This window comes from Labrus bergylta, chromosome 3, assembly GCF_963930695.1.
Source record: "Labrus bergylta chromosome 3, fLabBer1.1, whole genome shotgun sequence".
Classification (NCBI taxonomy): domain Eukaryota; kingdom Metazoa; phylum Chordata; class Actinopteri; order Labriformes; family Labridae; genus Labrus; species Labrus bergylta.
In genome coordinates, this window is record NC_089197.1 from 8,585,140 (window position 1) to 8,657,228 (window position 72,089).

The 72,089-nt window shown below is 42.4% G+C and overlaps 2 protein-coding genes across 2 annotated transcripts; one reads left to right on the plus strand and one right to left on the minus strand.

Annotated features, from left to right (window-relative positions):
• Positions 1-14,852: 14,852 nt before the first annotated feature.
• cebpg (CCAAT enhancer binding protein gamma) lies at positions 14,853-20,265 on the minus strand. The gene is made up of 2 exons (XM_020640195.3): positions 20,107-20,265; positions 14,853-18,636 (listed from the first exon to the last, which is right to left on the minus strand). Exon 2 carries the CDS (start codon positions 18,540-18,542, stop codon positions 18,045-18,047), a length of 498 nt encoding a protein of 165 aa, XP_020495851.1. The 5' UTR covers positions 18,543-18,636; positions 20,107-20,265; the 3' UTR covers positions 14,853-18,044.
• A 6,093-nt stretch (positions 20,266-26,358) lies between these two features.
• Positions 26,359-29,672, plus strand: cebpa (CCAAT enhancer binding protein alpha). The gene has a single exon (XM_020640210.3). It carries the CDS (start codon positions 26,604-26,606, stop codon positions 27,486-27,488), a length of 885 nt encoding a protein of 294 aa, XP_020495866.1. The 5' UTR covers positions 26,359-26,603; the 3' UTR covers positions 27,489-29,672.
• Positions 29,673-72,089: the final 42,417 nt, after the last annotated feature.

Here is a 72,089-nt window from a genome sequence, read left to right on the forward strand (position 1 = left end):
ACACAAAGCATCAGCATGGCCTGTATTGTCCACCTCACTGACTCTGAGTGTGTATCCAGGTCACTGCATGGCTATCTGTGGGGTTAATATTTAGACCAGAGCAGGTCTGAATAGAGCAGGACCTGCAGAGCAGCCAGGGCTTCACCTCAGCCTCTGTTTACTCTGATTAATGATTCTCTAAATGAGGCAGCAGTTCACACACACGCCTGCTGCTGCATGCACTGCACACAGCAAAGAGTCTCCAGGTTAATGGGCGGGTCCAGACATTTCACTTATAGTATTCCAAATCTAAGTGTTTCCTGGCGTTGGCATTTTAACCGCTGGACAGTTAGGGGCGCCGATGAACAAGTGGTTAGTGTGTGCGCCACTTGTACAGAGGCAATAGTCCTTCAGGTGGGTGGGCGGGTTTTAATCTGCCCCCAAATAAAATAAAAAAAACCTTCTGGACAGACTGGACAATTGCAGGGCTCTCAGGTTCTTTGCAAAAGTGTGTGAAGCACAAGAAGTACTCAGTCTCAGTTGGTAAATTGATAAGACAAACATGAAACATGGAGTTCCCCAAGACTCCATCCTAAGACCTCTACTATTTAGCATTTTTGTTCTCACTAAAAAACAAAATTGCTCCCACACTCATTCAGACACTGCAACACAGACATTTTAATAATCTGAGCGGACATGAGACATCTTTACCATCACAAAAAATATTTTAGCATATTTAAAGCAAGAGTTCAATATTATGAAAAAGTATAGTTGCTCTCACTTGTTCACCTAAATGTGGTTGTGCAGCAGTTTCTTTGTGGCCATTGTTTGTCTGTTTTTGTGTTGCTTTGCATGTCTACGTTGTTATTTACATCTCGTTGTTTTGCTTTGTTTAAGTAACTTCGAAGTAGGATTGGTGAGTAATATAGCTGTCAACATTTCACTTCTCTGTTCAATGCTTTGCACTAAAACACCAAGACAAATATTTCGTTCCCCTGTGGAAGTTACGAATTCAATATTACTCGACATCTGTACGGCAGTTATGAAGTTAGATCCAGAAGCTGGTTTACTTAACTCAGGGAATCCCTTAAATAATCATCCAAGAGTATATACTAACCCGACCATATAAGTGCAGCTCTCCATAGGTATAAAGTTGTTTGGCTTGTTTAAGATAGACCACGTCCTTGCCACTGAAAAGGCAGTACGTCTATCTGTAAAAAACAAAAAAACATTGGACAAATCTTGGTATTGAATGACCTGCACATTACACAAAGTAAAAAACTTTATGCGTCAAAAGTGTGAAATGCCTTGAGTTTTCTTTAGAATAGATGCTGGGTTTTTCCACAAGGTATACAGAGATGTCCGTCCACTGGCCGTTTAGTTTGATCCCTTAGTACAGGTCACCCCAATGCAAATGGTTACGTTGTCACTTAAAGCCAACTTGTCTTCTGCAGCCAAACTATTAAAGAAGAGAAGGCGTCCAGATGGTCCATGACTTTCTGATGGGAATATACCCAACTTTCTGCCACTAGTTTGGCTCCGTCCACAAACAGGCCATTACTGTGTACAAACCAAAACCATAAATGACCAACCTCTCATTTATTATATCTGAAATTATTTTCTGTTTGTTGTGTGCGAATTAAATGCGTTTTCTGTTGGTAATGGCTACGGCTCACATGTGGACTGGTAGATCTCGGCAGACTGGCAACTTTAAAAGTAGATCTTGGTTCAAAAAAGGTTGGGCACCCCTGACTTAACACTGAAACCAGGGGGATGCACGCTTGACTCTGTACAAAGGTAAAAATACCGACCATTGTTATTGTCGTCTCGGGCACACACTGTACGGGGGGAGAATTTTTTGAAAACGGCACCGTTTTGATTTTGGAAATGATTCATGTTATCCACAGTTAGGCACTGCTGCTTCATATTCAAAGTTCAGACTGAGAAGTTTTTTTATTACAGACCACTCATGATTTTCTCCTCTCTATCAGATTGTCACTGCACCAGAACTGTTTCGTTTCGGTTCAGCTGCATTGATGTGAGGTTAGGTTAAGAAAAATACAAATAACATTATAGACTACTTTTAGGATCTCAGTAAGTTCAGAGAGTCTGTTTTCAATCCCTACAGTGAGTGCTGCTGCGACACGTGGCTCGCTGAAGATTAAATAATCATTTTATCGACTGAAGTTAAACACTGGCCACTTATTGGCCAATTTAACTCAGATTAGCTAATCCATATCCCAGAGGACGGAGGAGGAAGGAAGCATGGCTGGATTCATTTAGTTGAATCTTATGAGTTTAATAAATTAGATTTACAGTAAGATCAGGCTTCGAGCTGAGGGAACCCCTCTGAGGGAACTTGTTAATGCCTCCTTTGAAAAGAAAACACACGCGGATTTGATTTGGACTGGATCGCACTCAGAGCGACCATGATGTCTGCTTTAGAAAATACAAAAAAGAAAACGTGCACAATTGAATATCGGAGTCATGGGCTTAAAATCAGATGCTTCATTTCATACACATATAAACATAAACACACACACACACACACACACACACACACACACACACACACACACACACACACACACACACACACACACACACACACACACACACACACACACACTGACTGTGCTGAGGGATTTATGGTCTCAGTTGTTGTCCAGCTCTCAGGGAGAGGTTCCAGTTCATGTTTCCTCCTGTGAGGAGCAGAGATGAGAAACAGCAGAGGCCTCTGGTCCAGCTCCATATTCCTGCAGGATTCTCTGAAAGATAACATCCTGCAAACATTACATTTCATGAATGTCCTGCATAAGAACACAAATTGTCTTCAATAACGCCCTCACTACATCAAGAAGATGTCACAGTTGTGCACCGCAGCCCACCTGCAAGCAACTGCCATCTCATGGAGCTCAACTCGGCTCACCTGGGCACACAGCTGCTCCTCATCAATACTCGAGCCAGGATTTAAGCCTCTCCTGCTCACCAACACATTGCCAGGTTGTTCTTTGCCATGTAAAACTTTCCAGCATGTTCACTCAGATTAAGTCTCTGTTCCCCACCCTGATCGCCTCTGAACTGCCAGCATTGTAGTAAACCTGGAAATTGCCTCAGCTTTAAGTCCCAAAGCATCAGTTCTGCCTCAGCCTGGTTTGGCTCCTCCCCTTGCTGCTTGCCATTCTGCTGCTTCAACGCTTGCTGCCCTGTGAGTTTACCTGTTTTCTTCCCTGGGGATGCCCTTGCAGACTCCAATTATCCAAATATTCAAAACCACAATAGGTTCTCAAACAATATATAAAATAAATAAAAAATGTAGGGCGACACAAAAGGAGCACAAAATGATTGAATGGACCAATTTGGAGTAGATGTCACAATTACGTCACAGCAGATGCATGCCTGTCATGATGGCGGCAAAACCATGGAAGCAAGTGGAGAAAAAAACAGAGAAGCTGTATTTATAATGATTTAAGTTATTCAGAAATACATTTAACTATTCCTTAAATAATTATCCAAGAGCAAATACTATCCTGGCCATATGAGTGCAGCTCTCCATCAGTATAAAGTTGTTTGGCTTGTTTAAGATCGACCACATCCTTGTCACTGAAAAGAAAGAAAAGAAATTGGACATTACGCAAATAGAGGGTTTTTGGTGGATATGGTCTCAAACAGGAAAGGTCTTGTTGCACATCAAGTCCCAGATAAAGGCCTTTGATGGTCATTAAGCCTCAGAGAGGGTTTTAGAGTTCACTGAGTCTCACAGGGGGAGATTCTGTGCACATCATGAACAGAGGTTTTTTTTGTTTCTCACACAAAGGCTTAAAATGGATATTAAGATTCTGGTGGACATCAAGCCTCCAACAGAAGGCTTTGGCGGATACTGAGTTTCACAGAGAGGTTTATGGTGGACATCCAGTTGACCGACACCCTGCAGCGAGAGCTTCACCCTCCGTTCCAGATCAGGTCAGGGAGGTGAGAGGATATGAAGTGCACATGTCTCCAGTATCTCGCTCGGCACGAGAAAACATTCCCATCATTTTACCTCATTGACATTCAGATCAGCCCCGCGTCGAGCGTTTATCTTGTTTATGAGTTGTGAAACCTGGAATAAATCAGTGGTGTGGAGAGCAGCTCTGCCAAGCTCCCAGTGACGTTATCAACCTCCGCCATGAATCAGAAACACGGGAGGCGTTATTTCTGCTCTGCTCTGTGCATCTAATTCTTCCTGACAAGCGAAGCCTGAACTTGTCAATCATTTCGTCCCTGATTGCTAACAGATATCTGGAGGTCTGACAGACTTCTCCGAGCTGTGGTGTCTTGATCGATAGGTTTTATAAACAGCTTCACCTTCGGCCTCCCCGCCTCCTCAGAAAACACGTCCACAGACCCACAGGAGCTTTCTGTGTGTTCGACCAACAGAGACTGGCTGAAGCTGTCCAGCCATCAATCAGAGACCATTCTCCAAACACACATTTAAACCCTACACTGCTTTAGATTATACGTTTACCAGCGTAAAAACTCTAGGTTGAGGAAAAAGAGCTGTTTTGAGCAAGGTGAAACATGCACTCAAACTCCATCCAAAATATAATGAGTCATTTCTCATGACGGATTTTTTTAACCAAAACAAGTGAGGGATTACAACGCAAATATGTGCAGCATCCAGACTTGACAGCATGGAGAGAGAAAAACGTATCTTAGAGAGCTATTAAGGACTAGATGGTGATGTAAGGGATATTTTTAGAAATGTTATCAGGGTAAGCAATGAGAATATATTTCTGTCTGTCCTCCTCTTCTGTTAAGACTGAAAAACGTAAACACCTGTTGGATGGATTTATGACAAAATGTAGTTCAGATGTTCATGCTCGATCCATCAGGATGAACTGTAAAAAATGTGGTGTTCCTGTAAGATTCACAGGAAGATCTTGTTTGCTTTAGTTTCACAAAAAATCCAAGTGTAAAAAAGCCATGTTTACACGGAAACGATCCAACGAAAACAGAGTGCCAAGTATTGTGTAGGCCTCGCTAGCTGCTGAAGCTAACTATCCAAGCAGCTAAACCTTCCCCAATAAAGTTAGCATCTACATAGATACAAAAAAACATCCTTTCTAAATGAATACACATAGAATCAACGTTTATACTTTCAGACGTTGCATTAGCTTGCAGGAATAGAAGAAACGTGAAACTACTGAGCTACTAAAAGCGCTGCAGCCGACTCAGCGGCTCATGGCCTATTCTTTTACTTCCAGTTTCTATGACAGGAAAGGTGAAGTAGATAAATACAAGCACACCACAAAAACAAACAAGTGAGATGTCTATAAACATGACATTGTATGGGGCATAACAAGCATAAACTTCCTAAAGAGGCAGAAATCTCGGGCAAATCCAGGCTCATGATGAACAGCCAGCTACCGAAACTGCGCCGTATGAAGTGTGTCTGCTTAGAGCAAATTGCTCCGTCCAATGTCTTAGACGCAGACTAACCAGGAACAGGAAACTCAGTCCAAACACACAGACATTGATATCAAATGCAGCTTTCTTGTACGAGTAAACAAATCCCCGTCTGATTTGAGTTTAATCTGAGCGTTAACTGCGTGGCTGTGGTTTATTAACAGTAAGTAAACAACAGATCACAGTGATTGGTCGCCACACAAAAAGAAGAATGAAAATCCTGCCGACAGTCAGGCTGGAATCTAAACCTGCAGAGTGATCACAGCTCACCTCACACACACACACGCTGAGGGAGGCAGAAACCCCCCCCCCCCGGAGCATCCTGGACTCCTTAAGGGCTGATGTTGATGGGAAGGGTCAGCTGCACATTACAGTTACCATGACGACGGGCAAAAGAAGTGGGAATAGTGCAGGCAAAGGGGACACTTCAGATGGTCAAAGATTGTCATCCATGAAGCTGGGAGCAGTGTGATGTGTTAGCAGTGATCACAGTATCAGAGCATACAGTGTATATATTAACGGATGAAGCCTGAGTGACGTCAGCCATCTGTTTCTGCAGGGGGCTCCGGAGGCTCATCAGCAGCAGCCGCCGTGATGGAAATGCTGTCTCAGCCTCACTTTCAGTCAACCTAATGACAGGCTGAGAGCTGGAGCTGAGGCGGGTTTTTTTAGAAAATGTCAATTTCTGCTGTAAAAACTGCTTTTTTGGCGTCGGTGTGTATGTTACTCCCCCTCACCATATATAGAAGAAGATGACAGAGAAGAAGAAGTAGAGGCAGAGGGAAGAGAAAAGAAGAGGATGGAAAGGCATCTCAAACAAACAAAAAACAACAAGAAAAACAGAAGAAGATAATATAATACTAAGAGGAGGAAGTAGAATGAAATGAGAGGACAAGATGAAGTAAAGGATGAGGGAGAAGAAGAAGGAAAATGAATAACAAAAACTAATTCAAAAAATAAAACGAAATGAATAAAACCATATTTAACTCAAAAAACAAAAAACAACTCATCATTAGTCAGAAAAAGATCGGAAGAATAAAAGAAGGAGGGAGAAAAAGAAGAAAAACGGAGAGGTAAGGAAGAGGACCAATAAAACGGAGGAGAGGAAAAAGAAGAGGAAGCAAAAAAAGAAGCAGAAAAAGAATACGGATAGGAAAAAGAACAAGAGCTAGATCAGAAGAAGAGAAAAGGCAACAAAAAAAGGGAAGGAAACAAGGAAGGAGAAGGAAAAAGGGAGAATGACATAAACCAGTGAGAAGAAGAGGAGGACAAGACTTAGAAAAAAAAAAAAAAAGAAGCTTACAGAGAAGACCAAGAAGAAGAAGTCAGTTAGAGCAGTCGAGTTTTATCTTGTCGGTTGATCTCTCAGGAGGTCTGTTTCTGTGCAGGAAGCTGATTGGATCCATCTGGATCAGATCTGCAGGGAGCCGATAAATCCTCTACTGGTGTTTACTGGTTCCCCCCCAGTGAGCCCAGTGAGCCCAATGTTCCTGCCATTTGCTCCTGACTGTCCTGTAATCACTACCTGATGATAGATAGATATTCTCTGGAGTCGTCTATATGAAGCAATGCAAAATATCAAAACAATATTTGCACAGATCTCAGGGAAATCTTTTAACAGATCAATGGAAACAAAAATGGAAATTGATTTTTGGGATGCAGAGGAGACTCCTTTAATGCCAGATAATTAGTCTCCACACACCCAACTGAACAGCACTGAAGAGTTCGGCCATCACATGCATTGCACCCACTAAATCAGCACCTAACTCTTCTGAGAGCACTGAGGTGTGACACAAAGACATCAGCTGTTTTCACATCTGCACTCCTGAAAAGATCTAGATCATTTCAGGAGGACTGCTCCGGATATTCTCCTTACCTAGCTGTTCACATATACACCTCACAGCAGGAGACTATCACTGTCAGACAGAAGGGTGGGGGGGGGGGGTCCCCATGGGTATCACCACCACCAACACCAGGGTTTAGACTCCATAAGGGGGTATCACCACCACCACCACCAGAGTCTAGACTCCAAAGGGGGTTATCACCACCACCACCACCAGGGTCTAGACTCCATAAGGGGGTATCACCACCAGAGTCTAGACTCCATAAGGGGGTATCACCACCATCACCAGAGTCTACACTCCAAAGGGGGTTATCACCACCACCAGAGTCTAGACTCCATAGGAGGGTATCATCACCACCACCAGAGTCTAGACTCCATAGGAGGGTATCACCACCACCACCACCAGAGTCTCGACTCCATAGGAGGGTATCACCACCACCACCACCAGAGTCTAGACTCCATAGGAGGGTATCACCACCACCACCAGAGTCTAGACTCCATAGGAGGGTATCACCACCACCACCAGAGTCTAGACTCCATAGGAGGGTATCATCACCACCACCACCACCACCAGAGTTTAGACTCCATAAGGGGGTATCACCACCACCACCAGGGTCTAGACTCCATAAGGGGGTATCACCACCAGAGTCTAGACTCCAAAGGGGGTTATCACCACCACCAGAGTCTACACTCCAAAGGGGGTTATCACCACCACCAGAGTCTAGACTCCATAGGAGGGTATCATCACCACCACCAGAGTCTAGACTCCATAGGAGGGTATCACCACCACCACCAGAGTCTAGACTCCATGGGAGGGTATCACCACCACCACCAGAGTCTAGACTCCATGGGAGGGTATCACCACCACCACCAGAGTCTAGACTCCATAAGGGGGTATCATCACCACCACCAGGTTTTAGACTCCATAGGGGGTTATCATCACCACCACCAGGTTTTAGACTCCATAGGGGGTATCCTATCCTGCTGTCGGCCTTGCTACCCTCTGAGTGCATGATGTCATCATGACAGAGCTAATCGCCAAAGACATGGAATATTTATCTTTTCCTGAACTGTAAAATAAATAGTTGTAAACTCTTAATTGAGACTCTCCTGATTTAAATTAACGAGAGTCGATATTATGTATAGAATACATAACATAGTCAGAAGCTTCTTGAGGATTTGGGTTTCCAGGGGCTTTAAAGGATTCAACCACAAACTGTAGAAGAAGTGGGCGTGGTCTCTGGGATTGAAAGGCACCAGGGGGCAACTCCACTGGTTGCAAAAAACAAAGTCCATGAGAAAATAAACCCACTTCTCACGTCATCTATCACCTCAGTGAACATTTTTAAACAAGTTTATGCTTCCTATCTCCTCTATAGTTCCAAGTCTTCCTCATGAGAAGGATGTACATTTTTGTAATTTATGGTCCCATTAAGAGTCAGAAAGATGATAAGCAGAGCAACATTTAGCATGTGGATCCTAGAAGGCAGCTGACTCACCCTCAAACTGATCTGAGTCTGCTGCTGCCTTCTCAACCTGCTGACTTAAACACTTTTGTAAGAGAACAGAACAACAGACTTTTAATATTTAAAGTCTCAGACCAAACAGAAAAGATTGAGTGAAGATGCCGGACCGCACACTTTGTGTTTATTCTCTCTGAAGTGTTGGACTTTGTTGAGATATCAGAAACGTATTCATCAAGTTTTGACTTCAGAGGAAAACATCCATGGACACATGAGTCTGGTCGGATCAGCTGGTTGGAGTTTGGTTTGAGATATTATCTCGCTGTGAGCTGAAGGTGAGTTCTAAACAAAGATGAAAAAAAAAGTAGACAATCAGTGAGTGATTCTTGCTGGTCTGTTTGCACTCGATGGCTGATAGTATAGTGGCTAATATAGAGTCTTCTGGGCGCTAACAACCATGTTATACATTACCTGATATCAACAACAAAACAGGAAAATCTGAACCTTTTTTATATCCAAACTTCACAATGAGACCATGGTTATTTTGGAAACTTTCCCCAAAGACCAAGTTAACTGGTTATGAAGTGTTAATACTGTTAGAACAAGCTTATTCGTGTTCTTTTAGCCTGTTAGCTTAAGGCCCTGACACACCAAGCAGACAGCAAAGAATTAGTGGAGACCAAGGCCGGCATGTAGAATGGGCCAAAAAACGGCCGACGGGTAGTGACAGACTCGGACACACTGCAAAAACTAGGGCGACGTCCGCTCACCGACGGTCCTACAACCGACGATCTCCTCGGTGTTTCAGGGCCTTAAGTTAGCAAGTCGACTTCAGTGTACCAACTCTGACTCCGGCAACGTGCACTCGACTCTGCCACTCCCAGTAGAATGTATTTAGTGTTGTTTTCAAGACTACACTAACTGAGTGCTCAGAGACAAGACCAAGACATTTAGGGATCAAGGCCGAGTCAAGACCAAAACCAAGACAGGGGCAGGGCAGAGCGAGACTAAGACCAAGACCGTAAATATTACAGAATAATCATCATCCAGTGTGCAGCAGGCGGGTCACTCACTTAGACCGTAACACAGGGAAGCTTGTGGCCGTAACCGGGGGGAGTAAAAACAAATTATGAATGAATTGCTCTTGTTCTTTTAGAAAAAGATCAGTGGTGTTCTTGACCGGTCTGGATTTAAAATCCGGAGTCCGCCCAGTCTGAGATCGAGACAAGACAGAGTAAAAATGCTTACGATTCCAAGATGAGAACCAAGACCTTCAGAAAGTGGTCTCGAGACTGCCGATTTCCAGTACTACAACACTTTCTTCAACACGTTTTTCTTCAGGCACTACTTACCTCTAACATTTGAATACTTTCTACATTGAAGTAAAAGATGTGAGAAGTTTTAAAGTCAGTAAAAATGTGTTTCTGTAGTCCAATGTCTCTCATTTCTTCTGCTGACAGTCGCTCAGAGGCTTCACTCTGTAAAACGCAGAAGAAGAAGTGGAAGAAAGGGAAACAGTCGGAGAACATGATTTCCAGATGTTCCTGAGTGAAGCGCGGTGCCAGATTCTCGGAGGAGGTGGATTTTAAACAAACGTATCTTGGCGATGGAGGACGAGGCCATCGCTCATTTTTATGTTTGAAGTTTCAACGTTTTCATGTCTCCCCATCTGGAGAGGAAGAGAGAGCAAGACATCGTGGGAAGAGAGAAAGTTCACTACAACTCTGTTTTACTGTCCACACACAAATACACACACCCACACACACACGCACACATACACACCCATAAACACCACAGCCAAAACATGCCTATCAACACTTATTATGACAGAAACAAGAACACAAACATGCACGGAATATTTTAACCAAAAAAATGTGCAACAAACCCTCAGCACAGGAAAAGTATTAGTGATGTGATGTTCAGACGATGTGAATCTTTTCAGTGGCTCTCAGAGAAAAGAAAGGGGGCACGTCGTACCTCAGGGCTGTTATTTGTCTCTGTGCCTGAACTTCACTGCCTCTCCTACAGTATCTTCCATGGATGCCCTGACGCACCAAGGAGATCGTCTGCCGTCGGTCGTAGTTGGACAGATTGTCGGCCTAGTGTGTCCAGCTCCATCGCTACCTGTCTGCGCTGGCTGCCTATTTACGGCCGATTTGAATTGAATCTGCTTCGGTCAGCACCAGTCAACTTTTTCTCTGACATAATCATTTAATCTGATTGGCCCATTTTCATTGGATGTGAGTGATGTCAATCGTCGTGTGACAATACCATATCCTGTATAACACACGGACTGATGGTGCGTTCCATTTGAAGTCGGAAGCCAGAAATTCCGAGTTGCCGGTCTGATACATCATCAGGAACGTCTCTCTGAAGTCTGCATTCCAACTTGGAAACTTGGAGACCCTTCAGAAGCCGGAGTTCAAATCCAACATGGCGGCTACGTGCACCAACGGTAACATTTAAGCTGCAACTGTTGTGTTTATTAGCCCTCTTTTTGTGTAATAACATCAATCGATAGTATCATGTAAGTTCTATCTGTTATTTTAATGTGCAAACTTTCAAGTAGTGGGTTGTTATCGCCTTGTATTAGCTAACAAAACAGAGGTACTCCTAGAGGCGTCCATGTTGCTTGATAGACTACCAAATCGTAACGGGAGTGTGGTTAACTTGGGGTGTGACGTCATCACAGCTACTGTGGCGGCTACGATTGGAAGTCAGGAGGATTTCAGGTTCAGTCCTCCTGAAATTCTTTAGAAATTTTCAGGAATCCATTTATGAAAATGACTAAAGAGATAGAGCTGAGGCGGGTATTAAATAGTAAATAGACTTGAGCTTGAATAGCGCTTTTCTCGACTTCTGGCTACTCAAAGCGCTTTTACACCGCAGGTCACACCTACACATTCACACACTGATGGTAGAGGCTGCTGAGTAAAGAGTCCATCAGTGTTAACTAATCCCATTCATACACATTCATACACCGCTGACACAGCAGTGGGAGCAATTTAGTGCAAAGTGTCTTTCCCAAGGACACATCGGACATGTGGCTGCAGGCTGGGGATCGAACCCTAGCTACACCTCCTCCTTGTTAAGATACTTCCTCTACCACTGACCCACAGCTGCCCATTCAGCCTCCTGGCAAACAACCAAAACATGCACCTTATTTATTGTTCCTTTCTTGTTTTATATCTTTCTGCTCAGGGAGCCTATTCTAAAATCTGAAGATAGCCTTTTGGCTAACAAATTCAACTTTGAATGTTAATATGTGTATTTGCCTCCTAAAACTCTCCCAGTGCTTTAAACATGTCCTGCTCTCACTCACAAGTTTGGTTGTTGATAAATACACAAAAATGAAATGCACGCGAGCGCACACACACAGAGACAGAGGCTGAGTTATGTTCCTGATAACTCCTGAATGCTCGCGTTTTGCAGAACATTAATATCCGTTCACATTCAGAGCTTCTGGAGGCCAGCAACACTCTCTATCTCGCTCTCTCCTGGACTGAAACTGCCTTGCACACCCTCAGCTTGACCTCCTCTCCCCCAGGCACCAGAGGGGGGGGAAGGGAGGGAGGGGGAAAGGGTAATATAGACACGGCCAAGAAACTCTCCATCAGAAACCAATCAGAGCAGAGGATCGTTGGTGATGATGAGGGGTAGAAGTGAAGGTTTGCAATGGACCGAACCTTTCAAAAGCAAACTGTTTATTTCTGTTTCAGATCACAGCGTCTTTCCGCATGAGACTTCCCCCTTATTTAATATCACACTCCCCCCCCTCCCGCCCTGCAACTTTTAAGCCTTTTTTTTTTGCTCCTTGTTTTGTTTGGTTGCAGAACATTTAGTGAGCACTTCAGCTGCAGTGTTTTATCCAACATGTCACATTTTATTCTCAACTTTAGGAGTGACAGCAGATGTGCTTTGAAACAAACTTAAATTGTCTAATACGGGAAAATAAAGCAAAATGTGTGGATGCATGACGACTTAGGGCTTCTGTGAAATTCTTCAGGCTGATGTGAAGATGCAACACTTGACCCTGATGAAGGCAACAAGTCAAAACGCGTTGATCTATATGTAGTTAATAAAGTTGATCTTCCTACTACGAGTGCTGCTGGAGCTTTTTTGACCTCTTCAAGCCTTTCACTCTCCATAGTACAGTTGGTGAAGTTGTGCCAGAAACAGGCCCAGTTCTACATCAAACAGGGCGCATCAGAGATTACAGAGGGTGCAGCTACAGTGAAAGGCAATAACAAGGAAAAATAACGTAATTTGCACATGGTCGCCAGTGAACAGACAGGCCACATTCAGGGTGCAGATATTTAAAATGAGGGTGCAATGCAACCTTTTGCACCCTCATAGCTCCAGGCTTGGCCAGAAATACTAATCTGCTTTTAATGTGACAATGCAGACATCTGTCTCATCAATAATGAGACTAAACGGATATTTCACTCTGAAACAACCAAAATAAATAAATCTTTTATTATTTTTTTTTGTGTAAATCATCTTGAACTCGTGAAGCCGTCGATCTCCGTCTGCAGACAGACAAACGTGGAGGATTCAGCTCTCCTGCTCATTTTCAGATTAAGTGTAATCTGAGTGATTTAGACTCGGAGCTGCTCTAAATAAAGATGATGTTCAGGTTTATTTTTAGACGCTGACGCAGCGCTGCAATTATGGGAGAACAATGGGAGGAGAGGAGGTGGGAGGACTGGTTCTGTGTCAGGAGGAGACGTAAAACCTTGAACACTGTGAGCTGACGGGCACGCTCGTTAACCTTTGAACGTCACACATTATAAATGAAAAAAAAAAGAGCTCGGGCGGTCATGATGTCATCGTGTCAATCATTCACCTTCATCGCTCTGTTGCTGGCTCGTCAAGGCTGATCGAGCTGCACATTCAACTCTCTGTGTTTGATTTCAGTCTCATCAGAAAGTTCTTATCAGTCTGAGACACACACACACACACACGAACACACACACACTGATTTAACCCTTCACAAGGACCAGTAACAAGTGAAGAGAAATTTAAAACACTGACATAAATTTGATCTTTTACCCTTAAACTTTTTATTTATTTTTTATTTTTTAAATTTGTTTTGTTTTGTTTCTGAGTGAAAGTTTTTAGGATAAAAGAAATTAAAATGAGTTACAAAACACATAAAAAGGAAAAACAAGTAGAGGAGAAAAAGACAAGACACAGATTTAAAAAAAAGAGAGTAACTTCACATTTCCCTCCAGCCGGGATTATTTCTGTTGTTCAATTATTGAAGTATTTCATGACCACGGCATGGAGTCACTCTTGTGAAGATGAAAGGTTTTTAAAGTACTGAGAGTGATTTTTATCAAATGAATGAAGACAAATAACATTTCTCCATGAGAGTCTGTGGAGGATGTAAGACCAGCTTCAGACCGTCAGGAACAGAAACTCTGAACATGAAGATGTTTTTCAACTGTAATCAGTGCAACTCAATGAGACAATCGATCAAAAGTGGAAGATTTGTTCCTCTCTTTTTGAGTCATATTAAACGCTAAACCAACTTTCTTGTCCATTTTTTTTCTGATATTGAAGGTTTTACTTTATTTATTCAGGGTCACTTTACGGTAGACTGTTTAGCCCCGTTTCCACCAAGCGATCCGATATGGTTCAGCACAGTTTGGTTCGGTAAAACCTGAACCTGTTTGCGTTTCTACAGCCAACCGTACCCTTGTTTGGTAGGCGGCGAGTAAGCTGGACGAGGATACAAGTAAGAAAATTTGCAAAGGGCATCAATGAAGGACATCAGATGTAACGGTTTGTCAAGAGGCTTCAAACCCGCCTCAGCTCCAGCTCTCAGCCTGTCGTTAGGTTGACTGAACGTTAGGCTGAGACAGGATTTCCAACATGGCGGCTGCTGCTGATGAGACTCCGGAGCCCCCTGCAGGAACAGATGGGTGACATCACTTCAAAACATATTTACAGTCTGTTTATCTCGGTTATCATGTTTTCTCTTTTGACTTCTTCATGAGCAGGTGTCAGTTTAGTGAGAACATATTCAAGATGTCTAAATCTTTCATCCGATGCAGGATCATTAACAGAAACACATTTTTTTTTTTAATAGAAGAAAATACAACTCAAAACACAGATTAACTTTTGTACTCAATTTTAATTTAGAATGCACGTTAGCCCAGATTCCTCTGATATAAAAAAAAAGCCGAGAGTGACGACAGAGAAATGCTGCCCAGCAACATTCAGACCAAAGCAGAACATGACACACATCCCAACACGACGACAATCTGATTCACTCCACAAACACAACGATTCTTTTTCTCTGAGTGTAGTTAACGTTTAGCAGACGCACACAGTGCCCCCCCCCCCCTCCCCTCCCCCTCTATCATGCAAAGACGTCTCTATAAACATGCTGCTTTTTGGAATACAAGTGTAGAAAAAAAAACAACAATAGAAAAGTGAAAAAAGGTGCAGGCTGTGCTCAGTGCAGCTTTAACCGTCCCCACAACGTCCCGACTAAAGGTTTCCAACAACTTTAAATCAACTGATGACATCATCTGTGAAATATATTTTCAACCCTGATCTTCATGACCATCAGGGCGCTCTGTGCACAGCCAACCTAAGATCTCAGGTGCATGAACATATGAAACAGAAATCAGTAATCCATGGCACACTGAGGATGACTTTACGGTCACTTTATTGTGAGAACAAAACAGCCTCAGGTCGTTTTCAGTGTGCCATGAATTATTGATTTATTTAAACCCATTTTGATGTCGCTGTGAGAATCACTTTCAGAATATATAATATATATATTCAACAATATCAGTCAAAACTTTACAACTTGTGAACCGATTCTTTTTCAGTTCCATTTAGAGAAACGTCTTGATTGGAAAACTGCAGAGAAACATGCCTTATTTTAACTTGTGGAGGAGGTTCTTCTTGTTTTGACTGACAGGTGGAGATGATGGACTTTAAACCAACAGCACCAAGTATAAACAACGGTGACACATTTTTAATAACAAGCAACCACTCAGAAGTTTATGTTAACTTATTATCAGATTCTGAAACATTTTCTGAGGCAGTCAGTCACCCTGCGTTCACGTAGTGTCTGTAAAAATGTGAAGAATTAACCTGAAGTTTCTAAAAGTCATAACAAGAACTTCAGGAGTCGGAGAAAAGTTTGGAAAACGACCTGGACATGGCTGCCAAACAATGTTGGGATGCTGTTAAGAAAGTTGTCAACTTAAGCTCGATGTGTTTTAGGACTTTGAGTTTTCCTAAGGTTGGAGCTGCTGTCTCTGTAAGGTGGCTAAGATTAGTCCTGAGTGATTGTGATTATTTTCTTACAGTGTACATGTTGTTAAAATTGTGGACTTAAAGCTCCTCCAAACTTAAGATCTGTGAATGCAGGGTAACTACTTTATTGTTTCAGCACCTGCAGCTAAGGCTCATGGGTCCTGTAGTATTCAGAGACCATGTTCAGAACATCACCCTCATGTTTTCTCCCCACAATTCGCTCTTTATGCTGTTTTCTGATTTATAAAAAGGTCACTGTGCACTTGCTGGATTTATGGATGAATGTTGCAACATAAACACTAAGTCCATATATCCGATCACAACGAGACGTTTAAAATGGTTGCAACATGATCAGAGCTTGTTGCACAGTTGCGAGTGCCTGATTGGAAATCTTATAGGAACGTTGTGGGAACGGCTGAGCGGCTTCGGAGCAGCAAATCTCAGACAGACGGCATTCCTGCAGGGAGGTGAAGCTCCTTGCAGACAAACACTCCACGCCTACACAAAGCTCACATAATTATGAAGTCTGACAACAACAAAGGCAGTGGCCACGCCCCTCTTTGAGGCACGCTTTAGAGGCGAGGGCTGTGGTGAGGGTGCCTGTCCAGATCTGCTCCGAACTCATTAGAGGCCGCTAAACGATCAAAACTGGATTTAATTGAAGCTGCAGCTCGCTTTAAGTGTCTGACAACATGAGGTGTCAGAGTCAGACCACAAACATCTACACCTGTCTGGACTGACATGCACCGCCACAAGTTGACTTTTTCTTTTTTAAACACAAAACTTGGATCTTCTCTCAAGTTTGTGGTGAGCTTTTCTCCCAAAACCTGAGCTGTTGTTCATCTTTTATTTTCTATAAATAACTTTAAGGAGTCAGATCTGAAGCTTATGTCCGATTAATCTAGCTTTACATATTTTTACAATCAGTAGATCAATCAGTGGCGGTTTCTTTTAGTTTTAAATCTTCGTAAAGATTCACTATTCATCGCCAATAACAGCAGTCACACCTGATTAATTTAACCAGTAATAACTGCTTTATGTTATTAACTCTTGGGGGCTGCCGCTGTTCATACAGTGCAGAGCTGTAACTGTGGTCAGATACATCAGCCTCAAACCTGACCCAGTGACCCGGCCTGTGAAATAAAACTTCCACCTTAACAGACCGACTCGGACATTAAAAATACTCGACTCAAACACTAATCATTCTGCACAGGACAATTCTGTGTTTTCTGAGGAACAGGCTGGATGTCAGAGTTTCACCCTCTCTGGTGATTGAAAAATTAAGTTCTGCAAATTTAAAATGTGTTTGATACCGAGTCTTACGATAAATTGAAAGACGGCCCAAACTCTGACGACCACAACTGTCCTCGAAACATCGACGTGTAATGATAAAAACTCTTTGTAGAACAACAGAAGAAAATACACATCCTAAAAACAGGGAATTTCAATAGTTAACATCTTCATCCTGCCAACGCAGCGGTGCAACAAGAAAGTCAAACATCCAGCCTGTCTGATTTTTTAAAGGAGCCAACAGGAAGAGGAAACGGGCTGAGGTATGTTTTGGTTCCCACAGACGCCAGAGTGAGTTAGTCCTCATTGTACAACGTCTCAGTTTGTAGGATCTCCTCACATTCCTCCAATAAGTCAATCAATAACATGTTCAATCCGTTTGATTTCTCCCGTGATCAGTCTGTTCTGTGTATTTCTCCTGGTCTGAATCTGAAAAATAACCTCCTATCTGATACAAACTTTAACTACTTAAAAAAAAGACTTTTTGATGAAAATCTAACTCACATTTTGTAAAGGTCATAAAAATGCATTTATAGAATTTTCCCCAGAAAGGTGGACAACAAGTTTCCAGGAGGATCGTGGAACGTTTTGTCAAGAAGGCGGGGAGATTAAATACGAGAAAATAAGTAGTAAGCCGAAAAAAAAGCAGCGGAGAAGATGCGGCTCCAACTTTCATACTGACAGAAATCTTCAGAAAAGCTGCAGCCAGCTCCAGTAATCTAATGTTTCTGTGGCCCCTCCCCTCACTGCCCATTGGTGGAGGAATTGTTTGGGGCGGGGCTTGTGCCATCAGCACCTGTGGGCGGCTGGACGTTGTCGGCCAGATTGTGGGCGTGCTCCAGGAAGAGGTCTTTGAGCACGCTCAGCTCTTTGCTCAGCAGTTTGATCTTGGCCTCTAGCCGCTCGTTCTCCTCTTTGAGCTCGTTGACGCGCTGCTGCGTGTCCATCGCCTTCTGCTTGCTGCGCATGCGGCTCTTCTTCACCGCCAGGTTGTTGCGTTCACGCCGCTGGCGGTACTCGTCGCTGTCTTTGTCTGCAGAGGGCTTCTTCATCTTGCTGGGTGGGAGGGCCTTTCCACCTCCTGCTGAAGGGTTTGCTGGAATGAGTTGAGGGACCTGCTGTAGTCCGGCTACGGTTGCCGTCAGGGACGAGGAGGGAGCTGAGGTGTGGGCCTGACTCTGGATGACGCTCACGCTGATGTGGTCAGCTGTGTTTAATTTCGCCTGCGACAGCCGGCTCATTTGGATTTGCTGCCTGCAAGTACTGATCTCTGAGTCTCCTCAGTTGTAGAGATGAATTGGTTACAGGAAGTAGGTTTTGGATTCTTCGTCTCGCCTAAAGGAAGACGACAACGTTATTAAAACATTCAGGAAGATCTCAAACTGCTGGGCCATCAATCTAATAATTTACAGGAAATGTTCTTAATGCTCTACGTGCATCATCATTGTCAACATAACCAACAATTTATGATTACAGATTTGGTCAAGTAGGGCTGGCTACACACTAGATGATTTTCCTATCTTAACCGATTTTTAAAAACGTTGGAGTCCTTATGGACAGTTTCAACCAATTTTTGAACATTTAACATGATAACCTTCTAAATGCAACAAAAAGAGATGTTTCAGCCAGACCGTGCGACCACACACCTTCCATTTGTAGTAACGATTACGCAGTGGTGATTCCACTGACATGAGATTTCTCAAAAACTCAAAAAAATATGAAGCACGCTCCACGTCCTAAGCTAGTTGTCCTGTTTTGCAGCGGAAAACAACAAACCCAAAAATAATATAGGTGAAAGTACAGATGGTATACTTTTGTGTTTAATAGTCGCTGATACCATAATGGATAAATAATTGGTTGCAACGCGCCTTTAGAGCAGAATCGGGCCTCAGATTCGTCCTCAGTGATAATATGAACAATTAAAAGTCAAAACTCACATTTGTTTTCACAATTTAGATGCAAATTATAGAACACACATAATAATCTGTGGCCTCTCTAGTCAACTGTACTTGTCAGACATGTGAGTGAACCACACATCTTATTTTTTTTATTTAACATCTGCAGTCATCCTGCAGATTCTCAGCTGACCTCAATCCATCAATCAGGAGGCTTCACCACCTCCACTGCTGCTCATAAACACCCTCCTCCTCCTCCTCCTCCGCCCTGTTATCCACAAGCAGCAGCAGCAGGTTTCCCGACATGCTAATTGGTCGGGATTACTATTCTGTACGGCCAATTAGCGGCGCTGCGGTGATTGGTCGGCGCGTTGCCATGCAGCCAGTCAGCTGTGCGCAGGGGAAAGCGCTCCGGGTGAAAACCAGCATAGCTCCGGCTGTTGCTCGCTGTTGCATCATCGCCGTCTCTCTTTGTGCGGAAAGAGGGGAACTCCGAAGTCATGCGAGGCTAAGCACTAATCTGAGTTTATACATGACTTAAATTAAGTTTGAAACACTGAAACACACGTAAATGTCTCGTGTCGCGTAAACAAATCCGTAGGAATCGATCCTAGTAAAAAAATAACAACATTCAAACCACTTTAACAACTTTTTGTTCACTCAAAGCCGCCAACAGATAATTCACGACAACAATGAAGACGTCCCGCTTTAAAGACAGGCGCTGATAACTGACCTTTTTGGGCTTAAAAGAGTCGAAAACTGGTGTTCACTTTCTTCTTAAAACAAGCCCGGGCACTGCCTGTTTAGCCGGGCAGCTAGCCAGCTAGTTAGCTTCAGATGCTAACAAGCCGTAACCGCGCTATTAGCTGTCCTTTTTTCGGACCGACAAAGAGTTTAAAACACAGCTTACCTTCACGGGGTGGTGGTGGGGTTAACCATCCGTCAAAAGTTTCAAAAGTAATCGTAGAAAGTTGAAGTTAAATCCTGTCTGTGTGAGCTCTTGTGTGTTTTTGTTTGGAACATGGAGAGGAGAGGATTGCGAAATCTCTTTTACCATGTACGGCAATGTCAAGAATCAGCCAATCAGAGGCGAGGGGGCGGCAGCGAATCTAGCGTGCGGCCAATCACAGGTGAGTGTACGCCAAAGTGATGCAATGCCACCCTATGATTGACATCTGGTTGGAGCAATGAGAGCGGGCTGTTTTCTGTTGATTTTGTTTATGTAATATGAGGTTGGTCAAATGAGTCCATACAGGCATGACTTCACTTCGGAATGACGAAATTTGATCACATTGAAACTACTAAATATACGGGTACTATTACTACTACGATCAACAATTTATATTAGTTTTTAACATCTTTGAACATGAATCCATTTTAGGATTAATTTTAGTTTAAAAACCCTGCTGTGTAACATGTAGGCTACAGGAAAGGTGTTACATCAGACAACTGAAGGACAGATACAAATACACACACGCTTGTAACTTTCAGTTTTTATTTCGTAGAAAGCAAATTAATACAAACTGTAGTAGATCTCTTATTGAAGAAAAAATACTTGAAATAAAACAGATTGTGTTTCTGTTTGTGGTCCCCTTTTCTTTTACATATTTGTTACATTCATTCATAAAAACTGTCAAGTTTAGCATATCATTGAATAATTTAATTACAGCTTCACTGAATGCTGTGTACATGAGACTAAAACATGTTGATGACTTTGGATAACTTTGGCTTCAGACGTGAAACCTGTCTTTCAACGCTCTCTTAAGTTTCTCTTTGGCACCCTAAGAGGAACACAGAGACACAGAATGCTGTGGAGATATCAGGTTCATGTTTGGTTTTCTTGAGATTATGCAATACCTATTTTTCTTTTTCATATGAGGGGGGGTCGGTTTTTTTCTTTCTTCCTGAAATCAAACCATGTCAGAACATGTTCACAGAATAAACACAGTATCTCTTTCTTGCAGCCTTTGCAGACATGACAAAGCGCTTCTGTGTAGCAGCAACATCCTGTCATGTTTAGTTGAAGTTTGGGGACTCTGGGGCGCTGGTGGCGTAGCGGTTGGTGCGCTCGCCCCATGTGTGGACGCTAGAGTCCTCCAGTCGGGCGGCCCAGGTTTGAATCCAGCCTGTGGCTCCCTCTCCCACATGTCACTCCCCTCTCTCTCTCTCCCTGATTTCCAACTCTATCCGCTGTCCTATCTCTCTCCATTAAAAGCCAAAAAAAATAATTTGGGGGACTCAGCAGAGATGTATTTAAAGAAGAGACTGGAACAACGTCATCACTGTAAAGAACTAGAGAACTGGTAGAGCTGTTTCTGGTTTGAATTAGAGCGTCATCCTCTTAAAACTCAGGTCCATCTCACTAAGGGTCATTTCTGCAATGTTGTCAAATAGAATAATAATTTTAGCAATATATAGAGAGTTGTAACCAACCTGGTGTCTGCATCTTTTTTTTATTTCAGCAACATCATTTGTTTGTGTTTGTCTGGTTTGATAAATGAGGTGTTTAAGATAATCTGAAACAGAAGTCTCTAAGGGTGCATTCACACCTGAGATATTTAGTTTGTTTGACACGTGCTCTGGTGCACTGTGGTTTGGTTTGTTTTGGAGTGAATGCTCAAACAAACTCTGGTGCTCACCAAAGAACAAAACTCTGGTCCGCTTGTGAACAGGCACCAGAGTTCAGTATGCCATAGGTGGGAATGCATCCAAACCAAACAGTGCAATGTGGGTTGAATTTGGACAGATATTTCAGAATAAACAGCAGCTAACCTTAAAGGCTTGAAAATTGTCTTGTGGACTGACATGGTTTGCCAAAGAGTTTTGCAGAGCGTGGCTAACATTAGCATGGTTACACATACTGAGTCCAAGCTGCATTGTGATTATTAGTTGCGATTATCAAGAGTGTATTACCTGTGTATAAATACAGGATGAGGAGATTAGAAGAGTGTCCTTGATAAGACAGGCAGCGGCACAATTCAGTACTTAGTCAGAGAGGTCAATGGTCAGCACGCCTGGTCTGACTCATCCTCTCTCGCTGTGTCTCAAGTCAAACTACTTCTGCACTGACAGTATGAAGTACAACATGTACCGACTGTGACCGAGCATTTTGATGTTCTTTTTTTTATACTGGACAGGAAATGATTACTGATATTCAAATTCAAATGTTCAAAATGCTCAAAGGAGAAAAACAATTTTTTTAAGCTTTGTCTTCTCCATTTTTTGACACCTGAGCTTTAAATGTTCTCCTCCAAGCGAGGTCATTGTTTTTTTCAGTTTAGCTTTTATCTCCTCAAGGATGTTCAGTGGTCCTTGAAGCTGTTTTTAAAAAAAATCATCTTAAACTACCTTACTGATACGTAAAATGTCTACTGACCACTTAAGCTTTTCAAGCACCCCTGAACCGTCTTTAGGACATTTAAAAAGGTCCCATTATTCCATTATTCCTCCAAGTTCTAAAAAATACCTTTTACCCCTCCCGAGGGACCCCCGTGACCTCTTCATAGATCTCCTCAAAGACCTTAGACCCTCACATTGAACCAATGAACCTCGGCATGGATTCACTGACCAAAAACCATAAGATATCTTTGAGGATCAATCCATAGTTTTCAGTCTGGACATTGAACACTGCAGTACGGGCATTTAAGTTTTCCATCTCTTCAAAATGTTTACATCAACTGAAAACCATAGAAAGAAAAACAGACCCTGAGGTATTGAGATAAACTGCAAGGTTTTGGTACTTGCAACCCTCCTACATCAATCAAGATTTCAATCACCAAAAACAGCAAAGTCCTTAACAGAACTTGAATTCTGTGATGTTATAGTTCTTGGAGAATCATTCCCCTTAAAGCCTACAAAAGTAGAGACAGCTTTGAATGTACTGCTGATGTGTCTTGGGTCTGCTGTTTGGGAAGTGAAGGGCAAGAGATTCATCATCAAAGCACAAGTGAGTGCTAAATAGCTAACATTAGCAAGATAATGTTAGCTAAACCATGCAGTGGTTCTAAACTGGCCTACCCTCAGGACCCATCACCAACTCCTAAATGTTAAATCGTGACCCAAATTTCAGATATTTTTCAACTAATTAGATTTATTTATTTTTTTAAAAAGTGGAGGTTTGGACCATGACAGTACAGAACAAAAATACAGAATAAAACAAGCATGTTTTAAAAGCCCTCTCCATAAAGTTTTTGACAGAACTATTTTTTCCGAGCATACATTCGCGACCCACTGAAAATTGCTCCGTGACCCACTTTTGGGTCCCGGTTGAGTACCACTGACCTGTCAGTCGGTGTTCTTGGGCAGTATTGTTAGTTAAAATGCAGAAATATTTTCCTGAAGTTAACTCAGTCTTTGATGTCAGGATGAGGAGACGTTTGTGATATTGTTCCCTTAGTGACAGCGGAGCGTCTCATAACATTAATCCACATTAATCCCCTCCTCTCTGGGCTTTCTTTCTCAGATTAATTCTGTAAAAGAACATCCAATAGAAGAACACCTGTCTTTCATTAAAAAAAAAAAAAACAAGTCAAGAAGAGGTGGCAACTGAGACTGATAACTTCTCTGCAGAACAGGACGCCTTTCTGTCCTGGCATGTGGGCGGTTCCATCAGTGTGTGACGACCTGGTGACGACATGTTAAAGCTAGGAAAGGTCTCCTGTAACCAGAGGGGCTGCTTGTCAACAGGCAAGGCAGGCAACTGCTTGGGGCCCTAGACCACTAGGGGGGGCCCCTAAATCAAACCAGCGGGCCAAGATGTGCACATTTCTAATGACAGTAGGAATCCTCCCTAAGGGAGCCCCATCTGACAGCACTCACTCTCATTGACAGCACTCACTCTCATTGCCCTGCAGAGGGTCGCATGCATTATTTGTGGAAGCCTAAGTTTGTCAATGAAAGAGGAATGATCCGTCTGTAGGAGAGAAAAAAGAAACAGGAAAAAAGAGGAAGAGGAGGAAGTGTCAGGAGTCGGGACACTGACAGACATAAACGCTACAATTGACTTTTGCCGAGGGGCCCCAACAGACTCTAAGATCGCCACTGCCTGTAACACGGTGAGTGATCACAGGACCATGAATATATCTTCAAGCACTTTCCAAAGAGACCGAAAGACCCATTTACAAAACTTAAACTTCTCAAAGGATTGTAAGATCGTCTTTGTAGCGCCTGTCAGGAGTTTCTTTAGCTGATCATGAAACAGACTGAAATGAATACTAACGGCCAACAAAAGCAAAAGAGCCAATCAGTAACAAGACTGACTGTTTCTTTGATTAAAAAATGGTATAACAAATGTTCAATAGTAATTGTTAAAGCTCAGCCGGGGGTTGTAGTGTCAAACAAAATGATGAGCAGCACTCTACAGAAAAACACCCTTTTTTCTCTCATAGCAAAGATTCACAATAAGTGATGAGAAAGCATGAGGAGATTATTTATCAGACAACACTCCTTCACATGTACAGGACAGGATCAGCAAAGACATTAGACGGTCCAAAACGGAACCAAACCAAAAGATCAACACAGGAGTTTCAACAAAAAACTTGAATTTCTTTCAGACTTTAATTCTTTAGGGTGTTTTATTTCTTGTAGATCTTTCTAACTCCTCACTGTCTTTTGGACACAGAGAATCTTTAAATATGCTATATTTTCAGAGGAGCACAACCATGTCTGTTGGAAGAACAAAAGTGACATTAAAACTAAACTTTAAAATACAGAAATGTAAGTCCGCTAATGTTACTACTAGAACTCCTTAAAGGACGCCTTAAAAAAAAACTTCTGATTTTTTTCTTTTTGAAGCTCATCAGGGAGGCCAGGAACATCATCAGTGGACATCCAGAGGTTTATCTTTGTTTTCAGTCAAGGAGAGAGAAGATATGAAGAAGAAAAAGAGACTAAATGAATTGTAATTACTTTAAAAATAAAATAAAATACAGTTAGAAGGTTTAAAAAAATAAAATAAATGATGAAATAATCATGTTGGAGGGAAAAAGATGAAGCTGCAGGATCAGCTGTGTGCGCTTTCAGCCGACAGGGGGAGCTCCAGTCCGTTTGTTCAGGCTCTCTGCAGCTCATACTGACTCACCTCACAGCCCCTGATGTGAACTTTCATCCCTGATACCCCTAGACACCCCCCACCCCCACACTCCGTATCTGCCCCTGTGTGTGTGTGTGTGTGTGTGTGTGTGTGTGTGTGTGTGTGCGTGTGTGTGCTGTCATGTGGAGGATTAGTAATTTAAGAACACCCCTCACCGCCTTTACAAGACAGCATGTTATCAAACTCCAAGAATAAAATAAATGTTAAATGAACCAGTTAAAAACGTCGGTTTAATGAAGTCACGTTTTTTACGCGAAAACATTTTTTTTTAAATTAATTACTATAATTAAAAAAACACTTCACTGTAATCATATCGATACGCTACATATTCAAAATGCCTACATTTATTTTGTATTTCTTCTTCAACATTTTTTAAAGAGTATTTTCTAACAGGAGACATTTGTCGTACTTTCAGCTGAAGGTGTCAGAGCTCATCTCTCGATGACTTCAGAGGATCATAAACGGAATAACCTGCTGACTTTGATGGTCGCCGCTGGGGAGATAACGCCAAACTCCGTGCAGAAATCTGTCAATTTAATGTGTCACTGCCTGAAGTCAGAGACACACAACCTTATAATGCAGTGACTATTCAGTGTGAGGCGCCGGTGGCTTTTTTTTTTATTACACTGGTTTTATATCCTGCAGCGCACACAGTACAAGTTAGTTCTGCAAAACGCAAGTTTACCGTCGGATATTTTCACAATGAAGCGCAGCAAATTTTACAAATACATCAGCTATAAATCAGTAAAAAGTGGTCTTCGTTGCATTATATATATATATATATGTATATATATATTGTTTGCCGTATTGTGCATTTGGTTGGGCTCGTGCTGGGTCTTACTCTCACGTGTTTTAATGCATCTTGTCTAGCATGATAATTATACTAAAATAAGTGATTTCAAAACAGAGATCGTATTGAGGGGCCAGACACAGGGCGTAATTAACATTTAATTCCAGTATGCCTCTGCAAAATGTTGACAGTGGGTTAAATCCAGGACTGTGTGTGTGTGTGTGTGTGTGTGTGTGTGTCTGTGTGTGCCCCGCCCACTCCCTCCTGCTCTATAAAGTGCGCACTTTGACAGCTCAGAGTTTACTGAGCAGGAGGAATCAGATCGACAGCCTGCAGCTCTAACTCGCTCCCCTCTGCTCTACATTAGAAATCAAACCTGTTTCACTAACAGAGCTTCAGCAGCGTTCAGTGCATGTCTGCAGGTTTATGACCCCCCCTCTCACCTGAGGACCTCACACACTATCTGACTTTCCAAAAACTGGTTTCCCGGAGCTCCTCGCCATGCTTGCCCGGGTTTAGATTCTCAATGGAGCTCTCTAACATGTACGAGGTCGCGCCCCGGCCCCTGATGAGCAGCCTGACCCACGGCCAACAGCCCCCCTCCGGCTACAGAGACCCGGCAGATCTCGGCGGTGAGATAGGAGACAACGAGACCTCCATCGACCTGAGCGCGTACATCGACCCTTCTGCTTTCAACGACGACTTCCTTGCCGACCTGTTCCACCACAGCTCCCGGCAGGACAAGCTCAAGATGATGAACGGAGAGTACGACTCGGTGCCGTGCGGCCCGGGGCCCCAGCAGCACTACATGTCCAACTACATGGAGTCCAAGCTGGAGCCGCTTTACGAGCACAACCCGCAGCGCATCAGACCGGTGGCCATCAAACAGGAGCCCCGGGAGGACGAGGACCTGAACCCGGGCATGCCTCCCACCTACCACCACCCGCATTCTCAGCAGTACTCCCAGCATGCCCAGCAGCAGCAGCCTCACCTCCAGTACCAGATTGCGCACTGCGCGCAGACCACCATGCATCTCCAACCGGGACACCCGACCCCTCCGCCGACACCGGTGCCCAGCCCGCACCAGCACCATCACCACCACCAACACCCGCACCAGCAAGGCGGCATGAAGCATCTGGACCATCAGCGGAGCGGCGGGAAATCCAAGAAGAACGTCGACAAGAGCAGCCCGGAGTACCGGCTGAGGCGCGAGCGCAACAATGTGGCCGTGCGTAAAAGCAGAGACAAGGCCAAAATGCGCAACATGGAGACGCAGCAGAAGGTGGTGGAGCTGACTACCGACAACGACAGACTGAGGCGGAGGGTGGAGCACCTGACTCGCGAGCTGGACACGTTACGAGGCATCTTCAGACAGCTGCCGGACGGATCCTTCAAACCCATGGGCAGCTGAGAGGCTGCTGAGCCGGACAGGGAGTAGACTGGAGGTGGACTGGTACACTGCTGGATTTATACACACAAACTGTTCGACGTGTGTTCTGGTGTTCGGACGGACTGAGACCTGAGAGGAGAGACAGGCAGCTGATGTGTTCACTGCAAAAAAAAACAAACATCTGACAGATCAGTTTGACTTTCACGGAGTCTGAAACAATCACTTTCTCTTAAGTAATAACCTGCAAATATTCTGGAGAAATAATAATAAAAAAAAAAAAACAACCACTCAGCTGTCAAAACAACATTTTAACCATAAATGTATGTAACAAAAAAAAACAAAAAAAAAAGACAACCAAGAAATATTGGAGCCACAGACAGATTCTGTTGTTTAAGGAATATTCCAGAAGAAACTGTCAGATCATAAAACTGGACAGAAAGTGGCGCCTGATTCTGGAACAATCTTAAAACATTTTACTGGACACAAATGAATTCATGTCACCTTCACGTCTTTGGAGAGAAAAAAAAACATACTTTTGTGGACTTTGTAAAAGACGGACTGACTTTGTTCAGACTGTGTTTTCCTTCTTTTTTGTTGTTGTTGCAGTGTTCATGTGCCTTTTAAAACTTTTGTGCAAAAGCCGATAAGCTCGTTCCCCTGCAGATCCACACAACAGAGGACTGGTTGTTTCTGTGCCTTATTCCCGAACAGACTGTGTGCACCACACACTCTACTCACATATCAGTGCAGCTAAGGTAGGGCACGGTGGAGATGATCCAAAAATCAGCCTGTTGTGCATGTAATTATTTTTGTTTTGTACATCTCCATATCCTCTCCTTGTGTGTCTTTATAGAGCTATGAAATGCAAAGTGCACGCTGCTTGCGTATAGGCTGACCTGTGTATGTATGTTTATGGATTTATGCTCATTTTCTTCTGTTGCTCCTCATAAATGAACTCTGGTACTATTCACAGATGGTGTATATAAGGATACATATACATCATGATGTTAAGCAGAGCTTTAGCTGTGCAGCTGTGATTACATACAAACTTAAATATTTGAAAGAGAGACAGGAACATCCTCTGATTTTCAAAAGATTTCCAGTGTTTGTACATCTTGGTTTGCTGCAAATTTGGGTTAAATGTGCGAGTCGCCATACAATCTCCAAACTGTTTCTGTGATTTTACGTTCGTGCATTGAAACAAGCTAAAGGAGTAAAAACCCTGCAGCGCTGAATACCTTGTAGAGTTCACAAACTACTTCTTACATTTCTGAGTAATGACACCCTAAAGTGCATCATTTGTCCTGCTCAGAACAAGGCGGCTTCTCTGTGTTCCCTGAAATGTTAATATTGTGGCGATTTTTTTGTTTGTTTGCATTCTATACAAAAGATAAATAACCATCTGCTAGATCTGCATCTGGTGATGACATGCCAAAGTGAATAATTCTTATAATTAAAAAAAACAAAACAATCAAAAAGCAATGACTGGAATTCAAACTGTGGTACCTGCTTCTTTACGTCACTGTCCTGCAAAGATCAAACATCTCCAGACCTGCTGCTTTTGTATAAAGCTGATCCTGTTGATTTTTAATGAGTTTGTTTCAAAGAAGAAATTCCTACAAAGATTTCTAATCTCTGCAAATCCTGCAGATGTTGGTCTTTTCTGAGGACAACGACAGTGAAAGCAGCTTTTTTTTTCCTCAAATGCACTATTAGTCGTCAAATGAAGCACAGAGCCGAGCAGAAAAACGTTCACATGTTGCTGATATACAGACAAAAACAAACAAATACAAAAATGTGAAAAGGGTTTCTATGCAACATGTCTCTTCCTCTTTTACATACATGCACACACACACACACACGCACGCACACACACACACACACACACACACACACACACACACACACACACACACACACACAAACACACACACGGTGCCTTCTGATCCTCTCTGAGATGACCTTGGACCTCTTGCTGATCTGCTTGCCGTCGCTATGTAGAGAAAAAATGTTGATAGGATTGGTGTCAGCGAGGAAAAAAAAAGGAAGCACTTTTTTTTACAAACTGATGTTCAACCAATGTTTGTCTCAAAGTTAACGTCTCAATTGTAAAATAAGCCTATATATAAAAACTATAAATATAAATAAATATATATAAAATGCCAAACAATCTGAATATTATAATAAAGAGCTTGTTTTATCTGAGTCTGTCGTGGGTTTGATGTCTTTATTTATGTGTTTCTTTTATTTGAGAATACTCGTTTTCTCAGTTTCTTCATCAAAACATTCAGGCTGCATGCAGCTCAGAAACATCCTGACTGATATAGTGATGCCTTCAGGTGTACCTCCTACAGCCTATAGGGGGCACTCACAGGACAATCAGCCAACAGATGAATCTCATTTAGCTTCAGTCTTCATCACAGACTAGACTGGACTTTCTCAAAATGTAACTTGGATCTTTAAGAGTCAAAAGTTTTAGATACAAATAAAAAAATCCGCAGAAAATAATCAGATATTTGTCGTCAAACAAATCAAACAAGTCTGCTTACATGACGGTTGTCGGTTTGATCTCCACTCATGGACAATTCACTGACTTGCTCCGAGTCAGAAGGGCCCCAAAACCAGAGTCTCTTGAAGGAAGTGCCTTACTGATCTGACAGCATCAGATCCCTCCTAGTTTCAGACTCTGATCTAACTTTTATGTTTCCCTTTATATGTTCTAAAATACAGCTGCACGGGGCAGAACGAAGTTAGAGGAGTATGAAGCTGAATATCTGCATTGCAGAGTCTGTATGATAGTTTCATATCATAGAAGCTATTGTTGTAAGAGCATCAGAGGAGCAGGCTGCTGTTAGCTGTATTCACCTGAAAAACAACTTTTGACGCAGCAACTGAAGGTTACAAGCGACAGGTTGAGGGGAACAGGGGGTGGGACCTCTCTGCTGATTCTCTCTTAGGGCTCACTCACACTCACAGATGACCTGTACTGTATTAAAGCACAACTGTTCCCCCTCCCTAGTCCCCTTCCCAACCGGGCCTGAGCATGGTTACCTCTTGTACATACATCGTCACCATGCATGAAGCTACCAGAGCGCATCAGGAAATAGAACATTTGAAGTTTTCATAATCAGGTTAAAATATATATTTACACTTTTTCAAGCTTCAAGATCCGATCATCACTAAAGAGAGCCCCATGTATGGAGGCTATGGTTCAGGTTCAAATCCGACCTGTGGCTCCTTTCCCGTATGTCATTCCCCACTCTCTCTCTCCCTGATTTCCAACTCTATCCACGGTCCTATCTCTCCATTAAAGGCAGAGAAAAATAAATCTTTAAAAAAAGAGAGACATTAAAAACAAACAATGGCCTGTCAAAATGTTATCATTTTGACATTTAAGGTGGATTGAATGATTCACAACGTCAACTCATGCACTGAGCAACATGAAAGAAAACAAACCACCTTAAAGTTTTTAGTATCTGTCAAATCTGCAGAAGACTGCAGGATATCAAATTTTCTCTTTAGTCCAACAACGGACAAAAACACAGAGAACACGACTTCAACTTTCTGACTTTGTGGCTTATCTTGAGTTGTTTCGGTCAGACACAGCGCTCTTATAAAAATGTATTTCTCGATTATGCAAGGCGGGGATCGGTATGGTACGGAGCACTCACACTAGTCAGACGAAACTGGACTTTGGGGGTCAAACGTGTTTGGGCATGGTACAGATTTCCTCATGTGAATGACCCTTAATCCATCCAGAGCTCCTTCTGTGTGTAACCAGTGGACATCTGTGTTGATAAGAAATCAGATGCTTTGACATCGGGCTCTTTATGGCTTACCACGGATCGATCAGGAACCAGAATTTTTAATGTCAAAGGACCATTCCTGTTTTTTTTAAACCTGGACTCCACTTTTTAAAACTTACTTTTTAGTCTTAATAAGTTAAAGGTAAAACAAGTTTTAGAATTGCTCCAGTACATGTCTTAACCCAGCAGTCGAGAAGCAGACTGTGATGATCATATTCGAGGCCCAATCACAGCAGTTCCACTAAAAGTGCTGATTCTTGAATCTGACAGGCTCACATTTTTATTCTAACAGTGCTTTCACACAAGCACAAAGCTCCTAAAATTTCCCAGAATTCTCAGGGTGAGTTGCATGTGTGAACGCAAATGACTGGATTTTTTTCACACAACTTAACCTGATTTTTTTCCTGCCAGCCCCCTGGGGAATTATCTACCTGAGTTTAGAGAGAGTTAGCCAATGGGAAAAGGCAGCAGGAAATATTGAGGAAAATTCACTAATAGTGAATGGGAGGGAGTGAATGGCGGTCACCATATTGGAAATGCTGACTGGACCTAACTTTCGGTCAACATGTGAACAGTCAAAGAGCTGGAGATGAGACGGGCCTTAAGCTTCTTGAAAAACAGTTTTTTGATCCAGGCTGTATACACATTTATTCCAGCTGTAAAAACAGCCACTTGCCTCAAGTGGACAATTGAGGAACTGCAGTTTATTGCACTTCCGCATTGGCTTAATTTTTCAACACTGGAGGTTGCTGCTTAGAATCTGCCGTTTCAGAATCATTCTTTGTACACCATGTTCCCCCTCATGAGACCCCGCCTCCTGTCCGACAGAGGGTCTCCCGCATAGGAGTGCATATAAACAGCTCAAGTGTCTGACAACATTACAGAAAGGAGTAAAATGCTTTTTATAACAAATATCAGCATTTAAATGCAACTCTCTTTGAAGCCACCAATCATGAACAACAGTCATTTAAACTCACAGAAACAGCCCACCCCTGCCTCAGGTTTCTTTTTGTTTTTCTTACTTCAGTGAATTCTTGTCGTGATGGAAGTCCCCTGCTGTGAATCGCTGGTTTGACAGGACTTTCAGATCATCTGACATCTTCGCCGTCTGAAGTTTGCAGAGCTGGACATCTGTACATAACGTTGACTATTGAGAATGAAAGCCAAAACCTGTTTATTATGTATTTATGCATGTATTTAACTTCCTGCCAACATCTCGAGCAAAACAAAAGAATCAGCAGCACGAGAAACCTCAACTCTGTCAGGCGACTCTTGAAGCGGGCTGTATTAGAAACAGGTGAGATGGACTCAAACGTGGAACTTTTTGCTGTGTTTTTCTCTTCAGGAATGTAGAAAAATAATTGTTAATCACAGCTTGAAAAGGAGGAAAATATGAAAAGTAGAGAACAACGGGCAGAAGCCAAGCATTAAGTGAATGTAACCAAGAAGCGGGTTGGTTGAAACATGCAGAGAGCCTGGGAGAGGGAGGATGACTTCCAGATGTTTCTGACGCTGTCACTGACTGACTGAAATATGGGCCTTAACATTCAAGATGTGAATGCATCATCATCACAACAGAATAATAATACAACCTACAGGAATGTTGACAGGGTGGAGCTCAGGGTGGAGCAGGAGGGGAACATGTCCTGAAGGTCGTATTTTAAAGTTCTGCACGATTTGTGATTTAAATATTGTTTTAAGTATATTTCAACATTGAGGGGAAGTAACAGTGTTTATACTTAAAGGTCCAATATGTATACATGTACTGAGTGAAATGATAAAGTGATCTTACTATAAGATCAGACATTAAGGAAACATGCTATGTTGAAGTGCTGGCCTCTCTGACAACAATGCAGAAGCCAGTATGTCCTCCTTCTAACTTTAGATTCTGGTCCTGAATGCTCTGCATTTGTTTGGAACAGCGAAGGTAGGCGGTTTTATCGCCCCCCCCAACAAGGCTGTTTTGCCCCTCCCCCGTCGGTATGCCGGTCAAACAGCAAATTTGTTTTGAATTTGAACTGCAGTACCCATTTTCATTTAATTTTAATTGAGAAAAAAAACTTCTACCACAAATCCACCGTCCAACTTAGATGTCAAATTGTTTAACTTCTCTATTCCACTAAATGAACCGTCTGAGCTGATGGACGTTTCCTCTGCGTTTGCTAAATGATCAACCATGCACAACAGACAAGTACGGCAACACCACTAAGACAAACCAGACGCAGAACTACACAAACACAGTTTATTGTCTTTCACATTAGATTTTAGGAGAAAGTAAAATTCATCAACTGACTTCAGAGCAAAAGTAAAGTGTAACAGGAACATTCATAGAAATGTAGTGGAGTCAAAACGACAGGTAGGCTAGCTGTCAGGCCGAAAAGGAAGTCAGCGTTTTCCAGGAAATTAACATGCTGCATTCTTTTGCACAAAGTGCAAGTGTCTAATTTCTGTCACCCACAGTGGAAATGCTGACATACAAAGCCAAATTTAAACAAGCGGTGGGTTCAGGCTGGAAGTAGCACTGTTATGATCTGGACATCCAGCCTAAACAAGCAGGCTCTGGAGGACACCTTCACCTACTACCTCGTCTGATCAGTGCAGGTCAATCAGTCAATCATTATTTGTATAAAGCCAATTCACAAACGTGTTATCTCGAGATACTTTACAAAAGTGCATATGGGATAATAAACAGGAAGGATTTCTCCTTTGTATTCCTGGCGTTCTTGTTGTCCACACTTCCTTGCTGCTGAGGTTTTGGGGTAGACACAGGCCGATGGGTACACCAAGCTGTGGATCGATTGTGTGGGATTGCAGTAAAATTAAAATGGTCCGATTTGGAGGTTTGAAAATACGGTCACACTAACTTAAAGGCAGGGTTGGTCATTTTCTCCAGATCCACTTTTTAAGATTCTGGTTGAAATTGTCTTTAGGTCCTGACAGACATTAATAACTCAGGCGCTCTGAAAAAGGAACAAAGAAAATCTGTCATCTGTATCAGTTGTAAGCCTGTAAAAACTTCAACCAATGTCTGCCACGAGGTACCAATCTGATGAACCAATCACACGCCTCCCTGTCTCCCTGCTCGCGCTCTACCCTATACATGCACGAGCCCAAACTCAAAGCAATGAGCTGAGGTCCGCTTCTGGAGCAATGGCACTAGTGCATGTAAGTGAGGGGGCGTGGCTTTTGAGGGAGCACAGAGGGGAGGGGGGTGGGTGCAGACGGAGCACTGAGGGAATGCTACTTTCAAAATCATGCTAGTTTTAGAAAATTACCAACCCTGCCTTTAAGTACAGTACTCAAGTGAATTTACTTTGTTAGTCCACCATTGCAATAAGCTTTAAGTGATAAGTCATGTCCATACACTTAAAGCTATCTATAAGCTTGCTCTCCATAAGCCAAAAACTGATTAAGATGTAACTATGCACTTTACACTATTCATAAATTAACATCTGACACGCTAACAATAATCTAATAACAACTAACCCTGAGCTAACGGCTATCGATAAGCTAACAGCTGACGATTAAAGATCAATGCTCGCTCTCTCTCACCCACACAAATCAATTCTCTCTCCAATCTTTGGCTCAACTCACAGATTTCTTTGGTATCATCTCATGATCAAAAACAGCTGTGATCAGTTTTGACATTTTTCTAGCCTTGGTTATATCTGTCTTCCATTTTATGTCTTTTTCTCTTTCCTACGTCTTCCTCCATTCTTTTTAAATTCTGTCACTGAAGACAGAAAGCAGAGCTTTGTTCCTGATTTCAGTTTAACATCATCCTGAGTCTCAGTGATTGTTTCTCGTCCCCAGCAGAGGAAATATGAATTGTGTTTGGATGGCAGCTTTGTAGCCGTGGTAGCTGAGCAGATAATCCCATTACAACATGTTGTGGATTTGGCTGAAGGTGTCTCTTTTGAACAAGCTGAATAAGTTGGATGTGATGTTGGCCTGAGACTCTTCCTGCAGATGGAAGACATTAGCATGTTAGCGGCTGGACTGTCTTCTACTCTTCTTCCTTTTTACTTTTTTTGGTATTTATTTCTGTCATGTCCAGAGATTCTTCGCTGGCTGCTTCATCGTTGTGGGACTCCAGAACAGATTGGCCGAACAGAGTTAATGATCCTTTCACACGGTCAGGTTTATGGTGAAAAATCACCTTCAAGAGAATATCTAGAATATTGAACAGAACAAACGATTGGAAAGACCATCGGATTGTTCACTCAAAGAACAAGGTCACACAAATTGGTTATGTCATCAGATTGGTGCATTGAATGGCACATTGCCTTACTTGATTCATCAGCGTTGGCGGTATTAAAAGGAAAATGAGCCAAACTAGAGCTGGAAATGCATCTCAATCAATCAGTCAATCTTTATTTGTGTAGAGCCAATTCATTTCAATCAGGAGAGACTTAATTACGAATTATTTATTTAACAATTTAGGAAATAAATGTGCAAAGTCTTTGGCGGTTAGACTCCATTTTGGGGATTAGGGGTAATGAGGCCGACAGCATGATAGGATCCCCCCCTGTGGAGTCAAGACCCTGGTGGTGGTGATAGAGGAATGCAGGATGTGATGAGGAGGGGGTTTCTGACGCTGTATCTGAACTCTGCTGAGTTGGAGTGGAGGTGACCGGGGCGGAGGAGGGTCGCAGTGATAGCACTGAAATATCAAACTGACTGTGGAAGAGAGAGAACAGGTTTTAAAATTTGATCGCAACATGATGATTGGTTGAGAGAGGTTGGGGCAGAGTCGGGTTGGATTATTACTCAAAGAGTAAAATACCTTAATCAGCTGATCAGCAGAGAGGGGAGAAGGAGGAAGTGGTAGAGAGGAAAGGGCTTAGTTGAATGAAAAAAATTGAATAAATGTGTGAGAGAATATGACAAGTCTTCCTGCTTGAACTTACGCTGAGCTCCATGACAAATGTTATCCCGAGACACTTTACAAAAAGTAGCTACAAGAGCTTACTCATTGCTTTCTTTAAAAGACCCAACGTATAGCCCCATAGCAGCAGGCCGTCCCCACCAACGATTCCGAGGAACCTACGAGACATGAGACCTCAGGAGTGTGTTAAATGTAGAATCAGTAGCTTTGTTGGGCCCCTCCTCCTGGGCTCCATGTTTACATTCACTGCTCGTACCTCCACTGACAGCTACCACACGCTAGCACAAGCTAACCACCGGTGTTTGGCACCTGTCTGTCCAACTGAAAGCAGGCCAACTCTGTGTCTGATGAAAGTTAGCACAAGGTTCACCCTCATTTTGGAACAAGCTTTATCCACTTGATGTGTTGCCTGATTGTGATTACATTTGATCTTCTCTGCCCCTACGCCCTCGTCTATCATATTTGCTGGTTTTCACATCCAATCGCTGTCATTGGCTGGGAGAAACACACCAGCTCCCCACCCAGAAACGTCCCATGTCAACCAACACAAACCCAAACATCAAAGTACAGAGGATATGGTCTCTGCAGACTCGGCCACCACCACACATGTATGGAGGCCCAGAAGGGATGAATGAGTCTATATTTTATCTTTTAGGAAAAAGCTGCTGACTCTCTTTGAAAGTGTGTAAAATGTTTAACGCAGGGCGGCTGACCAGTCCGTCGAATATCACAAGCCACCTGTTGGGACAAACAAACCTTTGCTACTACAAAATCTACGTTTTTTTAATTATTCAAAATGGCCGATGTCCTACTGATTCCAGATGTTTGAAGTACTAGCAGAAGAAAAATATAATTCAGTATAAATGTGAACACCTGACACTGTAAACATCGGAGCACTGAGCCAACAGAGATCAGCAGATGAAGGCTCAGCTGCAGCAGCCTTAAATAACCTATGGTCAGCCCTCCAGTTGGCCCGCTGCTCTGAACGTAAACATGAAGATTAATGGAGATTCAGAAAAGGAAAATAGAGTTTGACAGCACAGACGATTCAGCGTCAGTTTGTTGGAACAGATGATGGTGTCTGACTTGGCTGAAAAATCATCACTTAAGTAGATGAACACATTGACTTGAAACACCCTAAAATAACCAATAGCTAGCTCAAAGTTGTAAAATATGTTTGACAGATTTCTTAGAAAATGCGTTTGATATTTTAAAACTCACATATTTTGTTACAATGCTGATTGCCTACACTAAACATGAGCGGAGCTGATAGGTTTTTACTTTATTTAATGTGCGTGTGCTTCCACTGGCTCCACAGCGCTGCGTCAAGGATATGCAAGGCCTGTGGCGCTGGTGGCGCAGTGGTTAGTGCGTGCGCCCCATGTGTGGAGGCTATAGTCTTCCAAGCAGGCGGCCCAGGTTTAAATCCAACCTGTGGCTCCTTTCCCGCATGTCATTCATTACTCTCTCTCTCTCTCCCTGATTTCCAGCTCTTTCCACTGTCCTATCTCTCCATTAAAGGCACAAAAAGCCCAAAAATAAATCTTGAGCCGGAGCACGGTGCATCAATTTACCATAGAAAAGATCGGGACAGGAAGTCAGACACCCAAGCAGCACTCCAGCTGTCTGGCCGTGTTACTCCGTGATGTGCACTAATAATAATAATAATAATAACTTTATTTATATAGCACCTTTTAAAAACACAGGTTTACAAAGTGCTTTGACAAACAGCAAGAACAAAGCAAACTAAACACAGAAAAACATTAACAACAGTAAGAATATAACAGATGCAAAATACCAAAAATAATTAAAAACAATTCAACAGAAAAGAACCCAAAGTGCACGATACACAACCAGACACATATAACCCAACCATCATAAGAACCATCATAAGAACCCAGGAACACAAGAACCCAACAACATGAGCTGAGACCAAGAGGACCAAAGATTTAAAAAGATGTAAGAAACTAAGAGATAAAAGCAAATAAAAAGCAAAAAGCACTAAGAACGCAGCTGTGGGTGCTGACGGACGAGGGTGCACAGAACCGTATCGGAGCGGACAAACAATGCACATATATCTGTTGGAAGATCTGGGTTATAAGTTCTCTACTTCTAGCCCTGGGGAGCAATTCTCCCCTGGCAGCCCTGCAGCGTCCTTCCAGAGAGCTGGCCAATCAGAAGTGGGTGGGCACATAGGGAAAGAGACAGCAGCAGTTTCTGAAACTGAGAGGTGTAAGTGAGGGTAGCTTGCTCATCATGCTTGGGCACGGTACCAAACAATAGTGCCTAATGTGAAAACGCCCAGAAGCTTTTTATACCTTTAATCCAAATAAGAAAAAAAGAAAAGGCCCAGATTTAGCAAAACAGAAAAGTAGGACTATGGAGAAACATAACTAAGTTAAAATCTGCCCAGTGTTTTGCTAAACTTTTTGTAGTCGCATGCAGGTAAAGAAAAAGACATTATTTTTGGTCAGATGCAGGAAAGATAAATACCTGCAAAACTGTAGATTTAGTATTTAGTCAAGCTTTAAAGTGTCAATTAAGCATGTCAAAAATGTATTAAGGGGATTGTGATTCAGATTAAACCTTTTTTATTTTGTTGTTTTTTTAAATACATTTTCTAAATACTTCAAAGTAAAAATAAAAGATAAATTCATTCAGTTCAAACAAATTCCTCCAGGTTGAAATGAAAGCGTTTTTATAAAAGAGATCTAACCGAGGACACTGAACATGTTCTCAGGTCAAACCTCGGTGTCCTTACTTCATGTCCTCTTCTATCGCTGGTGTTCCTCCAGACTCACAGGAACATGTGGTTATTTTCAGATTCTCTCTGTTTGCAGTCTCAAAGTGCTTTCGTTTCATTGACATGTTGTGTGAGGAGTGTGTCAGTGGCCCTATCCGTCTATCGCCTCTATTTGGCTATCCACTTTTTCTATTTGTCCTGAGTTTAAAGATTAACCGTCTCTTTTCATTGACTCGGAGCAGACAGAGTTGACTGAGCAGCACTTTACTCTGAAAGGCCAGGTAGTGTTTGTTCTCCGATAGAGAAGACCCCGAATCAGCTGCTTCAGGTCACATAGACTCTAAAGAGACCTCCAAACAGGACTTTCACTCAGTCTGTAGTGTCTGTGGTCTACTGGTCAGCACAATGTTGGTGTGTAAGCATTTGAGTCCCACAGCTCGCCTCTCTTTCCCAGAACATTTGAAACACATTCAAGAAAATACGAAAAAGCAGTTTATCAACATTTTATCTGTTAAAAACTTCTTTCAAAATTATCAAATACTCCTACATTTTGTGCACTGCAAAAAATAGATGAAATATACATCCCTACAGGTATTATCCACTGCACGATTCTGACCCTACAAACAGCTACAATGTGCAAGCACATGTTTATTTCTGCTGCCAAAAACAGGCTTTTATGAACGGGTGTGTATGTGACTTACTGCAGGTTTTTAACACTTACCAATTATTGGCTTAATTTTTCAACCTTTTTGAAGGTTGTTGTTTGGACAGCACCATGGCAACAGCAGGCATGCCCCTTTGATTTAAGCCCCTCCCCCTCTCAGACACAGCTCGCACCTCCAGCTGACAGGGAATATCTGATATGATTTATCTTAGTATTTATTGCGTTCGTTACTCTAAACTAACTGAGAGAATCCCGCCCTGCAGCACCTCTTCAGCGCTGATTTTAGAAACACTTGACCTTTTATTGTTTATGTAATCTTTCCATCTTCAAACAAGTTAGCTCATTTGTAAAGGGATGGAACAGTTACACATTTGTAATTTCCACCGTGACGACAAACTCTTTTGTCTGATAATCTCAAACTCTTAATTCCCTTGAGATCAAATGGAAACATAAACACATCACCGACGGTACTTGAAAGCGTCTTGAAACACGGCATTGTCCTTTAAAAACAGGTTCACCAGAAAACCTTTTTTCACAGGACAAAAGACAACTTTAAAATCAAAACAAGAGGAAACAAATCACACTATCTCAGATTTAGAGCCTGCTTTTTGTCTTCTGTGTAGAGGAGAATGTAATCCTCTCTGATACCACAATTATTTGCAATTGATGTTGTGAGGCCTCGCTGCCAGAGAAGAACAAAGAGAGGAGTGGCGAGCGTCACAGGGAAATATATCTCTCTGTTTATTCAGCCTCTGCCTTTGAGTCGGTTGGCATTTATTGGCTCTGTATGAAACTATGAGGAACACAATGAGGCTCAGAAGGAACTATTTATTTTATGTCTCTTGGAGGAACATTCTGCAGCAACGTTTTCATCAGCCAGTCAGCAGGAGATTGATAGTAAAAGTGCCGTCAGCTACGGTCCACGTTGCGTTTACGTTTATTAGGATGCCAAAGATTCAGTGTTTGTTCTTTGTGGCTTTGCGGCCGCCTCAACATGTTTTGTGCGCCGCCTTGAACCTCATCAGATTTTCTGTTCATGTTGCATCTCATCTATTCAACTGCCCCAACTTTGATCGTCACACATCTCGCTCTGGCTCTGACAGCTCAGATGTGGAGACGAGTGATAAAGAAGCTGTTTGTTTTTCCTGCCTCACACTCCTGATTTATGAAGCTTAATTACAGCCCACTTTGATTTCTTCCATAGACATTCGGAGGTGAAGCACTGACAGTTTGAACATTTCATGTCGGTTGATTCTCTGGATGGAGAACGTCGCCTCACTGCCAATCTGTGGGTATGAATACAAACCTTTCAGGGGAGTCCAGAACAAGCAGGGCATTGTGGGGGATTATTTATTGTAATAAAAGATGACAGGCACACTTCAGGACTGAGTCAGCGGCTTTTCATGAATCCCTCAATCAGTTTGAACACGTTATCCTCCCTCAATTATCTCTAAACACTTTCAAAGTAGTAGCACTAATAAAAAATAAACTTTTCAGCATTTTGAACGTGTAATGATGGTGCAAACAAACATCTCTGTAGCTCTGTCATGTAAGGAACATCACAAGCTAACATACAATCCCAAAACAAAAGTTTTTAGGGCTGACAGCAAATGAATGTCGCTCATCAGCCTACTCCTGTTAGAGAATGATGAATCCAAAATATCCCTCTGGCTCTTTTGGTGCATTCATGTGGTGTGAACATTTTCCCCCATGTCTATCCCCACTCTCTGTCTCTCTCTCTTACCCTGGTTTCTGACTCTATCCACTGTCCTGTTATGACATAAAGCCCCAGAATAAAAAAGAAAAGAAAAGAGGTGGACACACACTGGAGGGCCTGGAGCTGCAGCACTGTCCGACCAGTGGCGTTTCTAGAGTCTGGCGGGGCCCTAGGCAAAAATCAATTGGGGGGCCCTCCAACCAGCGTTCATCACCATTACTGTATGTCTGCTAGTGTCCCAACGCGTACTCGTCTTCTTTCCTGTTTCTCTTTTCTCTCCTATAGACTGATCATTCCTATTAATTTCTCTTTGTTGACTTTCATTGACAAACTTTGGTTTTCATTTAAATAATGCGTGCAACGCTCAGAAGGGCAACGAGAGTGAGTGCTGTTGGATAGGGCACCCTTAGGGAGGTTTCCTACTGTCAATGTTGGACATGTTGGACCACTTCGTTGGTATAAGTTTGAGAGCCCTCAGGGGCCTGGTTTGGGGCCCCAAGCAGTTGCCTGCCATGCCTGTTGACAAACAGCGCCTCTGTGTCCCACATGCTGTAGTTGAGGGGAGAGCTTAATTCAAACAAGATTTGTCAGCTAAAAGAATACCTTTCAATTGGCTCACTGACTAAATTTTGAGTGTGTGTCCGATCATGTTGCCTTTTCAATGATCATCCTGGGAACAAGACACACTGCCATGGTGCCATCTTGTTTACCTTTTAAGTTACTCTTTGTTTATGTTACCTTGAATATCAGTCTGATTTTCGATCGTCTGCCTGCTCCATGCCAGCGTAAAAGTCACACCCATGCAGGTGCTACTCAAACAGAGTTTAAGTCCAACTGGTACACAGAATAACTTTAAGTTGGTCGTAAATTTCATTGCTAAGCCAGCTGGCTCCTGATATTCTTCCTGCTCTTCTGAAGATTTCAGATTTGACCCCATGAACTTTGCTGAAGGACAAACTCTACATGTTTAGCGCCAGTGCTCAGACGACTCTCAGAGGACATAAACCACAAGACATCTTGTCACACAAGTGTGTATTTTTGACATTTGAGTACAGATTAAATTTAGTATTTAGTTTAGAAATGGGCACGCTGCCTGTAAATGTTAATCTTCTCAATAGAGACAGGACAGCTTTTACTCAAAGTGTTAACGCTGAGACACTCCAACTGTTTCCTGTTTACTGTAGCTTAACAATGTGAATGTTTCTCCTCCCACACTGATGTGTTATTGATATGAAAGTGTGCAGCAGATCTCGACTCTGGCTCTTCTGTGTGTGCATGTAAACATTCAGCTCAACATCTGCAGCTTCTCCCCATAAAACACACATTCCACATTTACAGCAGAACAACGACAAACACAGGCACGTATGGAGGAGGATCATCCAGCAACACAGAGATGCAGGAATCCATTATGTCATTGGGAACCTATAGGGGGGTGGGAGGGGGTGAGTGGGTCCTGGGGGGCACTGCTTTTTGCTATGTCACTGCTGCTGATGATGTCACACCTCACATTATTCCTGCACCTGAACTGCCCATCCGTCCTCTCCTTCAATTAAAGAAACATGTTGGAATTGGGTTTGTTGTGCTTACTCATCTACACTAAAACTGGTTTATTTGTGTATTTTCACCCAAGCCTGAGACATAACTTGGGTTAGATGACCTTCTGCACCCGGTAAAACTACTAAACATAAGACAAAGAAGACACCTATAGGAATTAGTTACGTCTCCATCTGTTGTGAAAAAATACCTGCAGGGTCACTCTCCCTTTTCCCCTTTCGTCACCCTCCTCCTCTTGTCTCTTAGCCTCAACCTTTGCTTTAAACAGTACAGAGATAGGACTAACTAGCCAGTGACGCAAAGCATGAGAGAACTACAGCTCGCTGCCAAACTTACATAGCGCTATAAACAGGCAACAGGTCCGATCTTTGGACATGGGAGAGACGCTATTGTCATTGTTAAAAGTTCTCTCAGATCGTCTATGAAACTATTTTAAGACAGAAAAGTTAGGGGTGCCTGAAGGGAAGATGACTAATGATCCACGCTGACTTTTACCAACAAAAATAGGATGTACAAGCATTCACATGGAACAGGTGGCTCATTGATTAGACAGTTTCTGTGATGTCATCCTTAACAATAAGTGCATCGGTAGTTTATGCAGCAACTATCAGGTTCACAAGAACTATGTGTTTTCCTCGCTGTAGTCATTTGTACAGCCTTGTACAAAACCAGTTTTGGTCTGAAGAGCTAGCGCTTTGTAGGCAGACACAGTTACAGCTAAGAGGTATGCATATTTTAGACCTGCTAACTGACTGATAGGCCTGTTGTAGCTATTTGTCAGGAGGCTTAAAGAGGACATATTATCCCCCTTTTCCACCTTTTCAAACAGTCCCCCTGTGGTCTAAATGAAACATCTGTGCTGTGCTTTGGTCAAAATATAACATGACTCAAGCACCAGAGGAGGTTTGTGAGTCTGTATAAACCAGTTCTCTCAGAACGCTCCATTTTAGTGTGTGTGTCTCTTTAAATGTAATGAGCCCCCCCTCTCCACATCACAAGGAGAGCAAATTTGAAACGGAGCATTTCTCTCTGTGTTGGAAGACTTTAACAGACCACAAAGACTGGATGGGTTTATTTCACATTTTGTAGTTCAGTAGACACTCAGGTTACCCAAATATATGTTCAAGAACACTGTAAAAAGTGGATTTATCATAAAATGTCCCCTTTAAGTGACGCTTCAGCTCTACCTCTTTGCTCGCTCCTATAGGTTGACTGAGAGTCAAGACAGCATTGTCAATATGGCGACCGCCATTGTTGGGCTTCAAAGCTCTGCTCCAGAACCAGATGGAGGACAACATTGACACTATGTCCATGTTTATATACATCAATCTCAATATGATCTTTTACCTATTATTTTTAAACACTTGTTACATTCCCCAAGATGGCTAGGGGATGAAGGGAGTAACAATAAATTATAATCCAGTTATATATATATATATATATATATATATATATATATATATATATATATATATATATATATATTTATAGTTTTGCTCCTGATTACTAATTATCCACAGGTGTGGCTGGGCACACTGAGGCTGAGGAGCAACACCTGGGGAGCACACACAGGAGAGAGAGAAAACACAAACACACACAAAACTACGGGCACATAACAACACTGTTATTTTATACTCTGCATTTAAATTCTTTCCAGTGCAGACTTCTGATACTGTCTTCTTTTTTTCTTTTCTTTTTTTCTTTTTTTTTCTTTACCTAAACCTGTTTTACTTGAACCTTCTTTTTTTTTTACTGTAACCTTTCTCAGAATTTTGAGTTTCAAGTCAGAAATCAAAAACACGTCTGACATGTTTCTTTCATCGTCTTCTGTAAACAAAGAGATCTTACAGTTTGCTTCAGATGGAACTGATAGTGAACGTCATGCCTGATTCTTCCACGGTTTATAAAGTTCATACAAATACGGCCTTCTGTCTCAGCTACACAAAGCAAGTGTTTATCAATCTGTTTTTAAGTTCACAATTTTCTTTCATCCTTTGTCTGATTTTGTTTCTTCACCAAACTCCACTCCCTTCCTGCCCCTTGTTGCTCCTTCTCCACCAAGTCAACTCAAAGATGACTTTTATTATTGTTAATTTATTTAAGACCTAAAAATTAATACTTGATTTGTCAAACTGCTTAATCTACATATTGAGTTCAAACTGTAGAACACATTTCAAAGGGAAGTCGATCTGTGGATTGATCCTGTTAGAAACATGTTAATGTCCAACATGTGATATTGTGTGTTATGATCAGGAGCAACAATTAGAGCCAGAAAAAACCTGTTTTTATTTAAGCACTGACACAAAACACTGAAACCATTCATGAGACCTGTAAAAGATTTATTTGGGGCTTTCTGGCCTCCATTTGGATTTAGTGGATAGAGCAGGACATCAGGGAGAGAGAGAGTGGGTGAGGACATGCAGGAAAGCAGCCACAGGTCAGATTTGAACCCGGCCAGCCCGCTTAGAGGTCTTTAGCCTCCATACATGGAGTGTGACCGAACCACTGAGCCATCAGCGCCCCCATAAATGATTCTAACACGTTTTTTTATGATCTGTGGAGTGTGAGAACTCATGTCATGTGTGATAACTCACTGCAGTTTGAACATTTGTGATTTCACACAGAACCACAAGTACCCCCAGAGTCCACTTAATTAGTAACAGCTAGCTATTGCTAACAAGGGCTAATTGTAAATCATTCTACTGGAGGTGTTGGTTTTGTTTACTCTTTATCATCTACTGTTATATAAAAACCAGACAAACTCCAGGAGACCATTTGGTGCGTTTGAAAGCTCAGGAACAGTGTGTTCCTTGAAGAGTTCAGGCGACCTTGCAAACACACAAATTGACAGGAGGGATAAAGCTTTGAATGAGATCTTTTAATCTCCCTTTCGCTCACTCTGCACATTGTTTTACTTTTGTTTTACTTTTGTTTAGGTTTTTTTTCTTTTCCAGCAGATGCGGGCCGCGCCGCAGTCAGACTAAATAAACAACCTATAGCCGCTCGGCTCGGATGGTGTTTGGTGGTTTTCCAGGACAAACTGTGAGTTGAGCGGGTGAATAAATGTGGACTATTTGAGACCTGAATCTGATAACCGCGCTGCTGCTGTGAGTGTTCCTGCAGACTGATATTCAGCGTTAATAATTCACAGCGTTATGACCAGCGCCTGGCTCTCGTTACCACTCGCTGTACGACTCATTTCTGCTCCTGCGAGGCCTCTGGCAGGAAAACATGCAGCGTCCTCCAGCTCTGACACAGGCAGAAAAGGAAAAGAAGAAGAAGGAGAAAGTGTGGGAAGAGCAGCTGGAGCCGCTGATCCACCAGAGACTCTCTGCTGTGTTTGTTGTTACTCTGTGGAGGCTGATAACATCTTTGCATTACTCTGAACACCTCACGATGCGTTCAGGAACAAGCTGCCAGGTTTCCACTCCTTTCACTGCCTCTCTCTCTTTTCCCCTGAAATTAAAGCTTTTTATTTTTATTTCACTCTGATGACTTACTGATAGTTTAACAGACGAAGAAAATAATCTGGAGTTCTCATCGACTCTTAGACGCCGATTACAAAAGAGCAGAAGTCATGACGTGTGCATGACAGAAAAGTATAGAAGAAACAGCATCTGCAAAAACATATAGACCAACTATCAAGAATCAAATAATAATAATTTAATGTACTCAAATCAATCATAAAGCACCTACAACCATGAATCCAGAACAGCCTTACACAACATCAAACCAAATAATTGAATTCATAAAGTTGATTCACAGTATGAAAGAAACTCCTCAACTTAAAATGTTTGACTCAGCTGTGTTCAAAAATATGTATGAATGTGTTCTTTAAATTGACCACAGTCGATGGGGTTTGTTTTTTATCCTGTCGTGTTATTGGTCAGTATTTTTATATCTTGGCAATCAAGCGATTCATTTACACAAATTCCAAACTATAGTGGCCAACTGACCTGCATCGTCCCAAATGGTTTAAACTTTAGAAAAAACATGGAGCAGGGCTGCACAGGGGGCGGCGGAGGCTCAGTGGTAGAGTCAGCCATCTCTCAACCAGAAGTTCAGGGGTTTGATCTAGTTCTCCTACATGTCCGATACTTAACCCCAAGCTCCTCCCGCTGCTTCTTCTGCGGCGTGTAAATATGTATGAATACTGATGAACAAAGAAGCCTCTGCCATCAGTGTGAGAAGCGCTTTGAGTAGTCAGAAGACGAGAAGAGTCCATTTAACATTTACCACAGTGGTGCTGTCGCCTCATCGCAAGAACCCCACCTCTCTCCCAGTGAAAGCTTAGATCAGCTTCAGCTCCCCGCGTCCCCAAATAGACCAGGTTGTATAGGTCTTCCATCAGTGGATGGAAAACATGCAGCAAATTTAAAAACACATGAAAAGTTCCGTTTAGCACCCCTACAGGCCTGGAGGACCCATGTGGAGATGGCTGGACTAGCAGCGGTTTTGACTTTCCATCATTCATGCAGTGACAATTGACTATTGTTGCATTGCATTTGTTTTTGAATGTGCATAATTTTTTCCATTTGCAGCATGTTTTTCCTAATAGAAATAGATCGGGCCATTGTAAGGTCATTTGCACTAATCGGGTGTCGTAACAAGCTCACCTGCCAATCATTACAATTACTGTAGATATTTACTTTTTGTTGAAATTATTCAGGATATGACAAAGCATCATGTCTCAGTAAAAAGAGGAAGATGACTTTAGATGAACAGACAAGTGCATCATGTTAAAGGTTTCCCAGCATGCAGTGGCGCTGACAGGTCATTGCGGTGGATCAGCCATGAGTTAGCATTAAAAACCAAACAGATTTATCACAAAGATATACGGTGTCTTTCTGGCGAGACCTACCTCATGCCCTACCTCACTGTCATCATTCTTCGTCTGTGTGCTTTTTGACGACTCAGTGGTTTCCTGAGGTCGTTTTCAGCCTGAACTGTTCTCTCCTGGAGGTGTTCATCAAATTCATTTAAGGTCTAAAGAAGACACAGAAAGAAATAATTGCAAAAAGGAGACACAAAAAGCGATCGGTGTTCTTCTCTTCAAGTAAAAGAAAATGTTCCAGTGGGAGCATGAAATGAACATTTATTGACAAGGCCCTCTTAAGTTCTCTTCCTTTGTTGTTGTGGTAAACAAACAAACAAAAGAGGAAGTATCGCAGAGTTTCTGAAGAAACAAGAAGTTGGGCTTTGTGTTTTCATGCAATGAGACACAGTTCAAAGACGGCGAAGCAGAATGTAATTTCTTTCCTTATCTTGGCGATCTCATTAGTTGTTCACTTTCTGTAAGTTTGGTCATTTGCTGTTTCATTCAACAAATTCCCATAGCGGACATTTTTCTCTTGCGACACTCTGTGGGTGGGAAGCTCAAACGCTGTAATAATATTGTTCTGCTGTGTGTTAAGTTTGAGCTCATATTCATGCAGAGGCTGGGACAAATTGATTCAGATTGAGCTTGTGGTATACAGAGGGGCGACAGGCGTTATGTGAAGTGAAAACTGCCAATCTGAGGTTTCAGAGCTGCGATTTAGAGAAGGAATGATGTGCGTTTGATTCGTTGGCGTGCTCAGCCCTGCAGCAGGAGGTGAAATAATGACATGTGGCTGCAGCGGTGAGCTTCAGGTTTACAATCTGATCGGAGCAGCTCGGTCGGGAGGTTTGAAGGTTTTGGCAGCAGAACTTGGCCTCTCGCCGCAGATCAGACTGATGCGATCCAGATCAAGACTGCTGAAGAGAACCCTCCAAAGGGAAAGTCCTTAGCAAGCCATTAGGATCACAGTGTGAGAAGAGAAACATTGAGGAAGCATGGATGATAGTAATGACAGAATTATGGTGAAGTAAAAATCCTGTCCACATTCGTCTGATGTGAAACTCGAATCAGCAGCAAGAAACATGATCGATGACGTTTCTTTGTAGAGAAACTCAAACTGGAGAGAGCGAAGGGGAGGGTGTATTTAATGTTTGTGTTCCTTTTTTTTAAAGATTTATTTTTGGGCTTTTTGTGCCTCCAGTGGAGAGACAGGACAGTTAATAGAGCCGGAAATCAGGGAGAGAGAGAGTGGGGACTGACATGCTGGACATGGATTCCTAGAGAAGTGTTGTTAAAATCAATCGAGGGGACCGCACAAGTCCGCCATTGTTGTTGTAGTCCACCTTCTCGTCATAATCAGCTGCACACACATCACAGGAGAACTACAAAATCACGTGGGAATGAAGACAATGCACCTTTAAGAAAAAGACCCAGCTCTTTCATAAATACCTACGACCTTCATGATGATGATGATGATGGTCTCAATATCATTGATGATGATGATGGTAGTGACAATGTTTTTTGTTTAATAACGACGACTTATAAGATGGTTTCTATACTGATGAGAGCTCTCAAGCACTGCCCTCAATGTTGTGCTTTGCCTCTGGTCACTTCCTGTCAGCACCTGTGTGTCCAATCAGACTCAAAGCTGATCGTTTGCTCTTACTGACATTGTTCCCTTTTTTTCTAGATCCTTGCTTGTGTTGTTCTTACTCTCTGATGTACGTCGCTTTGGATAAAAGCGTCTGCTAAGTGAATTGTAGAATTGTAAAGAGAAAAACCTGCAAACAACCTGTTGCTATGTCTCTCTGAGGATGATTTGGTGTTGATTCTGTTTTGACTTAATGTTGATAAAGTGATGAAAAATACGATCATGAGTCTGTATATTGTGTTTTATTTTGAAATTGAACGGATGCTCTTTGTGTTTACTTGTCTGACTTCCTGTCTAGCTTGTCATATTCTGTCCAACTTGAGCTCCGTTAAAAATAGATTTGCAGTGTATTTAACACGGAGCAGAGTGTAGCGGTGCTGGTGGCTCGCCCTGGAGACGGACCGCAGCACTCGCTGTGGAAACACAATGATTGACTAGAGTGGCAGCGAACTACAGTGTAGTGTGCGGCGCTGTTTTGTGTTTTTGTAAATAAACACATAAAGTGTAATTCTGTTGTCTCTCTCTCTCTTTGTCCGCCCCGGCCCTTTGAGCTGGTCCTACAGGTGTTTGGATTAGTTCACCTTCAGATCCTGGTTTAGTTTGGGCTGCAGTCAGAATCTTTATAGTAACAACAAATACTTCTCAGCTTGACGGAGGCTCATGGTTAACGTAGACCTAAGACCCGTCATTAAAACTGACAGAATCAAGCTTCTTAAAGTCATGTTGAATCAGGCCTGTCAGAACATAAAAACCCTGATCTCCCTGTTTTGTGTCTCTTAACGGCTGAAGTTGACTTTCTCTGTGGCGGTGGCCATGGTGTCAGGAAGTCTTCACATATAATAAAACGTAATAAGATCGAGCTCCTGAAAGGCGGCAGAGGAAAACCACGTAACTGTACTCCTGTTTTTCTTCTCCTCGTGGCGTTGGACTTGTTGAGTGAGTCTTTCAAACAACACGGAGCGAGGATTCAAATGTTGGAAAAAAAGAAGCAGACTTTTTTTAATCCCTCTTGAACCGAACAAGTTTTTCATGTTTCACAGAGATTTACTTGACTGAAGGAGTTCTGCTTTAGGTGGAAGACGTTTGAAAGTATGAAGATCACACATGAACCTCCGCTCAGCTGGACGGACGTTTAAAATCCTTTGCAGACTCATGACATTAAACTGAGTTCTCTCACAAACAGAGAAATATTGAGGCACAATAAACTTTGTCTGAACAAAGACGCTGCCACTCAGAGAAAAAGTCTACGCCTACGGTCTACCTAAAGATCCTCTTTTTCTTTCAAAAGAACTGTACAACACCTCACGGTTATGGCAGGGGGAAAGCACACAGTGACTCTTGGACTAAATCTTCCTTTTTCCATTTCCCATTTGCACAACTTTCCCAAGAGTCAGCCTCTAGTTGGACACTTTAATGCTAACCTTACAATTATTTAAATCACACCTTTAATGTTTGCACTGACTGTTACTTAATGTCTGCACTATCTTCTTTTTAAACATTGCTGTACATATATAAACAACACAACTTCAGGAAGTCAATTATTTTTATTTTTTATATTCAGGTAAATTACAGATTTTTTCCCTCAACTGTTTATAGGTTCTTTAAATTGCACATATATTTTTATCCCTGCACGGGTTATGTACATCTCTTGTATAAGTCTATTTTTAATTGCACAGGTTTAAATTTGATTCATCTAGGAGTATTCTTTAAATCTTTTTTTCCGGATTAATATGTAAATGTATGGGAGGGGGGCGTCGGTTTTTGGTTAATTTGTAACAAATGTTTCATGTCATGTACATCTTTGTAACCTGCTACTGGATGCTTTGAATTTCCCTCGGGATCAATAAAGTATCTATCTATCTATCTATCTATCTATCTATCTATCTATCTATCTATCTCTCTATCTATCTATCTATCTCTCTCTCTCTCTATCTATCTATCTATCTACCTATCTAGCTTTAAGACAGTACAAAAACATACAAAATAATAGCTTTAAACAAAAAGAAAAATCGGTTTTGAAATGCAAAATCATAGAAATTGAAATATGTGATGAAAAATTAAATTAAGTATTGAATTAAGAAGATTAATCAAGGTTATTGGTCGACTACCCTAGTGTTTGTATAATTAATTATCCCTTTTTTTGTCTTTGTCATCAAAAGGAAAATAAAAAACTTCAATGAATGTAAAAGAAAAAAACAGACTTAAGTGATAATTATATATATATATAAAAAAATGTAATGACAAAAACATTTGCAATAAAAAATAGGACGTACACTCTTATTTTTAAGTCTTCTCCTCCACCACTCATACAAGGTGCAGTGTCAACCCACAGCCCACTCACCACAGCCCAGGACCCCTCTCACCCACTCAACCCACTCCTCTCTTTCCTGCCATCAGGTCGCAGATCCAGGACTCTGACCTGGAGGAGGGCCACCCTTTAAAAAGAGCTTTGTTCCCTCTGCTATTGTAAGATTTAAAAGTGAAGTAAATTCATATATTTGAGTTAATCCATGTATTTAAATTTAAGTTAAAAATAAGTTAACATTTATACTGTGAACTATTTACATATTTGCGTTTACAAAGTTAATATTGATATACTTACATGTTTTAATGTTTGCAGTAGCACCTATTAACTGTGACCAAATTATATTGAATCTTCTTCTGTGTTTGTCATAATGTTTGCCTTGAGTTTAATCATCCTAACTCTCTGATTGGCTAACGACGGGACATGTGGTGCGTAACAAGGAAGTGTTGGTTGTTGTGTAGCAGAACAATGTGGACGACAGTAAAGTGCTGCTGAGAAAGTTATCCGTCTCCATCCTTTTGTTTCTCTTAACTAGAGTGATCCATCCACCACACATCGGACCCTCACGTTACACTATTAAAGCTCTAAATAATCATCTAAGCTGACTGGCCTCTTTAATGGTCTCTGTGTTTCTTCCTGTTTATACGTTTTTAACTGTGCTATGACATCATATATATCTACCGGTGTAACAACTGGGCGAAACATCTGGGACAATAAAGTGTTGTTTTGTATAATCCTGAATTAAAACTGAATTAAGGAAAATGACAGTGTAATTTAAAGACTTCAGTTTAGATAAAATCTCCTCCTGGGAGACCTCAGCCCCTGACTCCCTACCCCTCCGATCTGAAGATTTGTTAAAATGCATCTTGAAAAAAGGATCCCTTCTCTGGTTTTCTTTCGATAGGGGGAGGTGTCCTCCAGCTGTGATCAGTCTAACAAAGTATCAACCAAACTGACAAAACAGCAAAAATGATCCAAACTTTACATTCAATTTGTCACAGTGCTGACACTCCGTCCGACGGGCTGATCACAGGATAAGTCTGAAATATGTCTCTGTGGTCTCTGGATAATTCACCCAAGTGAGTTTCCAGGTCTGATGCCAAAAACACAGATTAGAAGAAATAACAGTGAGTGTTTGAAATGAATGATCTCGGAAGGATCCCGTTGGACATGTCAGCCCGACTCCTCTGGGGACGTTTGAGAAACTCTTGGCACTTATTGAACCTCACAAGTGCACGGCGGTTAACCCAAAAACAAGCCTGGACGTTTAGACGCTCTGGATTTGAGGTTTTTCCTCCAACAGCGGTAATCAGCAGCTGGCAGTCTGTCTGGCTCTGTGTTGTATTTTTGTGTTATTGGGTTGCTTCTGTTTTGTTCTGACAGTTATAGTAGCAGCTGACTCAGAATAGCTCTTGCTGTTTTAGTACCAGGAGTTACTCCTTCTGCTGGCAGCGGAGAGTGGAGCCTGTTGTTGCAGCTTCTGCTTCTTAACGTTAATCTCTTTTTCCCCAACATGGCGTTCGGCTGGTTTCAAGGTACCCTGAAGAATCTGTTTGAGATTCACTATAGACTTATTTTAAAGCCAGAGATCAGGGACACAGAGAGTGGGGAAAGACATGCGGGAATGGAGCCACAGGTAGGATTCAAACCCAGTGCGCCCGCTATATGTGGGGCGCACATCAACTGCTAGGTTACCAGTGCCCAAGGAACCCTTAAGCATCTGTTTTAAGAGATCTGTTCACATCTGTTTCAATGTACCCCATTCCTCTTCTCAGAGTTTTAATTAAAGGTACCAGGCTTTTAATGCTCATCCAAAACATATTTAAGCATCTGTTTGGATATTTTGATTTTCTAAAACGTGGTTATATCTATTTCAGTGTATCTTTAAGTTTACTGTTTCAAGGTTCTTATAAGCGTCTTTTTTAAAGTTCTTGTTTTTAGTGGATCCGTTTCAAGTTGAGGGTCATCTTTGAGGTCTACTATTTGAACTTTGTTTTCAGGAACCCTGTACACTAAATTTCAGGTTACTCTTTTTTGTCCTGAGTTGGTTGGTCTGTTTTAAGGCACTCTTGGTATATTTTTAAAAACTGGTTTTCTTCTCTCCTAAACAGGGTTAGAGTTGTTAAGTACCCGTTAAGGCTAGCTTTAGCTGCTGTTTTAAGGTACTCTTAAGCATCAGTTTTAAAAGCTGAAATCTTTCTGATAAGGTGTGTTTCTAGACGTTGTTTTGCATCTGTTTCAAGGTACCCCATTGTGTCTCAGTGTTTTAATTAAAGGTACCAGACTTTTTATACTCGTCTAAAACACTATCTGTTTTAAGATCCAGATTTTGTAATTTCTAAAACCTTTATATCAACTTCAAGTGACTGGTTCAAGGTAGGAGCCTCTTTAAAGACTTCTTTTCAATATTTTGTTGGATCACTTTCAAGGTACCCTTCAGTGACTTCTCTTTATCATTTCTGCATGATAAAAACACCTAGATAGTGCGGGAGCAGACCAAGGATTACTTTATTCAGTATATAAAGGTGAACCAGTGAGGGAGTCTACAAGTCACCAGAGCAGGGCATGCTACCCGAGAGTACAACTCACAATTAGTCAGAGCTTTACAGTTTGTAATAAAACCTCAAGGATGCATGGTATGAAGTATCAACCTTGTGTAGACACTGAGCAGAGGCGTGCATATACAAAATCTCTGTGTTTCAATCTGAGGACGAATCCTAACACCCGTTTTCAGATCGGATGTCTTTTTATATCCCTCCTCTCTGAGTGCTCCGTGCCAGTTTGGAAACAGGCGGAAGGGAGGCTGCTGGCGTCCAGCCGACAGTCTAAAAGTCACTCTGTAAAAGTCAACAGAAGAAGCTAGATGGTGCTTACAGTAAACACTGATAAGATAAACCCCTCGAGGAAAATTCCTCTGTTTCATTTCATGACGCGCGTGCAGCTTCATAGATTCACATTCCTCTGCTCCGCTACACACTCTCTCTCGCTCTCTCTTTTCACGTGCAACATGGCCGCCTCTTTCACTGCAGGATGATCTCTGACCAAGAAGAAGAACACAAACTGAAGTCCTTTGAGTTCAGCTGCCTTAGGCCACACATAGGTGGGTATTTTCTTTTAAATGGTTGTGAGGTTTCAACATTTTAATCCTGTCCACACTCTGTTCTCAAAAACATCTTCGTCCACATGAAAACGCAAAACGCACTGCTACAGCTGTCACGAGCACGCCAAGTCTAAAACGATGGCCTTAAATTGCTAAAAGGTTCTCGCCATTCATCTGCAATGACCTTTTCTAATACAAAGTAGTCCAATCAGGCGCCTCTCCTCGTCAACATATTGGGAGAGTAACTGTGTATGTATGTGTTAGCATGTAAAAAGTCCAGTTAGCAACGTTAGCACCAGCGCTAGTTTGGTAACGCCTGCCATCGCACTAATCTCATGTAAACTAAAGTGACAGCGTTGAACGATGACGTCAAACGGAGGAGGAACCGGCGCACAGCGTGCCCTTACAAGCCCAAAGCTCAGTTTTCCCCGTCTACACATTAAAACACCTTAAACAGAGTTTCTGAAAAATGTTCATCCTGGAAGGAGTTTTCCAAAAGGTGCGTTTTGAGCACAGAAAAAAAACCTGTGGACTATCGGCCTGACTCGACGCTTGATCATCATATTTTACCATTTTGCATCTTTTTCTCAGGATCTCTGTGGTTTCTGTCTCAAGGTACCTTTTAGCTTTCAGAATGTAGCATTATGTTTAAAGGTCTTTTTGCTTTGTTCTCCAGGGTGGATATTTCTGTTTTAAGGTACCCTTTAATGACCAATGATTTTCTTACAAGCTAACATGAAACTGACGGTTTGGACAGATTTCAGCACAAAAACGACATGGTGAGGTGTAGGAAAGTCATCACACTGTGTCTTAATGTCTAAGATTCACTAAAGGTTTATTTTGTTGTTTCACACAGGAACATAAATGATAAATGGACTTGAGCTTGTATAGCACTTTTTTAGACTTCTCAAAGCGCTTTTACATCTTTGACCTTCCTATTTGAAAGACGACGACTCTACCAACTGATCCACAGCCCCCCCGACATAAACCCTGGACTCCAGGTAGAAAGTTTTACCACCTTACCTACACACCATTTGGCTTTCTACTTAACTCCCTCACCCTTCAAGTTAGCAATGATTACTCATGTCATGCACACATTTTGGCAGATTTCTTTGTTTGTGAAGTCCAAACAGTGAATAAGGACAGCTTGTTGAACACATTGGGCTAAAACGTGAATACCAAATGAAGTAGCTGCTCCAGCTACAAAATAAATATATATGAGGAAAATAAAAAGAAGTGAAACTATCAGATCATGTTCTGCAGACTCACAGAGTCTGTTTGTTCATGTATGTATGAGTCCACATGCATGCAGAGGAGAGGTGGCCAGAGTTCACATGTTGAGTTTACACAAGGAAGGGGCTCTCGTTAAGTGCACACTAACCCCCCCCACCCCCCACCCCCCACCCTCCCCCTTAAAGTCAATGGGTAAAGTCCTGAGAGTCATTCAGCAGAGGAGCGTCCTCTCACTGTTTGCTCAGGGCTGATACCGGGGGGTCGAGAGGAGAAGAGGGGTGGGTCAGGGCAGTAGGGGGCAGAGTCCAGCCATCCTCACCCGGTCCTCTGGGTGGGGCCAGGTTGACCTGTGAGACTCTGTTTGGCAGGTGGAAGAAGCCTGTTATAGCTTTTCGTTAGCCGGTTAGCACTGGCTGAGCTCCAATCCACCTGCAGGGTTACACCCAGCCGTCCCTGCCAGACATGAACAACTACACAAGAGTTCAAAGCAGAGAGAGGAGGAGGGAGGAAGGGGTCTGGAGGCACTCCAGGGACAAATATGAGGAGGGTGACCTGACAGACGAAGGTGAAGGCCTCAGATTTGTAGCATTAGTGAGCGATCAGAGGTTAAAAGACTTGGCCTGCATGGGCTGACTTTGAAAGGGGTGGGGTTACAGAGAAGTCTTTATCAGATATTTGGCTGTGTTTGCTGGCTAAAACATTGTCAAAACACACCAGGTGTTTCATTAATTCCTTTTCCCCCTAATATTTCTTTCTTCCTGAGATAAGAAGGTTCAAAACTTGCAACAGTTTGCATGATCTTCTTGGCCTTTCTGTCTGGAGTTTGCATGTTCTTCTTGACCTTTCTGTCTGGAGTTTTCATGTTCTTCTTGGCCTTTCTGTCTAGAGTTTGCATGATCTTCTTGGCCTTTCTGTCTAGAGTTTGCATGATCTTCTTGGCCTTTCTGTCTAGAGTTTGCATGATCTTCTTGACCTTTCTGTCTGGAGTTTGCATGTTCTTCTTGGCCTTTCTGTCTGGAGTTTGCATGTTCTTCTTGACCTTGCTTTCTGGAGTTTGCATGTTCTTCTTGACCTTTCTGTCTGGAGTTTGCATGTTCTTCTTGGCCTTTCTGTCTGGAGTTTGCATGTTCTTCTTGACCTTGCTTTCTGGAGTTTGCATGTTCTTCTTGGCCTTTCTGTCTGGAGTTTGCATGCTCTCCTTGACCTTGCTTTCTGAAGTTTTCATGTTCTTCTTGGCCTTTCTGTCTGGAGTTTGCATGTTCCTCTTGACCTTTCTGTTTAGAGTTTGCATGTTCTTCTTGACCTTTCTGTCTGGAGTTTGCATGTTCTTCTCTGCCTTTCTGTCTGGAGTTTGCATGTTCTTCTTGACCTTTCTGTCTGGAGTTTGCATGTTCTTCTTGGCCTTTCTGTCTGGAGTTTGCATGTTCTTCTTGACCTTTCTGTCTGGAGTTTGCATGTTCTTCTTGACCTTTCTGTCTAGAGTTTGCATGTTTGAGTGCTTGGGCTCCCTCGCTCTGACATGTCTCCTACCTAGCCTTTGTGTGAGGCGTGGTCAAATAAACTGAATTGATTAAGTATGGATCCATCTTCTTACTTTGAAGAGTACCTATACATGTAAGTTAGTGCAACATGGAAGAAGCCATTGTAGTTTGGAGAGATTTGTACCCCCTTAAAACACAATATCTGACTGAGCTATGGATGGCAGCGTTTTGCAGGACCATGTATTACAATCTTTAACAAGCTCTTTCTGCTATATAAGAGTCACCAATTAACCTATAACTGACATGTCTTGGACTGAGAGAGGAAGGAGAAGGGAACGGGCACCTCTCCAGAAGTCGGGTCTTGAACGAATGTCCCTCAGGTTCTCAACCCAAGTCCCTACAGACTGAGCTACTACTTTAGCTTCAGGGTAAAAGTTTTAGGACACAGCAGAACAAAATGGCTGATTTTAATACAACAATTTTTTTAAGATTACAGAAAGAAAATCTTTTTGTGAAAGGTTTGAAGACAACTTAACCTCACCGAAGGTTGTGTTGAATTGGTGTCATGCTGTTATATGAGTGTGTAGAAACTGATGTTTTGGATTTTGTCCATAATGAAAACATGTTTTCACAACCAAACAAAGTGAAAAGTTTAGTTCAAGGAAATTAATATCTGGAACTCAGCTTCATCCAATCAAGTCTGAAAACACACACACACACACACACACACACACACACACACACACACACACTGCCTGAGGGAGTCTGGGCCACAAGGAAATGCTTTAAAACAGTTTTTGGTTGAAATCCAAAGTGGGATTAATCCTGACAGTGTTGGATTATTCACCCAGCGTTCTGATTTACAGGCTCATTTTTTCTGAACGTTTTCACTCTGTCCCAAACCTTCTGTGCTCATTAGTCTTTTAACACTCGCTCTGCATTCGTCCCCGCAGAGACTCGTCTTCATCCGTGTGTACACATTAAGAGTTAAATGACAAGCTTCTCTTCATATGTGTGTGTGTGTGTTGTGTGTGTCGGCTGTTCGCTGTGATTGATGGCATTGTTTAAAGCCAGGGAGGCTTTGGAGAACTTTGCTATTGTTTCAGCTCTTGGCGAGGAGGGTTCTTAAGAAAAACAAAAGTGAAGAGAAGGAGGGGAGGGTGGGGGGGAGGAGAGGGGAGGACCAGCAAAGGAAAAGAATTAGAAAACAAAACAAGAGTTGTCCTCACACTCGTCACACTCGATGAGTCCGAGCGCTCGATGGTGAATCTGATAGCCGCCCGCTGGGATTCCTCTGCATGCCCTTAAAACTGCAGCGCCATCCAAAACACCCCCATCCTCACACCGCCAACCAAACCACAGCCATCCGTGCCCACCCCACCCGGCCAACCCCCCGGGAAGACAGAGAGCGAGGGGACAGGGCAGGAAAAATAAAACACACACCAGGAATGTACCAACACACAAACATGGCGTCCGCCCAGGCCCTCGCTCTCCTCCACTGTTATTCTTACAAGATGTTTGGGGCTCGGTTCTGGTCACCCGGCCCGACACAAACCGCAGAATTTCTGATATTTCTCCGCGTCCAGCCCCCCAACCCCCAACACCACCTCCACACCCCCACTGTGGAGCCGCGGGGAATGTTTAGTAAAAACACAGCGCCACAGGGCTCGGCCGGTGGTCCGCAACATTAAGCCTGGCGAGCATGGCTACGAGGCCCCCGTGGGCCCCTGGGGGCCTCATCAGTACCGACCAGCACTACGCCCCCCCGAGGGGGAAGAGGCATGTTGTTGCAGTCCGGTCCTGTCCGCTCTGATGGATGGGAGAACATTTCCCTCCTCCGCCTCAGAGATGGATGATTTCTGTCTCCAGATCAGAAATGAGAAGTTATTAAGCACATTTTTTTCTCTTGATAAACGTCTGTGGTACGTTTGAAAAAAAGGTCGAGTAATTATATCCTGCTTTTATACAAATTAATTTAGAATTTGAATCATGTGTAATTCCAGAAAATGAGTATTTTACCTTCAATTCTCCCAGAACGAACAAGAGCGTCTGCCAAGCTTCTCCTATATCAACCTGATCTCAGAGAAACATAAAATAAACCTGGACCTCTTTACACTGCAGAATGTGTTGGTGAAACGTTATGTGTTAAAATAGCTGTGGCTCAGTTGGTAGAGTTGATCGTCTCTCAACCTGAAAGACGAGGGTTCGATCCCCAACTCCTGCAGCTACATGTCGATGTGTCCTTGGACAAGACACTTAACCCTAAGTTGCGCCAGCTGCTTCATCGACGGAGTATGAATGCGATTAGTTACCACTGATGGCTACTTTAATCAGCAGCCTCTACCATCAGTGTGTAAAAGCGCGTTGAAGTCAGAAGACTAGAAAAGAACGATACAAGATCAAGTCCATTCACCATTTCATTAAAACGTCATTGTGGCAGAAAAAGACACTCTTATAACACAAGATCCATCCATTATCTTTTTACCGCTTTTCCCGTTTGGGGTCGTGGAGGGCTGGAGCTGATCCTAGCTGTCATTGGGCGAGAGGCGGGGTTCAGGTTCTTCAGTCAATCACAGGGCTGACATACAGAGACAGACAACCAGCCACACTCACATTCACACCTAAAAACAATTTTAGAGTCACCAGTGAACCTAACGAGCATGTCTTTGGACTGAAGGAGGACGCTGGAGTACCCGGAGAGAACCCACACATGCACGGGGAGAACATGCAAACTCCACGCAGAGAGGCTCCTGTCAGACTGGGATTCAAACCTATAACACTAGATATGAAATGATTTTAGTCTGATGTAATTTAGGCCAGTGTTTTTCAAAGTGGGGGTCCCAACCCCCTGGGTGGTTGCCAGGGGGTTCTAGAGGTGTCACAAAAAACTTGAAGGGAAGAGGGGGGAAATAATGTGATAAATAACATTTTGATTTTGTATTTTTTAGATATTACTGGTCACTGCATATCCAAATGTGTGGTCATTTCTATGACAATATTTCAGTATTGTAAAATAACAGGCAACAAAACTACAGATTGAATGATTAATGAGGGAGACAAATTATCAGAAAATATGTTACTGTTACTATGACTGCTGATTACTATTGGGACAGAATTTATAAAAGACTGACTTGGAGCTGTTGAATGTTGTATTTCTTCACTTTTAATAAAGCAATTCTAACAGTCTTCATGCTAAGATATGCTAAACATGCCCTTTACCCAAAGATTAAACATCTCTTTGACTGTCTTTTTACTGCAGGATTACAGGTTGTGTATTAGGAGTTGTTAACCTGAGAGGAAAACAATACATGTCCAGGTGTAAACATGCTCAATACCGCTGATGTCAGTCATTGACCACAGCCATGAACAGTTTCAGTTTCAGTGAAGAAACATGACCCCAGACTGAAATGATTCACAGCCAAGATCATCAAGAAGATCAACAACTTACTTACCTACCTGCTGCCCCCAAAGAGAGGGATAAGACCTGGATGCGATGCCGTGTTCGTGTGTGTGCGTGCAGACAATCTAATTGGAGACAGGTGAATAATTGGTGGATTAAGGCACCGCCCTCGGTCTGGATTGGCTGGGTGTGGAGGAATAAAGTAAAGTGTGATTACCTCCTCATTACACACATAAATACCCCAGCAGTGTGTTTAGGCTTATCCACATTATGACTGATTCCTCCTGATTCCCGTGTCAGACTGTCAGACAGCCGTAAGGCGGTCGCTAGGCAACAAAACAACAAGCACTTTTTTTTTTTTTTAACTCCATCCATCAAACGGGATCAGTATGACTCTCAGAGGACGCTCATAGTCTGTGAAACTCAAACTTTCTCCTCTGCAGAAGACATCGTGTCCAACACATGAAAAATATTACACCTCACACTCGACAGAATTTAAGAGAAAGAAATATGGACGCCCGAATATAAACTGCATCCATAACTGATAACAATGAGTGAATATCCATCGTCAGCGGGCTGTGAGCTACATCAGGCTCAAAATATGTCTGAGGCGTAATAAACACAACGTGATGGAGATGCCGCCTGCTCACGACACACAGTAACCCCCTCGCTGGACTTCCTTTTGTTTTACCCAAACAAACCCCAGGAAGTAAACCGTAAACACTATGCGTCTAGAAGTGCAGAAGAAGAACAACAGTTGAGTCTGGAGAGTGAGCGACACAGATGTGACCTGAGATGGAAAGGTTTTTCATTTTTTCCCGCCTCAGTGCAGAGCAGACGTAAATAAACACAAACAACAACAGAGCAAAGAGAGAAATATGACTTTATGAAACCTGTCAGCCATGCACTGGAAGCAAACTGTAATCAGAGCTTTTCTGACGACAAACGAGCACTAAATATAGCTTCACTGTTAGCGTAACAAACACATACAACACAAGCAAGCTAGCAAACTGCTCGACTAAACTTAAACAATCTCGTGACTCAAAATCTGAATCATAATTCACCCAAGAGCGAGGAGTTGAGACCTTACCTAACATGAAGACCTACCAAGGTAACCAAACTCACACAAACTGTAAAACCAGATGAAGCAGATTCAGATCTTCAGCTGCTAGCGGCTCTCCAGAGCTGATCCTTGCAGGCTCGGTCATCTGCTTAACCTGTGAAAATGAATCAAAAACACACTGGCCGTTAATATCCTTATGGGTGTTGATTTGTTATGCTTTGACTCGTGTCAACATCCGGGCTCACTGTGAGCTGTTATTGACGAGCCTTTGAGTGGTGTGATTTGTAATATAGAAATAAAATAGGAGATGCTACATGATTCCCCAACCTGATATTTAAATTTGCCCGAAACATCAGCTCCTTCTGTCCTCTTCTTCTTTAAAGGTCACATATTCTCCTCCTTTTCAAACAGTTTAAATACATGTCCTCAAAACATGTCTGTGAAGTTTCTTGTTCTAAATCCACTCTGATCCTGTATTTGATCATGTCTATAAATCCCTCTATTTCAGCCCTGCTCAGAACAGGCTGTTTCTGTGTCTGTACCTTTAAATGTAAATGAGCTGTGTCTGACCACGCCCCCTCTCTGGAAGGGCTTGGGTGTACTCAGGCTTTCTCGCTTCATGTCCTATTGTTTACGGTGAGAAGGCAGACTCAGAGGGCAGAACAAACACCTAGCTGTGGGAGTGTCACCCACCTGGGGGAGGAGTTACTGCCCTTTGTGATGTCATGAAGGGAAAATCTCTAAACGGCCTGTTTGAGCACACATTTTCTGAAAAGTGGAGCAGGTAAAAGTAGGAGAGGATGGACTTTTCTCATAATTGGGGGGACACATCTTAGTGTTAGGGGAACATGGTGAAGTGGATTCTGCATTATATGTGACCTTTAAAGCTTTAAAGACAACAATTTAGCTCCAACTTCCTGTTAACACAGGAGGAGAGGAATGAAATAAGCAGAATTTCATGTTTTATTTTGATCATTTTCATTTGGATTGAAACCTGAATACTGTGGTTTTTAGCTTTTAGTTAACATTGGAGCCATTTGTTGACCGAACACCACTGGGAGCCGTGGCCCCTCAAACCCACAGCCCTGTGAAGTGATTCTGCGGGTACTTCAACTTCGGGGTCCATAACAAGACACGGTTTTCACACAATTATTGTAAAGGGAGCAGCAGAAGAACAATGAACACATTTCTCTGAACATTTGGAAACCTCAGAAGAGCAATGCGATTTCTTTTTGGATCATTTTCACATGCAGGGGGTCGACAGGAAGTCCCCTGGCTTGACTTGAGTAGGCCTCAACTGAACATGCTCCAGGGGCCCGAAATCATAAAAACAGTGTTTGGAAGCTGCAGCTTTTTCACTGACTATAACAAGTGAGTGGGATTTTGAGGTATATTTGAGCGACCCCTTAATTATGAAATCAAAGTGCGTATGTGAATATGTCAGTGTTTTATTCTGGTTTATTGGTTGCACCAGCTAATAGGATGTAGCCCACTTTTTAGAAGTAAAAAAATGTGTATTAAAAGTGTGCCTTCAACATGTGTTTTTTCCTACCCTTTACAAAGTATTGTGTTCAGTCTTTATGCTGAGCTAGCCTAAAACCAAAAGATGAAACTAAATTGACTCTAAGCAAACAGAAGAAGCTAATTTATAAAAAAAGAAAAAAAAAAAAAAAAAGCTGGAATGTTTCTTTGACTGTTTTAAAATATGTCAGTATGTAGAGACACACAGTCCTGTGTTTGTTTCTGGCTCGTTGCCACAGATACATCTACCTCCAGTGTCACTGTAATAATGTTGAGTTAACCACACACACACACACACACACACACACACACACACACACACACACACACACACACACACACACACACACACACACACTCCTCTCCTCCAACATGACAGGACTGGATCTGTCGGAGATGACAGACTCACCTTTCAACACACTGTGTGTTTACAACAATAGATGATAAAACAATACCAGCACATGTCACCATCAACATTCAGCACAGAGCCGCTCTGAGTCAGTCTGGGATCGTCTGCTTTGTGTTTGATAAGATCCTTCGAGGAACACAGAAATTATTTGAACCTTTCGAATTTGATTTTTAAACAAAATCCCAGATTAAAGGAGCAGTATGTACCTAGTGTTTAAAATGGGTACTGCAGTCTAAATTCTGAACATTGTAGAGAGCTCTCTCCCCCTGCCCCCTCCTCTCTAGAGTCGATGCTCACACAGGTCACCATGTGGTGGTGGACACTGAAGCTTCAGTGTTTATCCAGCTCTGCATCAGTTTGTAAACCTTTCTGTGTTCTAACCTCTCTCCATTTTTCAAAAGCATCTCCAATATTGATCCTAGTTTGAGCACGTTTCTGCTCGTGGAGCTTATTAGAAACATGCAGAGGCTTTTTAGGTCGAGCACAATCATTTCTATCTAAACCAGTTCTCTTGCCCGCTTCCATCACTGCAACAGCTGGTTTGCGGTTTCCCTGGCAAATCATGGGCCGTAATTTAATAATTAAATTCAGTAGAGTTCTAACAGATCCTTTAAACATGTAGGAAAAGTTATTTATATGGGTGCCAAGACAAATTAATTCTACTACAGTTTTCTGAAGTGGTTTTATCCGTCCACTTTCATCCAGATGTGTAACCATTTTTACAAATGTGTAAAAAAGAAGAAAAACAAGATGAGAATATGATAATAAATGACCGTTGAGGACAGCAGGGTCAAAACTTTCAAACTTTCAAACTAGACAAACTTCTGCCTGTTTCTATGTACCAGCTGCTTCGTGTTGAGTCTCGTTTAAGCTAACTGATCTAACTGGCATGTTAATGTCACTACTAACTATCTTCAGGACTGGGGTCTATCTTCAGGACCCAATTTTGACTTTTTGGGGGGTCTGAAAAACTTTAATGAGAAAGATATTTTGGAGTTGCTCAAGAATATTGCTGCGGCTGCAAAACAGACTCACTTTGCCTGTGATATTCTGTTAGTTACACTGTTGATGTTCTAAAATGATTTGTGACACAAAATAAATACAATAAATAAGTAAACTCTGGTTTGTGCTGCAGCAGACTATTAACTTGTGTTTTCTCTAAGATAAAATTGATGTATGGAACGGATCAATGTCCTGGCTGTCTCTGGTCTCAAAAAGGGAATATCTCTCTCTCTCTCTCTCTCTCTCTCTCTCTCTCTCTCTCTCTCTCTCCCTTTTACAGTATGTCAATGCAGCTTTAGCCCAATCACGCTAGTTAGCTTGGTTCCTTTGGTCGCTCTTGTCTGCTAATATAAAAATCTTACTATCAGTGTTTGCAGACTAGCTATCCAGATATTAAGGCATTGGATTAATTCATACTTTGACACACAGTGGGATGTTTTGTCCGTCATCAATCCTGCTCTGAGCTATCCTGGAGTTTCTGAGGAGGACGGCAGCTCCTCCAGCAGGAGGTGGAGGAGGTTTTTTTTGGGGGGGTGAATCTTTAGATGGATGAAGGTATCAGGACGTATCAGCCTGGATTAGTCTGGATCGCTCTCAGACAGATAATGAGGGGAGTTGGTCGATCAGTGTTAAGACCAAACTCCAAAACATACACACACACACATTCCTCACATAACTCTGAATGACAGGGACTGAAATGCTTACCATGCTGTGTGTGTGTGTGTGTGTGTGTGTGTGTGTGTGTGTGTGTGTGTGTGTGTGTGTGTGTGTGTGTGTGTGTGTGTGTGTGTGTCATCTAAGTATTACCTGGTTGGTTGAGGTGGGCGGGGATGGGGGCATAAACACACCTTACCGCACCAAGTTTACATTCCTGACAGAAAGAGTCACTGAGACACGTGATGCACACACACACACACACACTCACACACACACACACACACACACACACACACACACACACACACACACACACACACACACACACACACACACACACAAAACACACACACAGTACAGTAATAACTCCTCTCACACACTCTTATTATCTGGCTCCCTGCTGTAAACATACCGCTTGTTGGTCTTTTCACACTTTACTCACATTAAAGAGTAAAGTGAAGTGTATCATTTACACGAACACCCCCCCCCCCCCCTTACACACACACACACACACACACACACACACACACACACCTTAAAGACACACATAAACATATTCTACAACATTACCAACACACACTCCCATCATGACCTTTTATTTAGAGTATGTCCCATAAATATCAGTTTCATACTTACAGTATTTTTGGTTCCAGCACTTTAAGTAAAGTTATATAATGTTCACCAAAACCCAATATTTATTTTTATGGCTACTTTACTCGTTCATGCTGCATCATCTTTTGTCATATTTCAAGATGACAAGCACAGGACTTAAAGCTGCAGTAGAATTTAAATAAAGCTTTGTGGGTTTGGACGATGTTTGGAGATTGACGTTATGGAGCCTCAGGGAGTTAGGGGGTTTGGAGCATGAGTAAAAGGAGGTTAACACATTAATCCATACAGAGGCCGCGAGCAGACATTCATCCATTTACTTGATTTACCACATTTTCCTGGGGTTTCTAGATCAGCAGGAATGATCCTGTTATCAAGAAAGAACCAGCTTTGTAATCTCAAGTTGATGACAAACTGAGTCCAGGTCTTTAGAAAACAACTGAAAAGAAGTTAAACACAGGAAAATGAAGTTGGCAAAATGTACGCATGCATGTCCACTCAGGGCTTCCATAGATCTGTTATCCACTTTGCGGCTTGTCATTTTGAGTAAATAAAAGTAACAGGAAAACAACATGTGAAAACTGTGCAGCTTGAAGGAAAGCATCTGCAAGTCTGTATATAAACAGAAGTGTGAGTGAGGTCACTCATTGGTTTCTGAAGGGCTGTTTTGGAAGCCCATTCATGGCGGCGGCCATATTGGATATGCTGCCTCAGTCAAACTTTAGGTCAACCTAACGACAAGCAAAGAGTTTGAGCTAAGGAGAGAGAACTAGCTTAGTCGGCAGTAGCTGTCGGGAAAGGGGTTGGGAACCGGAGTGTCGCCGGTTCAAAACTCGGTGCCGAGCAAGTCTGGAAATTGGTCTGGTAGCTGGAGAGTTGTCAGTTTACTTCCTGAGAACTGCTGTGGTGTCCTTGAGCGAGGCACTGAACCCCCCCCCCCCCCCCCCCCCCCCCCCCCCACCAACTCAGGAGCGCTCTCTGTGGGCGGCCCCCTCACTCTGAGATCTCTCCATTAGTGCATGTCCACAGGTTCCTGTTTGTGCATGTGTGTGTGTATTTCAGCCTGTGTGTGTGTGTGTGTGTAGCATGTTTAACAACAGAGTGTAAAATTTAATTTCCCCTCGCGGGATTAATAAAGCTTATCTTTTTCTTCTTCTATATTCTCCTGACAAACTGCTATATTAGTGCAGCTTGCAGTCGAATTGGCCACTTCCCAAATTATTCATAACTCATATCCTTCATCAAAGCAAAACTGGGTGTGTAAAGCTGTTATCAAATATGCATTCCTGAATATTTCTAGAGAATTTCAGGACTGTGTATGATACAGTATATTCCTGATCTGGCTGTTCACACATGCACCTCACCGCGGGAGACCAGCCCTGTTTCTACATTTATGACACAAGTTTTAAAGACACTGAAGACGTCTACGGTGGACTAAGCGTCCTCTCTTCTTGTAAGATCTTGAACTCTTTTTGGTCTGTCATGTTTTCTGATCTTCAGGGTCTCTGCAGTGGGAATTGAACCTCATTGATAAAGAAAGCTCATGAACCCTCTATGTAGTTTGTGAGGCTTAAGGCCGAGCTTCACCAGTTGGCGCTCTCTCCCTCCTCTCTCCATCAGCCCGCGCAGTAAATTTAAACTGGTCCTGGCTGCTGAAGCGGCTTTGTCTGACTCTCAGGGGACTGAGTGTAAATGTTGGCCCCCAGTCGGGCTCCTTGGGGCCACTGGTTGAGCCGTCAGTCTGTGCGTTGGCCTTTGACAGCCTGTCATTTGCAGCACTGACCGAGCTTAAAAACGACCCCCCCTCTGTCTGGTAATCTCCCAGAATTCCAATAATCTGTGCAGTGGCGGCCTGTCATCAACCGGTGGCGAGGAGCCACAGACCGGTCGGTCCGGCTGAGTGGACGCCCGAGCGCATTGTTCTCTGTATTGACTCAGAGCTCGACTCTCACAGTCGCTGTGTGGCCAGACTGCTGCTGAAAAGGACGCTAAAAATAGTTTCTCTGCAAAAATAGTCGAGTCAGTTTCTGTTCGGAGGCTCCACTGAAACCAAAGGATGTGTTTGAGTTGGAGCAGAGTGTGGGATCGCTGTCTCTCCTCTCACTCTCTGGACGTCTTCCTCAAACGCCCACGTGTGTGTGTGTGTGTGTGTGTGTGTGTGTGTGTGTGTGTGTGTGTGTGTGTGTGTTTGTGTGTGTGTCCAGGGTAAATATCTAAAAGTACGAGCAGGCAGGTGTGTAGACAATGGGATGAACAGGAGTGTGTGTGTCAGTGAGAAACTGCACGTACAAACATGCATTAGATAATTACATGTACAGTTTGTAATGATGTGTGTGTGTGTGTGTGTGTGTGCGTGTGCGTGTGCGTGTGCGTGTGCGTGTGCGTGTGTGTGTGTGTGTAGCTTTGGGAGATAGTCAGAAATAGAAATGCACAGAATTTTACAAGAGCATACAAATGTCTCTCTTCTCTAAGTGTCAGCCACTAAAGAATCCCGATTGGAAGAATATTTCCTTTAAAAGTTACCTTTAAAAAAAAAAAAGAAGATTTTATAAAGTCTGATGATAGGATATAGAAGTTTAGGGTCTTTGTCAGAAGCAAACTATTTGGAACAAATAAACACATGACTTTCACCCTTGAGGCAAGATACCTGCAGTACAGAGCCTTCTTCCAGAGACTCCTAGATGTACTTTTATCTTTGACATGAACCTTGATCTTTACCCCGTACCTCATCAAATAGTTCTGTTCCCTAAATGTAACCAACCTGCATCTGTAGTAAAAACTCACAGACTTAAGGCTAAAGTTATCAAAGATCAAAGGTCAAAGATTAAATCTGGTTTAAGAATAAGCAACAACAGCAGTTTTCTGTGGTTTACAGAGAGAGCTTTGGAGCAGTCAGTAAGCCCCTTAAGGCTGCTCAGTACGTACAGTAACTCATGCCCGTGAGTTACTGTACTGTGCACAGAAACGCACGCCTGCCAAGAACTGCACGCACCTCACAGGACGTTTATGGCAAACACACTTGCTGTCATATTTTGCATCCAATCTTATTGAAATGAAGAATACATCTCGCTACTCTCTCTCTCTGAATTTTACTCACCGGATAGACGATGCTGCCCGCCAGAAAATATATCTGAGTGTGCGGCGGTCCTCACGTGTCAGGGTCCCTCTTCTCTACCCATTGTGACCGGGAGGTCGAGGTTAGACTCTGTATACAGTCTTTACCCGCAGCGCTGGGTCCCGAGCACATCTCATGAGTGATCCTGCCTGAAAACGCCAAGTTTGTTCACTTAACTGATAATTAAAAAATAATCTCAAAAGCTAACAATCCAATCAAATTCATCTCAACGCTATGTTGTGATTCAATGACTTATAAGATGGTTTCTATACTGATTAGATCTCTCAAGAACAGCTGTCGTTGTTGTGCTTTGCCTCTGGTCACTTCCTGTCAGCACCTGTGTGACCAATCGGACTCAAAGCTGATCGTTTGCACTTCCTGGCGTTTTTTTTTCTCCTTGCTTGTGTTGTTCTTACTCTCTGATGTACGTCGCTTTGGATAAAAACATCTGCTAAGTGAATTGTAGATTGGCTCTATTCAGTTTCAGGAAATACGTCACGACATGGCTGATAGATACTCTCACAGTTCTGCTTCATGGGGGGGCTTTTATTTTCCTCATCAGACACTTCAGAGTCAAACACTGTAGGATTAATGATGACGTGTTCTATGGAGTCTATCGAAGAATAAAGACCTTTAATGTTTATTAAGTGTAAACTTCAGACACTTTGTCATCACAGATCTGTCTCCAGGAATAAGAGTTCAGTATCATTTTAAAACTGGTGTGCGTTTCTCAGCACAACACCGGTGGGTTACCGTACGTACCCAGCGGCCTTAAGGGTTAACCTTCATGATGTTTTGCTGACTGACATGCTGCAGACAGAAAATATTCTCTACCTGACATGCACTTCTTTAAATGATGTCTGACAGGGAAAAGAGTTTGTCCATGCATGAGTTTCTGATTATGTCTAGAATGGATGTTGAATCTGGGTTGACTCTGTGAATCTGCAATATATATATGAATTTTCACATATATAGCTATTTGTTAAAGAAATAACAAATAAATAAATTGCAACCTGCACCTCTAAAACAAAAAGGCCTGCAGTGATTTTAGTACCTGTCAGAGACACGACCTGTGAACCCGTGAAGTAAGCCAAACAAACCTTTACCATAACAAACATTTGCAGCTTGTATTTGAATGCAGCCAAAGCTCAAACAGCCCTCACAAAATGTACAATCTCAGACTCAGTCTGAGCTGGATTTGGTTGGGAGTCATAATCTGATTTATAAAAATGTATGTTGTACAACGGAAAGCTCTCATAAGGGGATTGGTTTAATATTTTGACTGTTCAGCGCTCACGTCAGTTCAGGTACAGGAAATTCCTGCAGGTCCTGCATTTCAGAATCCTTTAGATTCAGTAATAACTTTATTAACGTGGCACCTCACAACGTGCTGTCAAACAAGAGACTCAGTATAGCCTGCAAACAGAACCCCAAACAAAATGGCCGACCAAAACCAGACATAGAATGATAATAGTAGGCTACAGGGACACAAAGAGGCTGAAAGATGTAATAACATTAAACCGCTGTGTGGACAAAGCATGGTAAAACGGGTAAAAGCAATAAAAGAAAGTCAAAGTCCTGCATTCAACATTTTATTTATGTATAAATGGATCAACATTTAACGACAGTACTGCTCTAATCTACATGCTCTTCATGCATGCATTGTTTTATTTAAAGGTAGAGTCAGCAGCTTTTTCCTAAAAACTGGAATAAAGACTTAACGCTGCTCAATCGTCACTCCTGGGCCTCCGTACAAGTGTGGTAGTGACTGAGTCCTCTGACTGGGTTTACATGTTTTGATGTGTTTTGGTTGTTCGGGATGTTTCTGAGCGGGGAGCTGTTGTGTTTCCCACAGCCAATTAGAGCGAGTAGGTGAGTAGAGGAGTGGATACAAATCAGACATTGGTGAGAACATGATGGATGTGGATGTGGCGTCAACAGAGAGAAAATATAATCACAACGGAGGCGAAATGCCAAGCGGATGCATCTCGTTCCAAAACGAGTTTGAGCCTTATGTTGCGGTTTTACCCGCGGACGCAGAGTTGGTTCCTGTTGGACAGGCAGGTGCAAAACACCGGGGGGTTGGCTTGTGCTAGCGTGCGGTAGCTCGCAGTGTAGGTAAAAGCAGTAACAGTACACACTACATCCTGCGGTGAGTGTGAGCTTCTGGGTGGTGATAAACCCAGGAGGAGGGTCCCAGTTTGAATGTAGTGTTAACAAACTTACTGACTCTACCTTTAAATGTCACAAGTCGAAAAGTGGAATCTGATAGGTATATAAAAGCAAAATTAAATTAAAACATCTCCCTTCCAGCATCCACTGAAACCTTTAGTCACACAGAGAAGGAGTAGTTGTCCCAAAGATTTATGTCAAGGTACAGCTGTGAAAATGTGAAGAAATACAGCTTAAACTTCAACAGAATTATCTAAAACATGTTAAAAATGTTATATATAATGGACTGTCTGCAGCTACACATAGTTTAGTTTTTGTTTAACTTTAGCTTCTCCAAACAGGGACTGTGCTGGACCCTATAGCATGAATGAGAACCTCATACAACCCCACCTTAAAAAAAGCCAAACTATCCCTTTAAACTCACTTCTCCTTTCCTTTCCTCTCCTTCTCTCAGATCACATCCTTGTACTTTCCCCTCTTCCCTCCTCCTCCTCCTCTGGCGGAGCAGGACTCCTGGACAGTATCATTAAAACCTCCCCGTGGTCAAACTCCTGAGCAGCTCATGGCTCCCAGCAGACCGAAGCCTGTTGTTTCAGTGAACCTCAGAGTTTACACACTCCGACAGTTTCTCCTCCTCTGGCTCCAAAGCCTCCGTCATGTCATCGGCTGGACTCGGAAACACCCCCGATTACAACAAATACTGCAGGAAACAC

Bases quoted from the DNA above. Each gene is read 5' to 3' on its own strand.
- cebpg (XM_020640195.3), bottom strand. From the start codon at position 18,542: ATGAGCCGGCTGTCGCAGGCGAAATTAAACACAGCTGACCACATCAGC.
- cebpa (XM_020640210.3), top strand. From the start codon at position 26,604: ATGGAGCTCTCTAACATGTACGAGGTCGCGCCCCGGCCCCTGATGAGC.